This window comes from Geotrypetes seraphini, chromosome 10, assembly GCF_902459505.1.
Source record: "Geotrypetes seraphini chromosome 10, aGeoSer1.1, whole genome shotgun sequence".
NCBI lineage: Eukaryota > Metazoa > Chordata > Amphibia > Gymnophiona > Dermophiidae > Geotrypetes > Geotrypetes seraphini.
The window spans coordinates 135,241,549-135,304,859 of record NC_047093.1 but is presented as its reverse complement, the minus strand read 5'-3'; the positions used below and the strand labels follow the sequence as shown (position 1 = coordinate 135,304,859).

General features: G+C 43.9%; 3 protein-coding genes across 8 annotated transcripts; 1 reads left to right on the top strand and 2 right to left on the bottom strand.

Annotated features, from left to right (window-relative positions):
• The first annotated feature begins 12,437 nt into the window (after positions 1 to 12,437).
• LOC117368605 (olfactory receptor 1019-like) lies at positions 12,438 to 13,382 on the top strand. The gene has a single exon (XM_033962333.1). It carries the CDS (start codon positions 12,441 to 12,443, stop codon positions 13,380 to 13,382), a length of 942 nt encoding a protein of 313 aa, XP_033818224.1. The 5' UTR covers positions 12,438 to 12,440.
• Positions 13,383 to 21,084: 7,702 nt separating this feature from the next.
• Positions 21,085 to 38,481, bottom strand: LOC117368320 (zinc finger protein 883-like). Of its 3 annotated transcripts, none has more exons than XM_033961864.1 (5): positions 38,334 to 38,481; positions 33,788 to 33,914; positions 30,777 to 30,869; positions 25,081 to 25,182; positions 21,085 to 22,919 (listed from the first exon to the last, which is right to left on the bottom strand). In XM_033961864.1, the coding sequence occupies exons 2-5, from the start codon at positions 33,912 to 33,914 to the stop codon at positions 21,214 to 21,216; spliced, it is 2,028 nt and encodes a 675-aa protein (XP_033817755.1). In that variant the 5' UTR covers positions 38,334 to 38,481; the 3' UTR covers positions 21,085 to 21,213. The 3 variants fall into 3 exon arrangements, with proteins under 3 accessions (XP_033817755.1, XP_033817753.1, XP_033817754.1); XM_033961862.1 differs by having other exon boundaries at positions 37,354 to 38,467; XM_033961863.1 differs by having other exon boundaries at positions 38,152 to 38,467.
• Positions 38,482 to 42,779: 4,298 nt separating this feature from the next.
• Positions 42,780 to 60,489, bottom strand: LOC117368333 (dehydrogenase/reductase SDR family member 1-like). Of its 4 annotated transcripts, XM_033961898.1 has the most exons (9): positions 60,358 to 60,489; positions 57,767 to 57,916; positions 56,822 to 56,965; positions 53,015 to 53,094; positions 52,566 to 52,698; positions 51,304 to 51,447; positions 50,126 to 50,195; positions 45,610 to 45,690; positions 43,067 to 43,203 (listed from the first exon to the last, which is right to left on the bottom strand). In XM_033961898.1, exons 2-9 carry the CDS (start codon positions 57,914 to 57,916, stop codon positions 43,067 to 43,069), a joined length of 939 nt encoding a protein of 312 aa, XP_033817789.1. In that variant the 5' UTR covers positions 60,358 to 60,489. The 4 variants fall into 4 exon arrangements, with proteins under 4 accessions (XP_033817791.1, XP_033817790.1, XP_033817792.1 ...); XM_033961900.1 differs by lacking the exon at positions 45,610 to 45,690 and having other exon boundaries at positions 42,780 to 43,203; XM_033961899.1 differs by lacking the exon at positions 60,358 to 60,489 and having other exon boundaries at positions 42,780 to 43,203.
• Positions 60,490 to 63,311: the final 2,822 nt, after the last annotated feature.

The following is a 63,311-nucleotide window of genomic DNA, read 5'->3' as shown; positions in this document are numbered from 1 at the left end:
TGGTTTATGATTTTTTTATTCTATATTTTTTGTGGCATATTTTTCAAACCTTTTTGCATATTGGACCCCTGACGAAGGTTTGTCCGAAACACGGACCGTGTTGGGTCCCTTGTTTGGTAAAAAGGTTTTTATAAATTTATATTTGTCACAATAAATTCTGCCTGCATATTGTACACATCTGCAGTTGGTTTTTGTTTGTTCCTGGTTGGTTTTTTCTGCAGACAAGGTTGGACCCCCTCCTTCCTTTTTTGTTGCTCTCCAAATTACTAAGGTGCAACAGAGTTAATACAACCTGTTAGTGCAGGAGAGGTTCCTCAGGTGGATGCCCTGCACCTTCAGGAGACAGAAGCCCAACACAGTCAGTATAGCAGAAGTCTCTCAGGTGAAGCCCGGCATAGTAAGCGTAGGAGAGGTAGGGTTACCAGACGTCCGGGAAAACCCAGACAGGTCCTCTTTTTAGAGGAATGTTCGGGTGCCCAGAGGGATTTCTGAATCCCGGCAGTTTGTCTGGGTTTTGGAAGTTACTGAGTAGATAATGACACGGTGACAAAATTCATCACCGTTCCCGTCCCCACGGATAACAGCGGGAAACCATCTTCATGTCATTCTTTAAAGAGAGAGGGAAGAATCAGAGTATGAATGGCCACAAACACTGACCCTCAAGTTTTGCTTTGAAGAATGCTGGTGTAGAAGGACTGAGGTTGAAAGAGACACTAAAGAATGACAGACTCTGGTATCCAGAGCAGATATTGTGATGTCATAATGCCTCATTCCACCAGTGCCTAAGAGCCAATCATATCAGTGATGTCACAATGGCTTCATTATCCTTGGCTCACATAAGAATCAGAGTATGAATGGCCACAACCACTGATCCCCAAGCTTTGCTTTGAAGAATGCTGGTGTAGAAGGACCGAGGTTGAAACAGACACTAGAAAATGACATGGGATTATTTCCCGCGGGGACGGGAACGGTGATGAATTTTGTCTCCGTGTCATTCTCTATTCCTGAGCTCGGGGCCATGTTTGGAGGGCATCTGAGCATGCGTGGACGTTGACGTGATGACATCATGAGGCTGACATCCGCACATGTGCAGATGCCCTCCAGATGCAGCTCGAGCTCGGAGGAGACACGAGGTTTGGGGGGGCGGGCCTGGAGGGGTGGAATGGGGTGGGGGCAGGACAGGGCGGGGCCAAATGTCCGAGGATATCTGTCAACCCTAAGGTGAGGTCGCTCAAGCAATGCTTACCAGCACATTCAGTGCAGGGGAGGTCTGTCAGGCAGCAGGATCTCCGCAGGAAGATAATGAGCTGTCAAGGCAGGGACACTGGAATGGTTGCAGCTTGGATCTGTCCACTGGATCAGGCCTCTGGCATCTCAAGAAGCAAAGGGTTACCAGACATCCAGATTTCCCTTTTGAGGACATGTCCAGGGGTCCGGACGGCTTTTCATATCCGGGCACTTTGGGATTTGAAAAGCTTCCTGACATAATCGCATCGGGAAGGGGCAGTTTGTCTGGGTTTTGAAAGCTGTCAAGCTTGGGGCCAGCTCTGGAGGGAATCTACGCATGCACAGATGCCCTTCTGATTCAACCCCTAAGTGACAAGGTTTGTGTGGGGATGGAGTTGAGGGACGGAACGGGGTAGGGCTGTGGGCGGAATGGGGCGGAGCTATGGGTGGGGCCAGGGCAGAATGGGGCAGGGCCATGTGTCCTCTTCTTTTTCTTATAAAAAAAATCTGGTAATCCTAGTTACCCATGGCTCCTGCTCAGGCTTGATATTTGGGGGGGGGGCTCTCTGAGTTACCCAGGAAATGGGCACTGCTTTAATGGAGAAGAAAAAGGGAGTTATGTGGCCTAAGTGATTCACCTGAACCAAATGTAGTCTTTGAACACAGTTGCTGTGAACTGTTGAATCAAGTTGAATAAACAGTTGTGCTCGTTCCAGTTACCTCTCGGCTCCTGCCTGTTCTACTGTTAACCAGCTGGAGGGAGCGGCTGAGGGAGCGACTGGAGCCCAGGATCAGCCATCCTCCAAACTACCTAGGCCTCCAAACTACCTGGCCCTAGGGTTTCCAGATTTTCCCGAAGGAAAATCCAGACCCATGGCCCATGCTCCCAGGCTTGCTCAGTTCTGTCCCGTTCCACCTGTGTCATGCCATATTCTGCCCCCCCCCAGCCCCACCCCCAGATGGCATCCTCGCATGTGCAGATGCAAAGCAATGATATCACTGCCTCGCATCCGTACATGCGGGGATGCCCCTTCCCTATCCGATTTCGAGGGGAAGCTTTTCAAAACCTGGATAAAATGCCGGCTTTTGAAAAGCCATCCAGACCCCCGGACATGTCCTCAAAAAGGAGGACATGTTTGGGGAAATCCATACATCCAGCAACCTTATCTGGCCCCGGCCTGCACCCAGCTCAAGTGAGTTTGAGATAAGAGGTCTGCACGGGAACGGGGATCGCGGGATTCCCGCGGGTCCCGTGGTAATCCCCCCTAACCTACAGGACTCCCACGGGGACCCCCCTCTGGCCCACAGGACTCCCATAGGGATGGAAGGCTTTGGAAGCAGGGTTCGTCCATATAATATAATGGACACGTCAGCCTTAGTAAAAGAGGGGGTTTATAAGTTAATTACCTGAACAGAAAACAAAAAAAGGGTTCCACCAGAGATTCCACAAGGAAAACAGCAGCGCAAACACAAAAGAAATTGTGGAATTGATGATCCTGTCAGAAGTAATTGCTGCTTTTTTATGGGGATGGGCAGGGATGGAGGTAATTCCTTGCGGGGATGGGTGGGGACGGAAAGGATCCTGGCGGGGATGGGTGGGGATGGAGAGGATCCTGACGGGGATGGGTGGGGACGGAGAGGATCCTGACAGGGACGGGTGGGGATGGAGAGGATCCTGGCGGGGACGGGTGGGGACGGTGAGGATCCTGACGGGGACGGGTGGGAATGGAGAGGATCCTGGCGGGGACGGGTAGGGACGGAGAGGATCCTGACGGGGATGGGTGGGGACGGAGAGGATCCTGGTGGGGACGGGTGGGGAAGGAGAGGATCCTGGTGGGGATGGAGAGGATTCTGGTGGGGACGGGCGGGGATGGAGAGGATTCTGGTGGGGACGGGCGGGGACAGAGAGGATCCTGGCGGAGAAGGGTGGGGATGGAGAGGATCCTGGCGGGGACGGTTGGGGATGGGTGGGATTTCTGTCCCCGCACAACTCTCTAGTTTGAGAATGATCTGAGTAACTGTGAATAGTGGCGTACTACGGGGGAGGGCAGACTGCCCTGGGTACTGTCTCTCCCTCCCTCCCACACCACACTCACGCCCTCCCTTCCCTACCCCCCTGTACCTCATTAAAAATCTTCACCAGCGCGACCAACTATTCTAGCCTGCTGCTTGCACTGGCCTGGCTCCCTCTGAAATTACTTCCGGGTCACGGGGCCAAGAAGTGACATCAGAGGGAAAGCCAGAGCGAGCAGCAGGCAGGAGAAGCTGCTCGCACAGGTGAAGATTTAAACAGGGGGCACAGAAGAAGCAGGGGAGAGGCAGAAAAGAGGGTGCAGTGGTGCACCGCCACCCTGGGTGCCTGCTACCCTCACTACGCCAGACTGCAAAGAAAGTTGAGCCCTGGTGTCAAGACAGGCGATCACCCGACCCAATGAGTTGGTGCAGCATGGCAATGTGCAGGCGGGGCAAAGGCCAGGGTTACACTTCCCATAGCAATATCCTATAACTAATGCACCCTTAATTTTCTATCTCATGAATCTTGTTATTTTTGCTTTGTTTTTCCTGATAGCTTTCCATTTCCCCTCAGTTCAGTACCTGTTTACATTGATAATCTTCCCGAGGATGTTAAATCCCATTTAATTGTCGCTTAGGGAGGTGTCTGAGGCAATCAGCAGTGGTTCACTTCAGGGATCAAGGGGCGGTGCTCCCAGAGGTCAAAGAATTAGATTTAAAACCAGTTCTAGTAGCAAATGGATCGATGGAATCTCTGGATGCAGCCCACAGGTGAGTTTAACCTCGCTGAGTGCCTTCAGGATTGAATTGTGAGTTTTGGTTGAGGACCAGGGTGATTAGGTATCCAGTTATGGAAAACACAAGATATACAAACTGAATACACAATAAGTTTACTGAAATAAATGTACTGTTTGGGGAGAATAAAAGCCTCAGAGACCTTTGTAGAAAACCTATGCTTTGAAAGTTTTCAATTTAGCATGTCAAATCTCTATCGTGGGTCTGTGAGGTTTGTCCAGTATATCCTGGTGGAAAAACGCTCACCTTACTCCTCTGAGTATGCTCCCATGTTCTCCTTGAAGGTTTCAAGGTGGGCATCAAGGACGCGGAGTTTGGGAGACATCCTACAGAACATTTTACTGTAATTCTTCACCACATTCGTGCAACCAACTCCACATACTACTACTACTACTAATAATAATTTATTTTTATATACCATCTAATCAGCAGTTTATAGCGGTTTACACAATAGTTACTCAGCATACAATATAATAATAACATCATACATAATAAAACTCTAAGTAACTAAATAAATGAATACAAAAACCCCACAATATAAACTAAAATAAGTATAGATAAAAAGATTAAAAGTACATTAGAAGTACATGATAATATGAAAATCAATAATGTATATTATATTGTTTAAATAAGTGGGTTTTAAGATCTTTTTGAAATTGATCGTACGTAAGAAATGGAGAAACAAGAAGATTCAAACATGAATTCATGAATCCTGCTTGGAATGCTAAGGTCCTATCCAAAAATTTTTTGTAACTATTTATCATTTATATAGCGCTGAAAGGAGTACGCAGTGCTGTAAATGTAACATTCAATAGACGGTCTCTGCTCAGAAGAGCTTACAATCTAATTTGGACAGACATCTCAGGGTTGGGGGAGTTTATAGTAAGAGGAAGGATGCACTGGGTATAGGTATCTGACAGTGAGTTAAGAGTTGAAAGCAGCTTCAAAAAAGTGAGCTTTTAGCTTGGCTTTGGATACCTGGCTGCACTAGGGAACCTTTTGCAAGACCTGAAAATTAAATTTTACATTTACATCGACGACATTTCCATAATCTTTTCCCTAACCAGCGTAACTCCCGAGACGAAAAGCCATCTGGCATCCATCCTCAAGCAAATCAAATTATGGATGTCCAACTTCAAATTGAAACTCAACTCAGATAAAACCAAATTCTTCCTGGCCAGTCCAAACGACAAAATCAAAGACTCTTCAATCTCCCTTAACGGTCAAATCTTTCCCATCACAGACTCCATAAAAATTCTAGGAGTGACTCTAGACCGCAACCTCTCCTTTGAAACTCACACCGACTTACTAGTCAGAAAATGCTTCTCCTCCCTATGGAAATTAAGAACCATCAGAAAATACTTCGATGCTCCCTCATTTCGCTTACTGGTCCAATCCTCCATCCTGAGCTTACTCAACTACTGCAACATTATCTACCTGGGTTCCTTCAAAAAAACTATTCAAAGACTACGTATCATCCAAAATTCAGCAATTCGACTGATCTTTGGGCTGAAAAAATGGGAACACATTACTCCCTACTACCAAAAACTCCACTGGCTACCCCGGAAGCAAGAGTGCTGTTCAAGTTTGCTTGCCTCTGCTATAAATCCATCCATGGATTGGCCCCCTTATACATGGTCCCCCATTTTACCATGGATCGTCCATCCAGACCCACTCGCAAAGCTCATCTCTTCAGCCATCCAACTCTAAAAGCCTGCCGTTACAAAAGACACCTGAACAAAACTCTAGCCTTCCAAGCAGGCCATCTAAATGACTGGCTGTGCAATATTTTCTCGCGCTCCTCATCCTACCTAAACTGCAGAAAATTATTAAAAACGAATCTATTTAACCGATTTGTAGCCCAAGTCCCCTATCCTACCCTTGCCCCCTAGATCTCCTTTCTCCTCCCTCCCACTCACCTACTCCTAACTCCTTATATTGTACCAGCTCCCCTACTTACATCTATTAATTGTATCTATTTTGTGGATTGTTCCCATTCACCGATTGTATTTGCTGATTGTATCCTTTCTCTGATTGTACCTATTCGCTGATTGTCCAGCCCTTCTTTATTGTAAACCCCGCCTCGAACTTCTACGGCTTTGGCGATATATAAGAAATAAATTATTATTATTATTATTACTGCTAGAGATGGAGCACAATGTACTGATTCTGGCAGCCTATTTCAGGCATAGGCACGGCAAGAAAGAAGGGACGGAACCTGGAGTTGGCAGTGCAGAAGGATACAGATAAGAGAAATTTACCCAATGAATGGAGCTCACGGGGGGAGCATAGGGCAGAATAAGTGAGGAGAGATATTGGGGGGCTACAAAGTGAATGCACTTGTAAGTCAGTAAGAGGAGTTTGAACTGTATTTGGAAATGGATGGGGAGCCAATGAAGTGACTTGAGGAGAGGGGTAATGTGAACTGGGCAGTTCTCAAGGAATATGAGTCATGCAGCAGCATTTTGAATGGATTGATGGAGAGACGGTTGAGTGGAAAACCTAAGAGAAATATGTTGGTTTTGGAAGTGGAGAGGTCTGATTTTGGTAATATTATAGAAGAAGCGATAGGTTTGAGCGGTTATGCTGGATCAGAGCAGAGAAGAGAGAGGAGTCAACGATCATCCCAAGATTGCGAGCTGACAAGACAGGGAAGAGGAGAGTGTTAGCCACAGAAATAGAGAACGGCCAAATAATTCGAGAGAAGAGGCATCATGTCCCATGCAACCAAATGGCGGATCAGGAGAGGACCACCAAGTCAAGCTTCTTTATCAGATCAGGTTCAAGCCTGTTGCTTCCTCTTATCCATGATCCTACTTGAAACTGCTTCAATCACCTTCGGCATCCCAATATTTTCCTTGGTCACCTCCACTGTGTTTGCCGCTGCTTCGAGCTGTATGGAGTTTTTGTTCTTCTGTGTTGTTCAACTCACTGTGTTCTCTTATCATGGTTGCAGCATAGTAGCGTCTATGGCATTTCAGCGAGGTTGTGCTAAATCCCTTTTAAAAAGCAGTAGTTCATCCCTTATTCTGTTTATTAATATTTATAGATCACTATTCGATACGTCATCATAGTGGTTTACATAGTACTAAACAAAAAAGAAAAGAACTTCATAATCAATAGGAAAATAAAATACAAAGACTCAACACTGACAGTGTTTCGGCATCTATGACTTTGTCAAGAGTCTCAATGGCTGGTACTGAATGCTCTCTTTATGTGATAGAACTGCCAGCCGTTGAAACTCTTGACAAAGAGCAATCCATCCGGTGTGCCGCAAGGGTCACCGCTATCCCCATTGCTTTTCAATGTCTACATGTCCTCTCTGGGCATGCAATTAACCCAGCTGGGGATAAAATTATTCAGTTACGCAGACGACTTTACGATCATCATCCCATTTGCTAACTCTATCTCGAAAACTATTCCCAAGGCATCAGAAGCTATAAATTTGATGGAGCACTGGATGAAAGACTACAAGCTCAAACTTAATTCAGAGAAGACAAAAATTTTCGTTGCTTCGCCACATCCGCTTGACACCAAAACACCATTATGCATCAATAAACTTAGTTACCCTGTTCAGTCTACCATGAAGATACTGGGTGTAACTCTGGATCAATGCCTAACCACGAAAGACCAGGTGGACTCCTTAATCAGAAAGGGTTTTTTCACTCTCTGGAAACGTAGATCCATTAAATCTTATTTCGATACATCAGCATTCAGAATCCTGGTACAATCCCTCGTACTGAGTCAACTTGATTACTGTAACATCGCCTATTTAGCAATCCCACAAAAGAATATGCGACGTTTACAATGAATGCAAAATGCAGCGGTCAGACTAATCTTCGGGCTAAAGAAATTTGATCACGTGACACCTTACTACCGGCAGTTACACTGGCTACCGATGGACGCACGCGTAAAGTTTAAGTTCGCCTGCCTCTGCTTTAAAGTACTATACGGACTAGCCCCTAAATACATAACCGACCTTTTCTCCTTCTCAGCCAACAGACACAAGAGAAGCTCACATTTGAACTTCATTTCCAGCCCCAGTTAAAGGATGTAAACTAAAAAAAACACCATGAACACCTTCTCTCACATCAGGCAGCATTATGGTGTAAAGATCTAGAACAATTGCTTTCGCCAACTGCTTATGAGGAATTCAGGAAGCGCCTAAAAACACATCTATTCCTGAAGTATCTAGACAGCTGACCCGTACATCTCCTTCTCCTCAATAACGGTTCTCTTGACCTATCAACCACTTGCTTTTACCTCTTTTAAGTTCAATCAATTTGTACCTTTCTTTTATTCTTTTGTAAACCGCATAGAACTTCACAGTACTGCGGTATATAAACTGTTATTATTATTATCATTATTATTATTGACAAAGGCTTAGATGTCGAAACACTGTCAGTGTCAAGTCCTCGCATTGCTACTTTCAATAAAGTGAACTTTGAACTTTACACCTGTAGCCGAATTATTGACATCTCATCCTCATGAGTACATTGACAAAATGAGTTAATTGTTCCTTTTGTCTTTTCATAATGTGCCGGAGAGCACATATTCATTGATATCTACTCTTCACATCAAAACCTTTTTCCATAGTAGTTTGGTTTTTTTTTCCACCTCTTAAACCCTCATTGCAAAGTTTTTTGTTTTTATTTTCATTTTTGGTGAGAAGAGGGCATGTCCGGCTTTTCACGGATGTCTGGTAACCCAAAGCATAAACAGTGTCTTTCTTATGAGGCTGACTAGATTCCTATGATTTCTGCTGACAGTTTGTCACCTGCTACATGGTAGGGAATTGTGCTATTAACATAGTAACATAGTAACATAGTAGATGACGGCAGATAAAGACCCGAATGGTCCATCCAGTCTGCCCAACCTGATTCAATTTAAATTTTTTTTTTTTTCTTTTCTTTTTTTCCTTTTCTTTTTTTCTTTATTCTCTTTAGGTTTTTTTTTAGAGGTTTGCTTTTTACTCGTTTTTAATTCAATTTAGCTGGTTGTAGGCAGGTCAGTCCCTCTTCGTGACTTATCCTTCTGATTTTTCTCAGCTCTCTATGTCACTACAAGGACCTGCTTTCTTTGGAATTTTCTTTTCTATGCATATTAAGAAGTAATCTTCCTAAATATTATCTAGCCTTTATGTTTGAATGATTCTACGAAGAGTTTGAAACATTTATCCCGCTCTCTTGGGTCCCGCTCTCTCTCTATGTGACAGTATCATGTGATCTGGGTGTACATAATGGACTTTCTTGTACGTGAAAATTGGGAGCGTGAAACTAGCTGCACTTGTCACTGGGTTTCCTGTACACAGATGTTGGCAGATGAGTACTGACACCTCTTTCCCGGCCATAAGTGCCCCAATTGTACCTTTCAGTGATTTATATTTTCGCTGTTTTTGTACAGCGTGACTCTTTTATAAGACGCTGTGAACTGTAAGGGTCAACGGGCTATAAATAAAGTTTTATGTTATGTTAAGTTATGTCTTCCTGGATTGCCAAATACTACTACTATTTATCATTTCTATAGCGCTGAAAGGCGAATGCAGCACTGAACATTTTAACATTCAAGAGGCTGTCACTCCTCGGAAGAGCTTACAATTTGGACAGACAGAACATCTCGGGATTGGGGAGTTCCTGGCAGAAGGAATGATACAATGGGTATCTGACAGTGAGTGGGAGTGTCAGGTAAAAAAAAAGTGAGCTTTTAGCTTGGCTTTGAATACTGCTAGAAACAGAACATGACGTACTGATTCTGGCAGCCTGTTCCAGGCATACAGCACGGCAAGAAAGAAGGGATGGAGCCTGGAGTTGGCAGTGAAGGGCACAGATAGGAGGGAATTACCCAATGAACAGAGTTCAAGGGGAGGAGCATAGGGGAAGATAAGTGAAGAGAGATATCGAGAGGCTACAGCGTGAATGCGCTTGTAAGTCAGTAAGAGGAGTCTGAATTGTATTTGGAAATAGATGGGGAGCCAATGAAGTGACTTGAGGCGAGGGGGAATGTGATCATGGCAGCTCTCGTGGAATATGAGTCATGCAGTAGCATTTTGAACAGATTGAAGAGGAGAGAGGTGGATGAGGAGACCTGAGAGAAGTATGTTGCAGTAGTCTAAGCGAAAGGTGATAAGAGAGTGGACAAGGGTTTTGGTAGCATGCTCGGAGAGGAGAGGTGTCTGCAATGTAGACCAGGGCTTCACTGGACTACATCGCAGACACCTAAGTTCTTTTGAGAATCATGTCTAACAGTGCTTAAGGTCATCTCTGCCCCTAACCATACCTACTTTGACTTTAGGCGCTGCTAGGTGCCCGCTTAGACATGATTATGATGCCTACCTTTGTAGGCATCTAATGGGTCCTACATTATAAGAACATAAGAATAGCCTTACTGGATCAGACCAATGGTCTATCAAGCCCAGTAGCCCATTCTCACAGTAGCCAACCCAGGTTCCTAGTACCTGGCAAAAAAACCAAATGTTAGCAGCATTCCATGTAACTTATCCAGGGCAAGCAGTAGCTTCTCCCATGTCTGTCTCAACAGCAGTTTATGGACTTTTCCTCCAGGAACTTGTCCAAACCTTTTTTAAAACCAGCTACATTAACCACTCTTCCCACATCCTCTGGCAATGCATTCCAGGGCTTAACTATTCTCTGAGTGAAAAAATATTTCCTCCAATAGGTTTTAAAGTATTTCCCTGTAACTTCATAGAGTGTTCCCCTAGTCTTTGTAAATCTTGATGCAGTAAAAAAAATCGATCCACTTGTACCTGTTCTACACCACTCAGGATTTTGGAGACTTCAATCATATCTTCCCTCAGCCGTCTCTTTTCCAAGCTGAAGAGCCCCAACCTTTTTTGTCTTTCCTCATACGAGAGTTCCTTCCCTTTTATCATGACCCTTTTAACTATTTTTATGCATGTTTCATGGTGTTCCACCAAGATTTTAAAGTGCAAAATATAAATTCATTGAATGAAGAAATATTGACAAGTGTTCATTTGTGATGGCCACACCTTTGACAGGATGGCGGCAAATTACTACTAATACTGCTATTTATAATTTCTATAATGCTGAAAGGCGTACACAAAGCTGTACATTTAATGTGTGGAAGAGGTTACAATCTGATTTGGACAGTCAGATAGAATGGACATACCAATAGGTTTCTTATGGCGAGTGTAAGCTAGGAGTTGAAAGCAGCCTCGAAGAAGGCAGATAAATGTTCAAGAATTTAAGTGGTCTGATTATGTCTTCTCATTTTTCTCAAGACTTCAGAAAATCATTGAAAACTTATGTTTGGTAAATTTGCTAATTTTTTGTATTAGTGATTGATAATGTTAATTTGCTGTATTATCACTGCATTTGTAGTCTCTCTCTTGTTGTTAACCGCATTGAACTGCGAGGCACTGCAGTCTACAAATAAAGTTATTATTATTTTAACTTGGATTTGAATGCTGCTAGAGATGGAGCCTGATGTAATAACTTAGGCAGTCTGCTCCAGGCATATGGCACAGCAAGACAGAAGGGACGGAGTTGACAGTGGAGAGGAAGGGTGCGAACAGGAGACTTACCCGATGAACAGAGTTCACAGGGGAGAGGAGGGAGCAAAGGGAGAGATAAATAAGGAAAGATATTGAGGGGCTACAAAAATGGTGAAGTCTCAGCTCCAAAAATCCTGTTTGAGGTACCATTATTTGCAGCATAGAACACAGAGGTGCAGCAAAATGAATATCTAATAACAGAAAAGAAAAAAAGATTTTTTTAAAGATCTACGAATGCAAGAAAAGTTTGGAGTTGTTTGGATTCTTGAAAATGCTGTAAAACAACCCGGATACTCAATGCTGGGTCTACTCCAGGCAACAAGCAGAGATGTGAGGTCCAAAGGAGGAAGGAAAATCCAAGGAGTCAAAAGTTTCTCTCTTGTTTTGATGTCCACATTTTGGCAGCGCATTAGTGCACTTGGACTCATGATGTCGGCATTGTTGCTGAAACACAGCCCGTATTGAGTCGTGTATTTTTATATACAAGTGTTGGCCACTTTGTGAACTATTTACCTTCATAAACCAAAATTGTGCCAAGTTTTGACTCCTTGGATTTTCCTTCCTCTTTTGGACCTCACTTCTCTGCTTGTCTTCTACTAACTGTAGGGACATTTTTCTCTGTCTTTGTGTTCAGGCATCAACATGGGTCATCATTGGCCAAGGGAAGTCATCCAGGTGCCGGATGATATTCAGACCTGAATCAGATGACAACTCTAGCTTGAAATCTACACTATAAGTCATTTGACGATAATGAATAACTTCCCCACCCAGCCACCCATCCCTACCCATTCATTCTTGACGAAGACCACATTCAACTCGTTACTAAATGTCATCTGCTTTGTTTTACCCTAGCAGACAGTCCTATGTTGAAGAAATGTCAAAAAGGAACAGAACTGCCCCATCAGAGTTCATCCTACAGGGATTCACAAATATCCCTGAGTTGCAAATAGCCCTCTTCATTCTTTTTCTTATTGTCTACCTTGTAACACTTTTGGGCAATATGGGAATCATTATGGTAATTCGGGTAGACTCACATCTCCACAACCCCATGTACTTTTTCCTCAGCAACTTGGCCTTCCTGGACATTTGCTATGCAACTGTCATTACCCCCAAAATGCTTGTCAACTTCTTGTCAACGGACAAGTCCATCCTCTATGGCAGCTGCATCATTCAAATGTATTTCTTCACAGCCTTAGCCACCACAGAGTGTCTCCTGTTGGCAGCCATGGCTTATGATCGTTACGTCGCCATATGCAACCCTTTGCACTACACGAGCTCCATGACCAAGAAACTGTGTAGCTGCCTAGTAATTGGAGCCTATATTGGTGGCTTCCTGCAATCTGTGATCCATACCACAGCCACCTTCCAGCTGTCCTTCTGCGGCTCCAATGAGATCAAGCACTTCTTCTGCGACATCCCACCGCTGTTGATGCTCTCTTGTACCGACATCAGCACGAACATGGTCTTGCTCTTCAGCTTCTGTGGCTTCAACGAGGGCTCCTCTGCCTTGGTCATCCTCATCTCCTACATCTACATCATCTCCACCATCTTGAAGATAAGCTCAACATCAGGCAAGTGCAAAGCTTTTTCTACCTGCGCTTCCCATCTGGTGGCTGTCACACTCTTCTATGGGACACTTTTCTTCATGTACTTGCGGCCAGCTAGCAGCTACTCAGTGGGACAAGACCGGTTCATTTCTGTGTTCTACACTGTAGCCATCCCTATGTTGAATCCCATGATCTACAGCTTGAGGAACAAGGAGGTGAAGGAAGCCCTGAGGAAAGCCATAAGCAGAAGCACCTTCACTCACTCATGAGACAAGAGTGGAACCCTGGCGTAAACAATAATCACTTATATCGCCATAAGGAACAGGACTGATTTTTGTGACAAGTCCATTTCTTTGAGTAAGGAACATTTTGCAGAGTTGTGGTTTTGGGGTTTTTTTCAATTATTTACATGCTTATTTTACATTTACATTCTATTACAGAATACAGGATATAGAAATATAAGAAATGCAAATTGTGGATAACATCTCTAAATAATTCGATATTCAATCAAGTTCACATCATGAGAGATGATATCAAATTATATCCCAATATAAACCACACTTTTTTAAATTAACCTCCACAAAAAAAAAAAGTTGTGGTTTTCCTCCTTCATGTAATTTAAGAAATTGCTCCAACCATTATAGATCCCAAAAAATGAACATCTTTTTCTTGATATTTCAATATGCATTTACAAAGAAATTTCAAAAAGTATGTGGCAGCCAAAATCAACACCCTAGATTTTAATCTCAAAAAGGCCTTCCATCTAAGCTGTGTTGCTTTGGCCACATCAGGAAACATAAGCATTTTTGCTCCATAGAACACAGCATTTTTATTCTTGAAATAAGTTTTCAATATTACAGCATTATCAGTTTCAATGGATCTGTTCTGTATTACATCCTGTAAGTCTTCTAGGAAACCTGCAAGATCAAATTCTGCTGTTGTCAGTTGATCCACCTCATGTTCAGTAGGAAATTTATGAGCTTGGGGAATATAATGTTAGAAATTACCATTTCTTTGAGATACTTCCTCAAAAGAATTTCAGGAGACAGCAAATGAGTTATTGCAAAATTTAACGGTTGCAGGTTTTGAGATCTTGTACTATTCTCCAATATTTCAACTTTGAAATGTAAGCTAAGGGAATTTTTTACGGATGATGTAGAAACAGCTTGTAAGGCAGAAACCTGCATTTCAACCATAGAAAGTCTTTTATCAAGGATCTTTACATCAGAATCTACATTTTCTAACTTACCAACAACTTCCTGTGAGAAAACCTTCCATCTTAACATTAATTAACCAAACATCTTTCAAGGAAATTTCCTGTGGTACCTCCACCAATCCATGATCCTCAGAACCATTTACCAACATAAGAAAAATCTTTGGCATAGAACTACTGTATATGTAACTACTGATGGTATCTGAAGTACTGGAATATCTGTTGGAGGTACATTAGGAACTTCTCTGGGACCCAATTGCAGAGTTAATTCATTAACAAGCTTATATCCCACATAAAAACTAAGCAGGTTCCAAAAATGTAAACATAAAATCAGTCAAAAAGCCACTAAAAAGACATTCATATAATATATCCCCTTACCAGAGACTTCAATTAGGCAGGTATCTGCGCTGCTCTAGATGCCTACCTTTAGGGGTCTCTTATAGAATCAGGACTTAAGTTCCTTACTCAGCTTAGTGAGACCTTAAGTGGCAAATTAATCATGCAACCCTGTTATTCTATAACACTGTACCAATATTTGGAACAACAAAAATCACCAACAATGTTTCACAGGAAAATGGAGTAGCCAAACAAAAAGCAAAGCCATGGAACCAATGCTCTTGATGTAAAAGTTTAATAAAAGTCTTCGCATTAAAAACAATGCAGTTCAATAAAAGTCTTCAAATATAATGCAATTAAAGTCTTCACAAATGAAACGATGCAAATCAGTGGGATAATAAAACACAGCAATGAGTTGACTGACGCCACTTCCTGTTTCTAACATCTGAGATAGAGAGGTCTAGGGGGGTGTCTAAGGGGGGGGGGGGGTCAGGTCACCAAACAGAGAAAGCTGCAGGATTGGTGGTGGGCAACCTCTGGTTACAGCTTTATTGGGTTTTAGGTTCTTGGAAGCTCATGAGCTGTAACTTGGAAGCAATCCCTCCCAATCTGATTAAGTTCACAGTTTCTCGTATGCTCTGTGGCATAATCAAAACATTGTGGTACTATTGGATCAGATCTCAGAAAGTTATTATTAACCAAAACACGAACCATGCTGTGTTTTATATGGATTAACCCACTGATTTGCATCGTTTCATTTCTGAAGACTTTTATTGAACTGCATTGTTTTTATTGTGAAGAATTTTATTAAACTTTTACTTCAAGAGCATCAGTTCCACAGCTTTGCTTTTTGTTTGGTTACACCAAAATATTTGGAACACCTCTGACCCGCCCAGGCCCACCCCATGGTCACGCCCCTTTTGGTGACATTTTGGACATGCCACACTATAGAACTGCATATAGGCAGATACACACAGATCCAAATTACTGCCAATTAACTGTACTTTAGGAGTGGCCTAGTAGTAGAGCTGCACCCTGAGGTTTTGGATCAAATCCCAGCACTGCTCTTTGTGACCCTGGGCAAGTCACATAATCCTCCATTGCCCAGGTACAAAAATAACTACCTGTATGTAAACCGTTTTGAATGTCCCATTCCCAAGTAGTTGGTCAATTGATTAGCATCCAATTGATTAGTTTACATGGCCTCTGCACCCAACTTTTGATGATCCGGTTCCGATACCAAGTTAACCACAGCAGTCAGCATTTTAAAAGTACTGGCACCCTTATCTTTTTGTAATCCTTGAACGAAGACTACTTGTTCCATCTCAACTAAATTATAGCTTTCTTCTAAAAGGTATGGAATACAAAATTTCATCTGTCCATGTGCTCCCAGCTCCCCCAGTATCTTTTCTGTTTAGTGGCCTATCAACATACAGAAATAAAGAAATGCCTAAGTCTACACATCTATTCTAGCACTCGTTAATGTAACGGGCTTAAACACTAGTGTTTCTATAACCATAAAGATCTATGACCTCACAATGCACAATGTTCGGTCCTGGGCCCACTCCTCTTCAACATATTCATTGGGGATCTGACTCAAGGGTTTCAAGGCAAAGTAACCTTATTCGCTGATGACGCCAAACTATGCAATATAGTAAACGGCTATAAACTACAGGATGCTATGGAACAAGACCTGCGTACTTTAGAAAATTGGTCCTTGACATGGCAGCTGGGCTTTAACGCCAAGAAATGTAAGGTCATGCATCTCGGTAACGGAAATCCTTGTAAAACTTACACCTTGAATGGAGAAACTTTAACCAGAACTACGGCAGAACGAGACTTGGGAGTAATCATCAGTGCTGACATGAAAGCAGCCACTCAAGTGGAGAAGGCTTCATCTAAAGCACGGCAGATGATAGGTTGTATCAAGAGAAGCTTCGTCAACAGGAAACCTGAAGTCATGATGCCATTGTATAGAGCCATGGTGAGACCTCATCTGGAGTACTGTGTGCAATTCTGGAGGCCACATTACCGTAAGGATGTGCTCAGAATTGAGTCGGTTCAGCGGATGGCCACCAGGATGGTCTCGGGGCTAAAGGGTCTCCCGTACGAGGAAAGACTGAGCAAATTGCAGCTCTACACTCTTGAAGAGCGTAGGGAGAGGGGAGACATGATTGAGACATTTAAGTACATCACAGGTTGGGTCGAGGTGGAAGACGATATCTTTCTTCTCAGGGGACCCTCGACCACAAGAGAACATCCGCTCAAACTCAGGGGAGGGAAGTTTCGTGGAGACGTCAAGAAGTACTTCTTCACGGAGAGAGTGATCGAGCATTGGAACAAGCTTCCAGTGCAGGTGGTCGAGGCACGCAGCATCCCAGACTTCAAGAACAAATGGGATACCCATGTGGGATCCCTACGAGGTCATGCCAAGGATAGGGTCACTAGGACTTGAATGAGAGGGTCAGTAGAGTGACAGTATAATTACAATGAGCAGGTCAGTAGAGTGACAGTATAATTACAATTATACTTAAGAGATCAGAAGACCTAAGAGGGTGGGTAAATGGTGTGGGCAGACTTGATGGGCTATATGGCCCTTATCTGCCGTCATTTTTCTATGTTTCTATGTATTAAGAGCCTTAGCCTGTAGGGAGGAGAGGAGACTTCATGGGCCATTTGGCCTTTATCTGCCGTCATGTTTCTCTGTTTCTACAATGGCTCTTAAATATCTACAAACTGATCTTATGCATATTCAATGTAGTTATCTAAAAACCCTAATGGGCTAGGTGTGCTTCCAGGAGATATTTAAGCCTGGAACTAAATTGTTCCAAGTCCATTCCAACATGGTGGCTGGGTATTTTCCAAAGTGGGTTCACACAGAACCAAACTCTATTTAAAGCATTAGGTTGCTACCATAAGAAGTGTGTGTTTTGGTATGCTATTACAACAGAGACTAGAGCAGCGGTTCTAAATCCAAGCCTCAGGACCCACTACCCAATCAGATTTACATACAATAGCGGCAGTGCATTCTAATTTAACTCAAGAATCTTCATTGCGAGTACTGCATATACTTGAATATAAGACGATCCGAATATAAGTCGAGGTTCCCATTTCCCCCCCCAAAAAAGGAGGAAAAAAGGTTGACTCAAATATAAGCTGAGGGGAGGGGTTAATATTTATGTGCCCTGCCAGGATCTGCACCCAACCTCCCTCACTGGCTGCCAGACTCTGCACCCAGCCCTCTTAACTCACTGCCCTGCCAGGCTCTCCACCCTGTCCCTCCTCCCTCCCTGTCAGGCTCTGCATCCTGTCCCACCTCCCTACCATATACCCTGTCCCCCCTCTCTCTTAATGTCCTTCAGGCCTGCACTGAGCCTGCTGTATGACCAGGTGGTCCAGTGGAAGGCCAGGACAGGAGGGATCCCTCCAGTCTCCTGTCCTGGCCTACTCTGCCAAATTTTTTACCTCCCTCCCAACTCCTCCCGCATACCTTTTTGAATCCCTGATGGTTCAGCAGTGTACCGGGCAGGAACGAGCTTTCAGCGTTCCTGCCTCATGCTAAACCCCTCTGAAAGGCTGTCTTGAGTTCTTGCGAACCAGAGGTGTACCGGGCATGCACCAGCTTTTTCATTCCTGCCCAGCCCTGAGCTGCTTCCTAATCGGCTGCCGCCAGTTCTCATGAGTCGCATGAGAACTGGTGGCATCCATTCAGCAAGCGGCGGAGCGCATAAAGCTCACTCCTGCCCAGTACACTGCTGGACAGCAAAAACTCACAGCAGCCATTCAGAGGGGCTCAGTGTGGAGCATGAGTGTGGAAAGCTCGCTCCTACCCAATACATCGCTGGAGGGGGGAGGCGGGAGGGAGGGAGGTAAAAAAATTGTCAGAGTCAGCCAGGACATAATATGGGAGGGATCGCTCCTGTCTCTGCCCACCAGATCAAACGGCAGGCCGTCGGAGGTCTGCAACAAGTCCGGAAGGGGGGCATGTGGGCGCTGACCCAAATATAAGACGAGACCCCCATTTCTGGGCCATTTGTTTGGCCCAGAAACCTCGTCTTATATTCAAGCATATACAGTATCCTGAAAACCAGACTGGCTGGGTGAGCTCTAGACAGAGTTTGAGAACCGCTGGACTAGAGGGCAAAGATAAGTATGTGCTTGGGAGATAGCAACCCGGTGCCTTCAGTATTTCCAAATAACTGCCCCCAAAAGATCATAGAGGATGAGAACTCATTCTATAAGTGCGCCAGGAACAATTCCTTTTTAGAGCTCAGACATCATAACCAGATTTTGGTCTGGAAGTTCACCAAAAATGAAGCAGAACCGTCGCTGTTTCCTCATGACTTGACTGGAGATCCCACTTCTTGACATTCATCCATCTTGGCAACTGTGGAAGAACATCAGAGTTCGGCAATGTGTTTATGTATCACACATAGATGCCGCCTTGCTCGAAAGATACACCAAGGTGCAAAACCATGCTCATCAGTTTTGCCTTTTCCCTGAAAGTGAGACATCAACTTCTTTACCCTGTTGGTGTTCGTCACCATTATTTTTTACCCTTTGTAATCCGTAAATTCTCCAATGATTATCTAGTAGTGAAAGAAAGAGTGTACTGTTTTGTTACCATTGGATTAGCAGTGATACTTTTTTTTATATCAGTCTTCTGATATGAGTGTCAGTATGACATTGTTCTTTTTAGGACCTAACCTGAAAATTAGCCTAACGCTTTAAGGCCTATCCAGAGTATTAGCCAAAAGCCTCTGGGAGATATTACAAGTCTGATCCTTGGCGATGTCAGTACAGGTGGACAGGATGTCTCCTACCATTTGGGCTTAGGCCCGGATGCATTAAAAATCATCGTTAAGACCGTGTGGGTTGCTGTCAGCCAATTAATTGTCCGATTTTAAAATGGCGATCAATGCTCAACCAACTGTATGCAAATTAGTTTTGCCGAGGTCAGCCATAATCCCACCCCCATCAGTCACTGGAAAAGCAACTTTTACACATGCATAGAGCCGGCAAGGAAAGCCCCAAAGCAGTCTCCTGCCACTCAGCTCTTCGTGGAAGGCTTTTTTTCCCCTATTTTTTAATGACACAGATGTTGTGCGTATATTGCATATGCACAATACCTGTCCTCATTTTTTTTTTTAAAGTTGTGCCGGACCCCAAACGGCCAACCCCACCCCAATGGCCCCCCTCTCCAACAACTTTAAAAAAATCAGCAATAGGGATGCCCACTCCCTCCTGCCTTGGCCACCTGGACCCCCACACACACCTGACTGCCCAAAACCTGGACCCTTCCCAAAACCAAGGTTCCCCCCTTTCCAAACCTCCCCACCATCCCAAGTCCCCAAGAGAAGGCCCTGTTTGTGGTCTGGTGGGGCTTAAGGTATCTGACCTTTGTTTTAATACTAATGAGGTCATTTTGCAAAGAGTCAGAGGCTGCAACGGATGCACAGAAAAGCACACAGTTTTGATATGGAATTCTTATTTGTTATAAGCCAAACCTTCTTTTCTGTACAAGATTAATTCTTGATATTCTTATGTTTAAAATTGATAAATAATATAAAAAAAAGGAAAAGTACGCAGTGAGCCATTGTGTTCATCGGTCAGTTAAATTAGGTCAACGCTAAACCAGTTCAACCAGTTTAGCGACGATCATTAGACGCACGGAGACTTTAATGCATTTGGGCCTTAGTTTATATGTTTTAGGACCACTGCTTAAGAGCAACCAAAGGAGCCAGACAGCTCATCTCCAAGAGCTGGACCATCAAAATAAGTCACAGTTCCTTGGTAATTCAGTTCAAGGTAGGATTACATTGCAAGAGGATGGGTCAGTTACCCAGGAAGTTACAATGAACAGATTGATGTGGACATTCAATAGGGTTACTACTACAGGTAGATCAATACAACTATTAATACATTTAGGTCATAGTTTACTCGTAAAACATGTAAACTAAGCCCAAAAGATAGGAGACATCCAATAAACTATCAACAAGGATCAGACTTGTAATATCTCCCAGAGGCCATTGGCTAACACTTTGTGTAGGCCCTGAAGTGTCAGGCTATCTTTCAGGTTAGACCCTGAATGGCACACTGACAATGAGAACTTCAGAAGGTAGGGAAATATTCCTAATCTTATACCATCTGTTCTACTTTCTATACCCAGAATATTCCCCTAGTCTTACTGGAATCTGCTGCAGTCCCATTCAAGACCACTTGTGAATGAGGGGTTCCTACAAAAGCAGCATCGACCTTCAAATTTATGGACACAGAGGGAGGACATTTCCCACCATCAGGCCCCATCTTTCACGAAGAAAATGGTATTTGTTGTAGACTGCAATATGAAATTACTCATGGATGGTTTTCAAAGAGGATCTTGTGTTAGACATCCAAAGACGGGAAACCACATGGTCTCAAAATTTCATGTAAATCATTGGATAACTTTTATTTCCAATTCATAATGAGATCTCACAACTGGAAGTTTTACATTGGACAAATCTCAAATGTTTATCTCTTCCAAAGGGAAGAGACAAGTGACAAGTGATGCTCTAGCTAGTGCTTGGCCTCAACCTGTATAACTTAACAGTGCATGGAATAAGCTTTATATGCGTTCGCTGGTGCTCAGAAAGAACAGCAGGGTCACCAAAGTTCTTCTGACATACATCACAAGGGTAACATCCTTCATCTCTATGCATCTTCACATGATACTTGAGATATGAACTCTGAGAGAAACGTTTCTTGCAGATAGGGCACCGATACGGCTTCTCGCCCGTGTGGGTCCTCAGGTGGGCCCGGAGGTAAGAGGCCCGGATAAAACATTTTTCACATTCAGTGCATTTATAGGGTCTCTCTCCTGTGTGAAGTCTCACGTGCGCTGCCAGGCTTGAGTTATCCGAGAAGCTCTTCTCACATTCTGTACACTCGTATGGTTTCTCCCCAGTATGTGTTCTTAGGTGTTTAACGAGGCTGCAGCTAAAACGGAAGGCTTTACCACATTCAGAGCACTTAAATGGTTTCTCTCCAGTGTGGATTCGGCAGTGAACACGAAGATGCACCTTTAGAATAAACCTCCTATCACATTCAGTGCATTTATAGGGTCTTGATCCCTTATGGTTCTTTTGGTGCTCAAGTAGGCTCTCGGGACCATAGAAACTCTTCCCACACTCATCACATTTCCATGATCCTTCTTTACCATGGGTTCTCAGGTGTTTAGCCCGTATTGACCGGTCATTGAAGCCTTCCCCACATTCTCTACATCGGTAAGGCTTCTCTCCCTTATGGTCTTTTTGGTGAACTCGGAGGAGAGTGTTATCTTCAAAGCTTTTCTCACATTTACCACACTTATAAGGTCTCGCTCCTGTGTGAGAACGCTGATGCTTCAGAAAACACGTCTTGAAATGGAAGGCTTTCTTACACTCCAAACACTGATATGGTTTCTGTCCCCTGTGGACTTTTTGATGCTTCCGAAGTGAATCCCGATGGACATAGCTTTTCCCACATTCAGCGCAAGGATACGGCTTTTGGCCCGTGTGAGTTTCTTGATGTCGTACGACAGTTGATTTGTCTTTGAAACTTTTCCCACACACAGGACATAGAAAAGGTCTCTCTCCTGTATGGACTCTAATGTGTCGGTTAAGCTCGCCAAGCTTTGGGAAGGCTTTCCCACATTCTGTACACGTGTGGCGTTTCTCTTCTGATGCTGGCTTGCACAGTGATGGGTACTTCAGATGTTTCATAACCGTTCTTTTCTCAGTGTAGGATTTCCCGCATCGAGCACACTGGTACGGTTTCTCCCCTGTGTGGATTCTCAGGTGGGCTCTCAAGGCTGAAGATTGACAGAAGCGCCTTCCACACTCCGCACACCTGTACGGTCTCTCCCCTGTGTGTGTCCTCCTATGGACTTTGAAGTGCTCCTTCCTCCCAAAGCTTTTGCCACATTCTTTGCACACGTAGGTCTTTGTCTTTCTCCCATTTTTCTGGGCTTTCCCGCTGGTGCCCCTCTCTGGGACCAAGGTCTCATCCAGGCTTTCTGCTTTGCGCGCTCTCTTTTGTGCCCTCAATCTTCTACGACGACGAGGGAAGGTCTTCACACTACGAGCTAACCGACTTGACCCTCCTCTAGTCTCCATTTGGCTGATGCCGAGCTGTGGCTTCTCTTTAGGTTCTTTACTTGCTCCCCCACCAGAGCTCCCTTCCTCAGCCCATTCTTCAGCGTGCTCCTTCTCTGTACCAGGATCATAGTGCATTTCCTTAGCTGGAATCAAATGGAAAAATAAATTATTCCAATTCTATAAAAATAAAAACACCATCAGGAACTTAAATGTGCAAACTTTAGAACACCCAAAAAACATAAAAAGGAGAACACGGGTTCACTCAAACGTAATCAAAATATACAAGAATAGAGAGTAAACTATTCAATCCTACATGTGTTGAAAGTTGTAACAGATATAAAGGACCTCATACATGTGGATATTAATTAGCTTTTTTCATGACCTTAATGGGGTGGTGTATTTTTGTGCCATTTTTTTTATTTTAAACTTAATATTTTCTACTGTGTATATACGACAGCAGGGAAATTTGTGTGAGTTTAAGAAATTACTGAAGGAGACATTTATTTTGCAGTATGAAATATGAGCACCAAGTTTTTTTAGAGTGATGATGTAAGCGCTGGTCGCTGAATTGTTGATGCCAATTCCAGACTTTGTACCTTTCATCTAGCTGCCCCCTATGCCTGGAATAAATTACCCATGTATGTCCATCAAGCCCCTTCCCTTGTTTAAAAGCAGACTGAAAACCCACCTTTTTGATATAGCCTTCAATCCTTAACCCTACTCCTCTGCCCTCCAACCATCCCGCTGATTAACCGTTCCCCTTAAATGTATCCATGACATCCTGTTTGTCTGTCTTGGCTGTTCAGATTGTAAGCTCTTTCGAGCTGGGACTGTTTTCTTCTTCTTTGTGACTCTGTACAGTGCTGCATGCATCTGGTAGCGCAATAGAAATAATTAATAGTAGTAGTAGATTTGTATTATATATGCTGATGCCTTTAACTCAGGGGTAGGCAATTCCGGTCCTCGAGAGCCAGAGCCAGGTCAGGTTTTCAGGATATCCACAATGAATATCTACGAGATGGATTTGCATGCACTGCCTCCTTGAGATGCAAATCTATCTCATGCATATTTATTGTGGTTATCCTGAAAACCTGACCTGGCTCCGGCTCTCGAGGACCGGAATTGCCTACCCCTGCTTTAACTATATTGTAAGCCACTCTGTAAAAAGCAGGTTATATATGAATTTTTTTTTTTTAAAAACCTACCCAAACATTAGGCGATACTTCCATGCCACGTTTGATGCAAATAAATAAATAAATAAAAGCAATTCTAATGGATGCACAGCACTGTGTTTCTGCACGAAAGGGGGCATGGCCACAGAAGGCACACGGGTGGGCCACAGGCATCCCTTAAAATGCACGCAGTGTTATAGAATTTGACGCATCCGTGCCCAGCTTGTGTGCCAGTGTAAGCATGGCTTGCTATTCTAAAGAAGATGCCAATCCTGGAAAGCCCCGTTATAGAACACCATTCAGTGTCAATTTATAGAACTTCCCCTTAATGTACAAAGTTGGGAGCACAATTTATAGCATAAAATTAAATACAATAATTGGCTATTAGAATCTTGGTTATACTCGTACATGGCCTTAATTAGTACCAACTGGCATCAATTAGCAATTACATGCATAACCACCCTTAGTTGCAAATCTACATGCTCAAATTCCAGACGGACACAGGCATGATAGGGGCGTTGACGGGTCAGGAGCATGTCAGGAAATTAGGTACATTGGTTAGAGATACCATCATTTACATACCGAACAGTCTATAGAGTCAAGGAATCTTGGCTGGTTTCCTATGGGAACATGAAACTCTGGTTTGAACAACTTAGTCTTGTTAACGGCTGACTCAGAGATCACAGAGTGATGGGACAGCTGAGGGCGAGCACGGTCTGGTACTTCCTGTCCCTCATACATCAGCTTGAGACACCCTGAAGTGGGCGATGTACAGTGGGGGCATTTGCCAATTAGCAACACGGAGATCTTGTGAAACTTCGGGCTCCTTTTACTAAGCTGGCATGAGTTCTAGCCACGTAGCGCGCGGGGCAATTCTGCACGCGTGAAAAACGCTATCGCAGCTTAGTAAAAGGAGCCCTTAGTGGGCCGCAAGAGCATGGACCTCCTTGGCAGGTGTCTGGTTTTGCTAATACTCCACAAAACTAAGGCGCATACATTTCTTTACTGAACAAACACCAAACAGGGATTATTTTATTGTGATTTACTACAATGCTGGTCACGGGAAGGGGAGGGGAAGAGCAAGAAGTAATTAAATCAAAGCAAAATCCTCATCCAGTTATTTATTACTCACTTTCCAGGACACCTTCATCGTCACCATCCTCTGAGACTCCAGGATCTAGGAAAAACAAGCCATCCTCCTCTGATAAAATGTCAGGATTAAACACTGAGTAACCTGGTGGCCAGAAAGCAAGAAAACTGTTGTATTACAATGCTCCTTACTCCACGCTGTACATGTTATTATTACTCAGACCCTTTAGCCTCATCAGGCGTCTTCATACTATGTTCCCTTTGGGCTCTCTCAGAGATTTTTTGTTGGGGGGGGGGATTTTGAATCATTATGCAAAGCAATTCATGCATTCCTCGTTTCCAAAATCGACTAGTGTAATTTGATTTACACAGGCGTACCTATGAATCAAATCAAATGACTTCAAACATTACAGAATTGAGTGACACGCTTACTTTACGGATCCTCCAGATTTGAACATGTAATAACCCCCCCCCCCTCTTCTTTCAGTTACACTGTTTGCCCACACATTTGAGAAGTTTAAATGACTAGTTCTTACATTTCAGGCTTTTCACGCAGGTATGCAGTTACCTCTCTCATCTTCCGCCATTTCCTACACTCCTTCCCCGTATTCTCCGGTATTTAGATTCAAATAGAATGCTTATGCCAAATCCTCGGCAAGCCCACTTAGGGCCAGATTCTCAACAGGACACCCCAAGTTAGATGGCGGTAGGCATCCTACCATCACCTAATTTGTGTCCCGTGGCTCTAAAAGCCCACTTAAAAGAAAATTAAGAGAGGAAATGCAGTGTCTTACTTTCACCACTCACAGCGGCGTTCAAATCGCAGCTACGGAGGCACTTTCTGGTGCCTAGAGTCACAGTAGGCGTGGCCTTAAGCATTGGGGCATGCCTCCTTAGCTGCAATTCACATGACAGGTAGGCACCAGAAACACGGGCCAGTAAAAATTGGAAAAACTACTCAAATCTTAACTATACATTTTGGTGGAACTCATTATGCCATATTTATAAGATGGAACGAGCTCTTGATACGCAGAAAGGGACTTACAATAAGTTTATAAAGATCTGGGGGCCAATGGAAAAATATTGTAGTGAGTAGACATCACTTTTTATGGGAGATTATATTTTACGTATTGGGGGGTGGGGGGGTATATTTTCCATTGAGAGTTTGTTTTTATTTCTTTAGGTAGGGCGGAAGGGAGGGGATTAATATTTTTATTTAGATGATTTGGAAAGATGTTTAAGTGTTGTATTAAAAGTATAATGATTGTATTTCTGTACACTTGTCTGTTTGAAAATGATTCATGAATTTTAATTTCAGTAGGGTGGAGGGTGGGGATATATTCTTTTGTTCTTGATGATATGATTAAGATTTTCAAGTGTTACATTGAAATTTAATGGATATATTATTGCACACTTGTTTATGATTTAAAATGAATAAAGAATTTATTTTTAAAAAAAACTCTATTTTGACATCGGCTGCGATTCTCTCCCCATTCAAGAATATTAAAAACACACTTTTTCTCCCCACCAAATAAGCCTGGTTGAGGGCAGGGACGGGTCCCTCTGGAGAGACAGATGAGATATTAATTCTCCTCCCCTATTACAAAGCTGCACTAGTGGTTGCCACGCATCAAAAGCCCCGAAGCCCTTTAAATCCTTATGGGCTTCGGGGAAGTTACCTCAGCGGCAACTGTTAGCACGGATTTATAAAAGAGGGAGGGGTGGGGGGTAGTCTATTTGCTTTTAATGACTTTTTTTTTTTTCTTTTGATGCCGATGTTCCTTTCCTTCCTGTGGTTTATTAGTAACTACATTCACTGCTTAGATCTTTAATCGGTAAAGGCGGTATATCAAAATTAATAAATAAGTTTTATACTGCAACATGCAATAAAAATAATAAAAATAAAAGCATTTCATATATTTTTGTCCCTGCATTATGGCCTTTTGGGATTCAATTTGGTCTCAAGTTAATTCTTTATTAGAAAACCATGTAGCTTTATCTTATGATACAATTCTATTTGGGACGTCCATGAGAATAAAAAGTCAAATTTCATCTAGTAACAATAAACTTTTATTAATAATGACAGGAGTCGCCATTCAACATATCACCAGAAATTAGAAAGATTACACCAGACTCAATTACACGTTCTGGTGGAACTCGTTATGTTACATATACAAAATGGAAAGAATAATTGCAATAGGGAACTAAAACAATTTTAAAATATTTGGGGGCCATTAATGGTATATTTAAATGATTAGACACCTTTAAATGCTTGAAAGTTATAATGAGAAAGGGTATAGTACTTAAATGATTGAATTTTGTTGATATAGGGTGGGATGGGAGGGGGGAGGGATATTTTACAGTATTTAAGATTTATGGTTAAAAATGTACAAGTGATTTTGTATAGTATATTTTATAAAATTGCATACTTGTTGATTGATAGGAAAATGAATAAAGATTTAAAAAAAAAAAAAGATTTGGGGGCCATTGATAACATATTGTAATGATTAGACACCTTTTTACACTAAAAGTATAATTATAATTTTGGGAAAGGGGGATATATAGTTATATTATTGGTTAAACTAATGTTTTTCAATTTATTATATGTGAGAAATGTTTGTTTTATAATATTTGTGGAAAGGGTGGGTGGGAAAGGGAATTAATTTATATATTGTAGATGATATTAGGAAAGAATTTCAAGTGATGTGTATGACTCAATTGATGTATTTTTGTACACTTGATGTAAGATAAAAAAATGAATAAAGAATTGGGAAAAAAAATAAAATAAAATAAAAGCATTTAAAAATAATGTGGGCGGCTGCAGAGGCGCTTTACGACGCTAATGCCACTGTAGGCGTGGCTAACGCTGGAAGTGTCATTAGATGTCATAAAGCTCCTCCGTAGCTGCGACGCACATGAAAGGTAAGCACTGGAAAGGTAAGCCTTGAAAACCTGGCCTACGTTTCCGGCGTTGCGATTCTATAAACAGCACGGATGCGTGATTGACCCGTGATCGGTGACTGGATTTCGGGTGGCCGACGGTGCTGCTTACAGAATCTGGGCCAAAATGAATTATACGTACACCCTCTTCGATAGCCACCATTGTTAAAAATATCTTCCTCTAGAATGGACATCAGTAGTAACTCTTTCCACGTGAGGTGCGCAGCCTCACAACTTGCTCAAATCATCATCAGTCCCATCACTAACTTCAATATGGTAAGCCGACATTGGTTCCCCCTCAAAGCGGCCAGAACACTTCGCGTACACGCCAGCCGCATCCACCACTCGGCGCGCACATAAAACGTACTTCTGCTTTAAAGTGCTCATATCTTATGCGCAAGAAAACCCACGCACAAAAACGCCATATAAAAACGGCTGCCTCAGGCCCTTTTATTTTCTCGTCTTTATTTTCCTTTTTCAAAACTCAGCCCACAGCTCCAAAACTAATAGAGAATACCCCGCTGGCTCTCTAAACTATAGTCTGTGCCTAAAGGGTGGCCAGGCGTACAGTTGAGGCTCCTCTAGAGAAATAAAATTGGGGGAAGTGGGGGATATGGTTGGGAGGGATTCAACCCTTTCTCGTGTGAACCCCCCCCCCCCCGAGGTCAGTAGTACCCCACTGAAAGGGTCCCCCAAGCTCTGTCCAGACAGCAAAAGGGACAAGAGAAAGGTTACTAACCAGATCCAAAAGGCCCTAACTAACCAAAGAAAGGACTGCACAAGCTTACCACCTCCACCTGCTGGAGACTGAGAACAGACTGATCGTAGATGGGACTGCACAGCCCACTTGTACTACTGCCAAAAGTCAATGTGTTATCAGTCTCCACCTGCTGGTAGAAGAGTGTAAACCCATCCATTCTGTGCCGATCTGGAGACGCTAAAGATATTACTCTTAAACGTATCAAATAACTTGTGACTCTCTTTATCTTATGGAATGACCTTAGCCAGCAGCCAGCCCTTGCAGGGCCTTTCCTCTGATGCGTTGGAAGTGGCACAGCCTGTGCCTCCTGCTGACTGCTGCACTTGAGGTAAGGGAGAGAGGGAGCAAGCGAGGGAGGGATCGGTTCAGGACCACTGCCTGCTTCTGCCACTTTTGAGACTTGAGGGTGGGAGGAGGGCTTTGTGGCTCAGGATCGTTGCCATGCTGGTGCTTCGGGGCGGGAGGGAAAGCGGATTTGCGGCTCAGGATGCTGCTGCTTTGGGGCACTTTTTTTTTTTTACACCAGTGATTTTTTTGCCAGTTGTATGAGTCCCAATTAACGGCAGTTCTGCCAACCACGTGGACTTATACATTCGAACTGTTAAAGAATTGCGGTTGCAAGTGTCTAGGGACAGTATATTTTCATGTATAGGTCCAAGGGAATGGAATAGGCTTCCATTATACATCCGTCAGCAGAAAAATTTGCAGAACTTTAAAAAATTACTGAAAAAACACTTTTTTTTACAAGCAGGTCAAGATGGTTTACAAAATTTGTAGTTATGGGTAATCTTGAAATCTTTTGGTGGCCCTTGGGGCTCTCTTGTCTTCACACTGCGGCCCTTTATGTGAAAAAGGTTGGAGACCACAGACGCCATAGAAAGTATCATATTGAACTTTGTGATGGGACTAATGATGATTTGAATGAGTCATGAGGCTAAGTACTTCATGTGAAAAGAGTTGTTACTGATGAGAAACTTTTTTTTTTTTTTTTAACGATGGTGCCTATTGAAGAGGGTCTGTAAAGCGCTGGATTTTGAATTCATCTGCTACTTCAAATATTAGGACCAAATTTCTTTCACAAACTCCATTCTTTCATAATTATGAGGTTTCATTTCCCTCCTCATACACCATGCATGTCTGTTAACATACTGCTAATACAGTCCAAACAATAAGTGAAGGGGCACATATATTCCTTGTAAGTTTTTCTATTCCTGCAACAAGAGCTGCTGAAACAGTCTTCATTCTGCTGACAAGCTACAAGGTCATTTTCTCTTTGTGTTCTGAGCTCTGTGTCCTCATTTTGTTCTGTAAGCCAGCTTGTGTTTAGCTGAGCGATTCTGCTTCTCATTTAGATAAGAAACATTTGCTAAGAAAGAAACATTTGCTCAAACCTTAGACAAAAGGACAGTATTATATGCCAAACTTCCCAAACCCCCCTCCTTATGTTTGCTACCTTTGTCTAGTTGCTTTATATATCCTGTTACCAAATATGGTCTTTCCTACAGTCATATGCTGAAAAAACTGACCCATGTATAATGCTATATAAATGAATGAAGGACTCATAATAAATGGGCATCTCCTTGAACATGACGTAGTCTGTTCTTTCTAAGGAGATGCCCCCAGATGCATCTGTACCAGAGACGACAGAGTGTGTGTGTGTGAGGCAGTATTGGGACCAGAACCTTTTCAGCGAGGTTTAAGAATCGGTTGGCATAGAAAGCCAAAAAAGGTGGACTTCTGGTTATAACATCACAATAATCCTGATTCCTGTTTCAATAAGGAAGGAAACTTGCAATAAGAACTTAAGGATTGCCATACTGGGACAGACCGAAGGTCCATCAAGCCTTGTATCCTGTTTCCAACACCTTTCCCATCAGTGCCTTGCACTCAACCGCTTCCTGCGTTGCTCACTGGCGTATACCTCGCAGTATCTGTGCAGCTGAGCACACAGTAGCTTTCTGCATCTACCACAATGTACAAGTTTTATCCCATTTTTTAGGTCTGGGTAAGACAGAGAGAAAAGGAGTGGTTTCTCACACCATCATTTCCTGCCACCTCAGCCCGATCTCCGGCAATCAGTTCTTCGTCCCACTCGAAATTCGGCATGACGTTAGGTTTGAGGTCGATTTCCCCTGTTAATGGGTCAGATTAGAAGTGGAAGAGTTAAATGAGGAAATCCCACTTTGTGCAAGATGATGTAAAAAGACGCAGAGATAAAAAGAACTGCAAAAAAACAAACAAACATCTTTTACCTGAAATTCTTAAGGCTCCCTTTCTCCCCCTCTGATTTTATCATCTCAGTGGTTTCCAACCCAGTCCTCAGGGACCAACCTGGCCAGTTGGGTTTTCAGGATATGCACAATGCATATGCATAAGACAGATTTGCAAGCACTGCCTTCTTGGTATGCAAATTTCCCTCATGCATATTCATTGTGGATTAGAGGACAACCAAAATTTGGTTTTCGTTTTGGCTTCAACACCACAACTGGCCCAAAATCCGTGTTTGGCCTTGTTTTGGTTTCAGCCAAAAATGCTTTTGTGTTTTTGGCTGGAACCAAACTGTGCAGCCCCACTCCCTCCCTCCTTCCAAAAAGAGACCCCTTCTCAGAGCCACATGCCTGCCTTAGCCTTCCTTCCTTCCTGCACTCAACCCTTGGCGCTAGTCCCACCTTGGCAAACTTCCCACCTCCAGCGGCAGACCCTTCCGGGCCTACCGGTGGCTAGTGGGCACATTTATTCCTGAGTGCTGTCGGCTCCTCCTTCAAAATGGCTTCCAGAACGTCCAGGTTTTGGTAGGGCTCTGAAAACCCGACTGGCCAGGTGGTCCCTGAATACTGGGTTGAAAAGCACTGTTTTGTTTAATCGAAGAACATCTACTGTATTTGGATTTTTTAACGGCTTGGAACTCTCCTTCTTAAAAGTCAGCCTTCATAACTGCTAAATATTGGGGGAGGTAGGGGGGGTTCAAATTCTTTATCATCAAAACAGCGTGCAAGTGTCACATTGATAAGAACAGCGGTTCCCAACCCAGGCCTCAAGACTTTTAGGATACCCACCATGAATATGGATAAGCATTGCATGGCGGTAGGGCATGCAAATTTATCTGATGCATAACCATGGTGGGTATCCTGAAAACCTGACTGTTTTGGTGTGCCCTGAGGACTGCGTTCAGAACAGCTCAACTCCTTGGGCATTAGGGTGAACAGATTACCCGTTCCAGAAGGGAGACTTTTGGGCCAGTCCTAGATTTCTGCCAAGCTTGTCCTGGTGCATTATGGGAACTGCAGCACTGATTTCAGCGGGTAGAATCGTGGACTCCAACTACTACACTGCTTTGCGATGTCATTTGAAAACCAGGATCGGCCTTCTGGGATGGGTAACCTGGTCACCCTATCAGGCACACCCCCAGACAGACTTCCTGCTGATACACAGACGGGAGAAGAGTGAGGAGTCAATCGTGCCCCGTTAAACCCCACTGAGCTGGCTGGCTACCGATACTGAGCGACACTTGAAACAGGTGGTACTGCTGTTGCCCAGTCGGCTAGGGAAGGGGCAGAGTTTGGACGGAACCACTACGTAGCCACATAGTAGCGATATTTGAACTATGAACCGGCTTAAGTTAGCAAAGCAACAAAAAGATTGTGGAATAGAAGATCAGATGTACCAGTTTGTAGTTTAATAAGTGTCCAAATAAATTAAAAACAAGATTCTTAAAAATAATTCACAAAGGGTGTATACGGTTGCAAGTGACTCAAAGGATAGAAACCAAATAGCCCCATAAGATCCCTGAGGAAGGCATTTTTATTTTGCTGAAGCAGAGCTTGTGTTGGGTCATTTGTATTTTATACGTTATTTGTTTTTTTTTATCTTGTGGGTCTCTTGTGACTGAAAACACCCTTTGTGGATTGTTTTTAAGATTAATAAGTGTCCAAATAACTTAAAAACAATAAACGACAAACTGATCCATCCGATCTGTTCCACAATCTTTTTGTTGTTTTGCCGCTTCATTTCCTTTGTGGAACCTTTTGATGCCATTTGGATTTGGTGGTTTTCTCTTCCAGCTTAAGTTAGGACAGCAAAAACACTGAATATTAAGCAGTGCCCAACTTCCAGGTTACTGAGATATTCAGTGCCAGATGTTGGACATGCCCTGGCACTGGATATCAGCGGCCTATAAGCCATTAACCAAAGCTGTAGTATGCTTGCTGTGGGTTTGTTAGAGAGTGTGTGGATTTATGTTTGTTTGCTTGTGAGTTGATGGGTTTCTCTAAATGAAAATGTTATGGTCAATGGTCTAGTCTGGTTTAGTGCTTATTACGGGTACTGTGGATCCGGGTTGGTTTGCTGTTCCCTTTTTGATGAACCTTGCCCTGTTCCCAGCCGGTCTCTCTCTCACTGGGGAGGCTAGTACCTGCTTGTTATTTCCAATGGTCTTATTGCTCTTCCTGTATTGTTTTTTGCTGATTGTATTTACCAGTCTGGGACATTTGCCATTTTCAATAAAAATAAATTTTTTTTAAAAAGCCATTAACCACCATGGGCTGAATACTGGACCCTGAATCTCTATCCGACCCTGTATATTTTATGTTTTTTTATGCCATGCTCCTACTTATAAGTGGACTCTGAGAAGGAGATTTCTAAAACCTGGGCATGGGATTCCACCAGTGGCGTAGCAAGGGTGAAAGGTGCCTAGGGTGGTAGCACCCCTTCCCTGCCCTCCTCTTTGCCCCCCCACCTGCCATATGCCTCTTCCCTTACCCTGTACATCTTCCCCCAGCGTCACTTCCTAGGCGCGGATCCAGGAAGTGACATCAGAGGTAGAGCCAACGCTGGCATAAGCAGCAGGTTGGGGTTGCTGCTCGCGCCACAAACGTTAGGGGGGGAAGGGATGCAGCGCACACAAGCGGTAGTGGGGGAGGCGGGGAAGGAATGGGGGGTGGACTGCTCCCCCACACACACACACTGGATTCCATGACATCCCCCTTCACTGAAGCCAGCCCAGACACTTTGGCGACTGAAGCTTGCAAAGAAGCAAAAGAGATGTTTTTACCCAGAGAAGAGATGGTGTCGTAATTGTCGGACATCACGTTCCTGTACAGCTCCTTCTGCCATTCTTCAAGCATCTGCCACTCCTCCGAAGAGAAAGAGACCGTCACGTCCTCCAGCGTCACCGGCATCTGGAACAAGAACGACCCCCATGAACAACGGCCACGACGCCTCGATTAATTGCAACACATTGAGCAGTGATTGGGTACTCTAAGCATTTTCCCTCTCTGCCCCAACAGGCTCACAATCTCTGTAGTACCTGGGACAATGGAGAGTTAACTGACTTGACAAGGAGCACCGCTGGGATCAAACCCACAAACTCATAAGAACAGAAGAATAGCCTTACTGGGTCAGACCAATGGTCCATCAAGCCCAGTAGCCTATTCTCACGGTGCTGGTGCCACTCCAATTTTAAAATACAGTGCGAATGTCATGTTGAAATTGGGACATTAGACCATCTTTTATTCTTTTGTCCATTCATCTTAACATTCTGGAAATCAATCTGGCCCCAAATTAATAGGATGTTAGAAAATCCAGTAGCCTTGACATATGATACTATATTATTTGGAACAACAATGAGAGCAAAAAGTCAAATCTCATCAAGTAATAACAAACTTCTATTTATTTTAACTGGAATAGCAATACAACAAATCACATTTAATTGGAAAAGACATGACAGGTTGAATTACACTTTCTGGTGGAATTCTGTTTGCCATATATACAAAATGGAACTCACCATAGCAACACAAAAAGGATATATTAATAAATTTCAAAAAATATGGAGACCATTAACAGAATTTTGTAAAAAATAATAATTTTCCCATGTTTAGAATTTGATAAGAAGGGAAAGGGGGGAACATGTTTTTGAATAATATACAATATATAAAAATTTAAATGTATAATATAACTAATGGAATTTTGATTGAAAGGGAGGGGGAGGGATGGGATATTATTATTATTAATAATAAGAAATATGTAAATTTAAAATTCTGATATATTAATTGCATCTATTTAAAAAAAAAAGTTTTAAATAATTTATCAATATGTAAGCTTATCAAGTGTGTATATATAAGTTTATATAAAGAATATGTAATTCACTTGTTGTAACATAAGAAAATGAATAAAAAAATTAAAAAAAAAAAAAAAAAATACAGTGCGACTCATATTCAAAGTAGGTGCTGCTAACCGGATAAAAGTCAGCTAAAGGAAAAGCCAGAAGTGGACAACCTTCATACATGAAGAGGGCTGTGCTGCCCTAAGCAGGCCGCATACAGAATATGAACAAACACACCATATAATTCACTGCCAGCAAAATTCAATGCAATGAGTAAATGGCAATAAATTACCACCAGGATGGTCTGTTACCCTATCCAAAAAAACAAAAGGAATTGACCCTAAAATATCCACAAAGAAGAAAATCCAGAGAAAACAAAAAAAAAAACTCTGTGGAGTGACGATGTTCCTAAATGGACTTTATTTGAAAGTGTCAAAGTTCCAAAGGTACACTGAAATCATCCACATAAAATAATTCCATCCACATAAAAATAAATCATCCACATAAGAGCCTTAAAGGACCTAGTCCGCTAGGGATACAGGACCCAGCACGGTCCGCGTTTCGACAAAAAAAAGTCTTCTTCAGGGGTCCCTGGGGGTCCTATAAAGGTGAGTACGTGGGAAACAATTGTGTGGTGAGCCGGAAGTGAGACCGTGTTGGGTCCTGTATCCCTAGCGGACTAGGTCCTTTAAGGCTCTTATGTGGATGATTTACTTTTATGTGGATAATTTCAGTGTACCTTTGGAACTTTGACACTTTCAAATAAAGTCCATTTAGAAACATCGTCACACCAGAGGTTTTTTTTGTTTTCTCTGTTACCCCATCCAGTTTCTAAGACTAGCAAACAAATTTTGTCCCATTGCTGTATCCTTCAAGGGTTCCACCGACAAGAAAAATCTAGTTCATGACGTTTGTGGGGGCTGTTTTCTGCATCTAATTCATGTGGTCTCATGGGCCACAACCAATTCAATGGCAGGTCACAGGTTGCCCAGCCCTGAGGCAGGCTATCCTAATTTCATCCCACTGTCTATTCGGTTATATAAATACCATTTAATAATAATAATTTTATTTACTTATATACCGCCCAACCAGAAGTTCCAGGCGGTTCACAAGACATCCCACTGTCTATTCGGTTATATAAATACCATTTAATAATAATAATTTTATTTACTTATATACCGCCCAACCAGAAGTTCCAGGCAGTTCACAAGAGAACTGAGACCTATCAGTGAAGATGCAAGATACAGTAGAATTCAGTAGAATACAATACAACATGATAAAATGCGGAAGGATACAAAGCAAAATCACTGCACAAATTTGCCAAACAGAAGGTTTTCAGTGATTTTCTAAACTCATAGTAAGATTGGGAGTGGGCAATCCAAGGACACATCAAAGAGTTTATTTTCCCCACTTGAAAGGCTAGAGGTTATTCTTTATTGTAGATTTTGATATGCTGCCTTATCAAATCTGGTGAAAAGCAGTTCACAACTATAAAATTTCAAAAGTACGAAAGAAAAGAACACCATAAATTTGATTTAATGGTAAGAATTGCAGTCATGTTGTATTTGAATACGAGTATTTTTTAAGAATAAGGGTCTGATACTTTTTGAACCCAAGGGAGATCGCTCTGAGGAAAGGGATGTTACCAGTGGTCTGCCTCAAGGTTCTGATCTTGGGCCTGTTCTTTTTAACATTTTTATAAGCGATATTGCTGTAGGGCTGTCAGGTAAGATTTGCGTCTTTGCAGACGATATCAAAATCTGCAATAGAGTAGACACGGCGGATGGTGTGAATGACATGAAGAAAGACCTGGCGAAGCTTGAAGAATGGTCTGAAATTTGGCAGCAAACATGTAAACCAAAGAAATGCAAGGTCATGCATTTGGGCTGCAAAAACCAAAGGGAATGGTACAGTTTAGGGGTGAACAACTTATTTGCACGACAGAAGAGCGGGATTTGGGTGTGATTGTATGTGATGATTTTAAGGTGGCGGCGAAAACTAGAAGGATGCTTGGGTGCATAGGAAGGCCACGCACCATTTTAGCGGCCTTCTTCTGGAACGAGTCCATCTTTTTTATATGTTTTTGAAGGTCTCTACAATATTCTAAATGAGGTCTCACCAGTCTTATATAGGGGCATCAATACCTCCTTTTCCTACTGGTCATACTTCTCCATATTCACCCACGTATCCTTCTAGCTTTCCTCACTGCCTTTTCAATCTGTGTGGTCACCTTAAGATCATCACATACAATCACACACCCAAATTAAGAGGCCTAAGCCTGGGGAACTCAGGCAGGAGCAGGGTATGGTTCAGCCAAGGCAGTGGTTCCCATTCTTGGTCCTGGAGGCCCCCCTTGCAGTCAGGTTCTCAGAATATCCACAATGAATATTCATGAGAGATACGCACGCAATGGATATCCTGAAAACCTGACTGGCTGGGTGTGTCCCCAAGACCAGGTAAGAACCCTGGGGTTAAAGAAATAGTTTGTTGGATTAAGTCAGTCCTAGAGTACCCACCGCTCTGCCGCTGCAGGAAGACATCAGGCCAGGAGGCAGCCGTCGGGATTTTAAAAAAGTACCAGGGTGGGCGTCTGTATTGGCTACAGTACTTGTTTCTTCAGCAGGCCCCTGAAAACAGGACATTTTGGAATTCCAAAACTGTGCTTGGGGACAACGGGACAGGATGATCACGTTAAAGTATACCCTGAGAAACAAGGCTCGACTCGGTTAAGTTATAACTAATAGAAATAATTGATCTCATGGAAACCTATTTGCTAGAAAACGCTGAAACAGAGTAGCTTTCAAAGTTTTTCGAAAAACTTGAAGGGATAGACAGGATCTTATTTGAGAAAGGGAGGTTGTTCCAAATGACTGTTAGTAAATAGGGGAACTGGGAGATATCTTTAATTAGAACAGAACAGGCAGAGTGAAGCTTAAGCCTAGTTTGCTCTGTTACTGCTCAAAAACTTCAGGCACAAATTTGTTCAGTTGAGGGTGCCAAGAGGGAAGAAAGCCGGATCACTTGACCACACTTCCACCCAGCAGGTGATCTTCTGCCACTTCACAGCCAAATTACTCATTTGCCATCTCCTCGGAGACCTGAGCCCCCCCCCCTTGGAACTTGCTTCCTTGCTGTCTTGCAGCTCCAGTAGGGGGGGATCTTGGAGGCTGCCACTGAGCTGATCGCCCAAAACGTTTATCACTGTTCCCTCCCCGATTGGGTGGTGGAGCTGCCGACTCAGCACCCCGAGGTTTTAGGATCCAATCCCAGCACTGCTCCTTGTGGCCGGGGGTAAGTCACTTAATCAAAAGTACCTGCGTATATGCAACCCGCTTTGAAGTGTAACCACAAAAAGGTGGTCCAAAAGCCCCTTTCCCTTTAATTTTTTTTTCTTCTTTCTAGTGGAGAACTCATAAAGGTGCCATCGGGAGAAAGGAAACTGCAAATTCAAACGTCAGAGAAAAGAGACAGGAAGCAATCAGCCTTTGTGACGTACTGGATCAGCGGAGGGCGATTATGACGTCACAACGCAGTTCAAATAAAGCCGCCCGCGAGCTGCGTCGACCGTTGTCAAGGCCCACGCCCGCAGCCCCGTCGTATCCCGTCACCTGCACCGACTCCCCCCCCCCCGCCCCGCCCGAACCTCGCGTTAACGGTAGAAGACGCCTGTACGCGAGCTCCAAACTGCGGTACCGACCGCGAAAAGGGAGAAGGCGGCGGCCCGTTGCTCACAACCACTTCCGCACCGCACCGCCCTGCCCTTCTACGCGGCGGACCAATCGCCTACGAGGGCGTTTCCGGCGTGCGGCCGCCGTCGGGGCACGCGCTCTGACGCGGGACGCGGCGCCTGCGCGCCGCGGGGAAGCCCTATGCGCATGCGCCCTCCCTCCTTGAACTCACGCTTGCTACTTGACACGTGGCAAGTCTGGGGCAACAGGGCAAAAGGACAGGGTGTTTTTTTGAACTCAGGGTTTTTCTTTTTTCCCCCTTGTCTACCTGCTTACCTCTAATTTTCCCTGCACGAGCAGCGTTACGAACTTGCTGCCCGCATCGGGGGTCACCTCTCACTGACATCACTTCCATGCCCCGCGTTGGAAGTAACGTTAGAGGGATAGCTGACCACGAAGCGGGCAGCAAGTTCATAATTGTATGTCATGCAAATATTATAATGCTTACATTTCTTGTTTCACAGATAATAATTGGATTCACCCATTTGTTTCAGGAGGTGTCAAGTCAAAAGCGCGCCGGGACAATGACGCACGCAGGCAATTGAGCGCAGCGTGGAGGCGTGCGCCGCAGAAAATTACTGTTTTTAGGGCTCCGACGGGGGGGGGGGGCGTTTACTTAATAGAGATCGCATCACGTTGTGGGGGGTTGTAACCCCCCACATTTTACTGAAAACTTCACTTTTTCCCTGTTTTTAGGGAAAAAGTTAAGTTTACAGTAAAATGTGGAGGGTTACAACCCCCATAACGCCGGCGCGATCTCTATTAAGTAAACTGGGGGGGCTCCCCAACAAAACACCCCGTCGGAGCCCCTAAAAACTGTAATTTTCTTCGGCGCGTGCCTCCGTCTTGCGCTCAGTTGTCGGCGCGCGCCTTTGTCTTTCGCGGGGTTGTCTATGAACCGTTTCAGGATATGTTTTACATTTATAATATATTTTAATTTGTTTGGATTGGAAGGGTTGTACTTTAAGCAGTGGTATAGTAGGGGGGGGTGCGCCCTGCGCACCATGTTGGTACAGGTGCCAGCATCCTGCCTCTTCCCACTCCTCCCCTGGCCATGCCCCTTTCCTTCCCCAGTACCTCTAGTTGAAGCTGTGGTCAACCGCGTGCTCTTCATGACCCCATCGGCTCTCCTGTTGACACCACTTTCGGGTGCCGCGCATAGGAAGTGGCATCAGCGGGAGAACCGATAGGGTCGCCAGGAGCACGTGGTTGACCGCCGCGAGCAACAACTTCAGCTAGAGGGAAGGGGGAAGGAAATGGAGGCGCACACGGCAGGAGGGAGCGGGGGAGGCGGAGACAAGGGCAGGGAGGGGCGCCTCTCACCCTTGCTTCCAGAGGGTGTGATATGACAGAGTACGCTACTGGGTTTCAAGAAGGGTTTGGATGAATTCCTGAAGGATAAGGAGATTGAAGGGTTTAGATAGAGGATTGGATGATTTCCGGAAGGAAAAGGAGATTGAGGGGTACTGATAGAGAATTACTATGCAGGTCCTTGACCTGATGGGCCGCCGCGCAAGCGGACTGCTGGGCAGGATGGACCTCTGGTACCCAACAGAGGCACTGCTTATGTCCTTATGTCCTCACTACACCACTGACTTTAGGCATCCCCTATGATGAACAGAAGTGAAACTACATTAAATGAGAATATATTTTGATATCAAGTTCTTTGGTGATTACAAAATATGATATATTTTATGATATTTTTATTAGTGAAAGTAGCACCTGCTCCGTCCCCATCTCTGTGAACTCCTGTATAGATATATAAATAAAGGAGTTGAAGTTGAAGTGGTGATATAAATGAGAGGGTTGGAGTCAGAGTCGGAAGGTAGGACTTCATCAAAATCAGTCATATCTTTCTGCAGTTTGCAATCACTGATTAGATGGTGAGTGTCACACTTAACTGGCTATGGTTTTGCCGTCTCCGTAAGCCCAAATATTTAGTGCTGAAGCACGGATATAACGCTGGTGGCGGTCAGCAGAACACTGAGCAGACTGGCTGATGCCGACCCCCACTATGCCTAAATCACTTACTAAGTACATAAGAATTGCCGCTGCTGGGTCAGACCAGAGGTCCATCCTGCCCAGCAGTCCGCTCCCGTGGCAGCCCCTAGGTCAAAGACCAGTGCCCTAACCGAGACCAGCCCTACCTGCGTACGCTCCGGTTCAACAGGAACTTGTCTAATTTTGTCTTGAATTCCTGGAGAGTGTTTTCCCCTATAACAGCCTCCGGAAGTGTGTTCCAGTTTTCAAGTTTATTAAAGATTTGATTTGATCGCAATATTGTATTTCAGTGCGATTTACAAATAAAAAAGCAGGTTAACTTGTTAAGTGGCTTTTCTTCCCTGATAAATATCGGCAGTGAATTCCATGTTTGCAGTGCCATAACAGAGATCGTGTCCCTCCGAGTGTAAATAAATCTTAAAGAAGGGACTGAAAGGAGGGATTTCTCACCAGATCTTAAGGATCTAGTTGGAGTGTATGGAATTATATGACTTTCTAAGAATGCGGGAGTTGTATTCATCAATGCTTTATGCGTCAATAGCGCTAATTTGTAAGAAATTCTATGGTTTATGAATTCAGACTTACACGTGGTGAAAACCAGGTTAGGCATGCTGAGGCCATATTCTTTAATTCCGCAAGCAGCTTTATGGAATGCCCCTGACACACCCATGACCTGGGTCTGGTGTTAGACATGTTAGGGCCCAGGGTAGAAATTTCCCCTCTCCCAGTTTCCCCACCCACCAAGTGCCCTCCCTTCTTCCTCCTCACCATCTCTGGATCCACCAAATGTCCTCCTCTCTGGCATCCCTCCCTTCATTTTAAGTTCAACTGTTCCAGGGGATCCGGGATCCCCACCCACCCACCCATGAGCTGGGATGTCCTTTCCTTCTCCCCAGCCTTTCTGAAGCCTCCCTCACCTGTAAACTGCGGTCGACCCCCTCTGACGCAACTTCCTGTTTCTGCTTGAGCAGACCATGACAGAGCACAATGCCAAGGAGGCCGCGGGCAGTATTAGAGTATCTCTACTGCACCGGTTACCTCTTTCCAAGTTTCCAAGTTTATTGTACATTTGATATATGGCAATTGGATAACAACCATGCGCTTTACATAAAATCACTATATAAAAAATAATTTAAAAGGTTGAACTACAATTTCAATAGTAAATGAAAGAAGAAAAAGAAAGAAGGTAAAATTTTTGTATAAACAAAATTATATGCTTGCTGTCTTTTCCCTTTATCAATGTCCGACCAATCTCCTTTAAAAAAAAAAAAAATTTATTGGTCATATGTGTCTTTAAACAGAAAAGTTTTTAGTAATGATTTAAAACGTTTTTACAGGTGAGGGGAGCTTCGGAACTGGTTGGGGGAGACGGGAAGAACATCTAGGCCCATGGGGGGGCCCCTGAAGCTGTGGGGCCCAGGGCAGCTGCCCTGTTTGCCTGGCTGGCCCAGATCTTCGTCTCCGACATCAGAATTGACATCGGGGAGAGGAATGTTGGTCGGCCCGACGCTTTTGCATCGGGAAGCAGGGAGAGCTTGGGGCGGCGGTGGCTTGGGGGCCTGTTCCCCGATGGCAGCAGCAGTGGCTTGGGGGAGGGCTGGGAGAAAGAAAGAAAGGGGGCAGGCAGGGAGATAGAAAGAAAGAAGGGAAACAAAGAAAGAAAGGGAAACAGAAAGAAAGAAAAGGGAGACTCAAAGAAAGAAGGGAAACAAAAAGAAAGAATGGGGTGGCAGGGAGACAGAAAGAAAGGAAGAGGACATGGAGAGAGAAAGAAAGAAAGGGAGGCAGGGAGAAAGAAAGAAAGGCGAGGGGGCAGGGAGAGAGGAAGAAAAAGTTGGGGGAGGGAATGAGGTCTGGAGGAGAGGAAGCATACAGTAGGCTGAAAGAAGGGTAAAACAGACAACAAAGGTAGGAAAAACTATTCTATTTTCAATTTAGTAATCAAAATGTGTCAGTTTTGAGAATTTATATCTGCTGTCTATATTTTCAACTATGGTCCCCTTTTACTAAATCGCAAAAGCGGTTTTTAGTGCAGGGAGCCTATGAGTGTCGAGAGCAGCGCAGGGCTGCATTAAAAACTGCTATTGCGATTTTGTAAAAAGGGAGGGGGTATATTTGTCTATTTTTGTATAGTTGTTACTGAAATGGCATTGCACAGAGTCATCTGCCTTGACCTCTTTGAAAAAACCCCAGAATATAAATGATAATTAACATTTTCTCTGCGTACAGTGTGCTTTGTGTTTTTTAAAAAATTTTATTGTTGGTAGATCATTTTGACTCGGTCATTTTAAAAGTAGCTCGCAAGTCCAAAAAGTCTGGGCACCCCTGATCTAAACATTGTGAGACAAGTAAACATGTACTTTGGTACAATACTCAAAGTCCTGGATGGTGCCAATGAAAGATCCATGACATGTGAAGACAGCAGCAGAGCAAGGGCTGGATGGACTCCGGTTGGGCATGGTAACAGCAAGTTTATTGCAGCAGGAAAGCCGAACCGGGGCTAGAACTTGCTGGCAGAGAGGGTGAGGATCCACTTTGGAACCCGAATAAATCCTGGAATGAAACGAGAGAGCCAGGCCAACGGGGGGAAGAAGGAGAGCAGATTTCGCAGGGATGTGAACTGAGCCACAGTCCGTCCTGTGAGAAGAGAAAGAAGCAAGAGATGAAGAAGTCCAACTTCAGATCACAAACACAGCAACTGAAAGAGAAATTAACGTTTGTTAAATTGGTTTAAGGTGCACGAGAAAGGCAATTCTATTAATTGGCAATGTTCAGTTATACACACACACTGGAGGTCTGATTCTATAAAAGACGCCTCGAGTTAGGCGCCTAGATCTAAGTGCTTAACTTAATTATTTAATTAGACTTAATCGGTGCTGATGTTTGAAAGCGCCATTAAAAAAAATTATCTGGTTGGCTGCCAACTCACCCTGCTGGACCACAGTGACTAAGGGAGGCCTACACTGCTTCTCTGAGGAAGGGGGCATGCGCGGCTATTCTACAACTGGCTTACAGCTGGGACAGGACCCAACACCTCACCTCGGAGGGAGGGAGGGATTGCTCCTATCTCAGCTCGGCTCACCACACCACTGGACCATCAGGATTTAAGGCGGACCTGAAAATTAAACGAGACCCCATTTTTGGGCCATTTTATTTGCCCCCAAATCTTAGTTTATATTTGAGTATATATAGTAAGTGTACTCATTTAGGCCAAGATAACCCTGGCCTCAATGGGAATGCACCTAAGGTTTCAACGCCTACCGATGCCTAAGATCACTTAGACATTGCCAGGCGCGATTCTGTAGAGGGCCTCTAGTGGATGATTGACATTTGCACTCAACGGCACCTGCGAGTTAGGTGCCATCTATAGAATTGGAGCCTGCATGTGTAAGTGCACAGAAACTCACTACACTCCTTCCTCCGTATTCGCGGTGGTTAGGGGCAGAACATAACCGCGAATACGGAAAAAACACGAATAACTTTTTATATGTTATTCGCGGGTTTTGTAACAGCCACCTTTATTACTATTGAAACCGCGAATAACTTTTTGCAGCGATTTTGAGGCTGATAGCAAGCAAGTAGCGATTTTGAGGGTGAAAGCTTGGAAGCAACGATTTTCTGATTGAAAGCTGGTAAGCGCCAAACTTTTTGATTGGTACAGTACAGGTACTTGACTTATGACGTAATGTGGTGGGGGAGGAGTCAGCATGGGAAAATCATGAATAAGGGAAACCACGAGTGCTGAAACCGCAAATACGGAGGGAGGAGTGTACTTATACATGCTGGTGCAATATACATTATTCTAAAAACTGTGTATCGCAAACTGCCAGGGAGAAAGACATGCAGACAGAAAGAAAGACAGAGACAGACAGACTGGGGGCCAGGGAGAAAGACATGCAGACAGAAAGAAAGACAGACAGAATGGGGGCCAGGGAGAGAGACAGACAGACAGAAAGAAAAGACAGAGACAGACAGAAAGAAAGACAGACACAGACAGACTGGGGGCCAGGGAGAGAGACAGAAAGAAAGGGGAGCAGGGGGAAAGAAACAAACGCCTCAGCACCCCATTGTGCTAAAAGTTTACACATCTATTCTAGCACCCGGGCTTAAACACTAGTGTATGTATGTATACATATATATATATATTTTTTTTTTCTTTTTTTACATGTCAGAAAAAAACACAGAAAGCATGCACAGATCACACCCAGAAAACCAAGCCATAGTCTTTCCAGGGCGGGATTGCAGAAAGTGTCACTGACAGGTTTCAGGTGTGCCTCCAGACACCGGGGAGAAGAGGCGCCAGCGCTGGCTGAATGCCTCTTGCGGTGTGAGGCACATCCTGTAGGCGCCTCTCCTCCTCCCTGGCATCGATCCTCCTCTCTGGGCCTCTTCTTTTTCTACACCCCCTCACTGCCAGCCCAGAGCCCCGTCTGGAGGGCCTCTGCGCATGCGCACTTCTGGGTGCCCTCGAACAGCGGCCGCCAGTTGAGTGCATTACTGCTATACACATGCGCTCCTTCCCTCTCCCCCCCCCCACATACTTCTTTAACTTTGCCGGCGCGAGCCACATCTCCCACAACCAGGAAGTGAATTCAGAGGGAAAGTGGAGGCTGGCTCGAGCAGCAGGTTAGAGCTGCTTCTCGCACCGGCAAAGAGTTAGAGGCATGAGGGGAAGGGAAGGTGCACGCGCGGCGCGGGAGAGACAGAAAAGGACCTGGGGCGGAGAGGTGCCTTCCCTCCTTACTAAGTCACTAGTTATAGCGCATGACTGCAAATGGGAGGAGCCTGGGTGTGTCTCCAACTTGCACAATCAACTTCTAGAATACTGTATGCACGTGTTATTTGCTGACATGGTCACGCCTAAATTTAGTCACACCCATGTGGATTGAAGCTAACATTCTCTGTGACTTGTCAACTGGAATGTGTGGCTCAAGTGCCTCCTCCCCACCAAACACGTCCGAATCACCGTCCAAAGCCCCCTGAATCCCACGGCTTTAAAACAAAACAAGCCACGACCTGAACAACACAGAAGGGAAGTCTTACCGTTTACATCCCGCAGTCCGTAACGTTTGGCAACCTCACAGGTCAAGAGAACTTTCCCACTCAGTTTCATCAGATGGCGATCTGGAGGCAAACGAACATGCATAAGTAGCAGAACTAACCGCGGAGCCCAACATTCATAAATAATCCTTCAGCAGTCACTAAATTGCCAAACAGGGGAAATCGAAAGGCGAAACTCAGTCCCTGAATAAATTCATATAAACCATTCTGAGCTCCCTTGGGAGAATGGTATAGAAAATTGAATAAATAAAATAAATAACTGAAGAGATGGCAGAAGGTTACGCCTCCGCGTGTGCGGATCACCGGACTTGATGGACCGAGGGTCTGATCCGGAGATGGTGCTTCTTATGTTCTTAATAGAAAACGAAGCCCGATGAACAAATGATGAAAGTGATGGAATCCCAGACTGCCTCTCCAGCAGCTTTTGAGATGTACGAGTTGTATTTTAGCTGTGTGTGCGTGAATTGATTATAGAGTATATTTTGTACTCATACGGACATTACAGTTACAGTATTTAAATACCGTATTTGCCGGCGTATAAGACGACTTTTCAGTACCTTAAAATCCTCCCCAAAGTCGGGGGTCGTCTTATACGCCGGGTACTGTTTACATGCCCTTACTTTACATTAGAGAGCTGCACGGGGACGCCCCTAGGGTCGCGGGGATCCCGTGGGGACGCCCCCTAGGGTCGCGGGGATCCCATGGGGACGCCTCCGAGGGTCGCGGGGCTGGATGTACTCAGTCTTCTGGATGTACGCGGCTCTTCTTCTCCCTACCTTCTCTGCTTGCAGCACAGAGCCGAACGGAAGTCTTCCCGACGTCAGCGCTGACGTCGGAGGGGAGGGAGGGCTTAAACAAAGCTTAAACAAAGCCCTCCCTCCCTCCAACGTCAGCGCTGACGTCGGGAAGACTTCCGTTCGGCTCTGTGCTGCAGGCAGGGCAGATAAGGAGAAGGAGAGTAGCCTCGCGGTTCGAGTGGCTACCAAGGGAGAGGGGCGGCCCGCCCCGCCCCGGTTGCAGCACAGCCGGCCAGGTTCCCTTACTTTTGTGGCACTTCCCCGACCGACCGATAATAGCCCGGGTCCGACAATCCTCCCTGCCCTGTAGCCACGAATCTAAATTACCTTCTTACAGCAGCTGTAAGAAGGTAATTTAGATTCGCGGTTAAGGGCAGGGAGGTTTGTCGGACCGGGGCTGTTGTCGGTCGGTCGGGGAAGTGCCACAAAAGTAAGGGGACCTGGCCGGCTGTGCTGCACCCGGGGCGGTAGAGAAGGTGTGCGGAAGAAGGAGTAGTCTTATACGGCGAGTATATAACAAACTCTATATTTTAACTGTAAAAGTTGGGGGGTCGTCTTATACGCCCAGTCGTCTTATACGCCGGCAAATACGGTACTTAAAAAGGTATTAATATAGAAACAAATCTTTTCCAGAGAAGGGAAAATGGTAAAACTAGAGGGCAAGAATTGATGTTGCGGGGTGGCAGATTTAGGAGTAATGTTAGAAAATTATTTTTCATGGAGAGGGTGGTTGATTTCTGGAATACCCTCCCAAGGGAGCTGGTGGAGAGGAAAACGGTGATGGAATTCAAAAAAGCGTGAGATGAATTAGAAAATGAATGGTATAAATTGAAGAACTAAGGCCAGTACTGGGCAGACTTGCACGGTCTGTGTCCTGTATGTGGCAATTCAGTTAATAGGCTAGGGAGGACACCGATAGTAACTCCGGTAACTTGATGAAACAGGAGGATGTTGCTGGGCGGACTTTACGGTCTGTATTTTTTAATGAGTATAACTTATGGGCAGACTGGATGGACCGTTCAGGTCTTTTTCTGCCGTCATTTACTATGTTACTATGTTTTTATCCCGCAAATGATGTGATGGTTCAGATAGGCTGGAGTGAGCTTCAACAGCAAATCTAGTAGTTGGAGCCTACAGCCCAGAAATATCAAAGAAAAATAATTGATTTAATCATGCTTTTATAATGCATGGCAGAAATGCAATTGAAAATTGTTCTTAGACTTTACATTCCACCGGAACGTGCAGACCGGATGGGGATTACTGCGTCGCATTCATGCCCGAAATGCAATCAGGCTCACGCATCTTTGAGTCACATGTTTTGGGCCTGCCCCGCAATCCAACAGTTTTGGAGACATCTTGGCCTATATACCACATCGCCTTGGGGAAGGCCATGGCTTCCGCAACCGAGGGCGTTATTTGGATTTTATAATAAAGCCTCGCCCAAACCCAGGGGAATGTCAGCATTTATCTCCAGAGCCCTTTTGATGGGGAAAAAAAGCCATCCTCGCCAACTGGCTCTCCCGTGATCCCCCGTCATATGCACAATGGAGATCCCTAATGATAGTGCACGCAACACTGGAGAGACGCATGGTGGGAGACTTGACTCTTGGCCCAGGTCGCAAATTTTGTCAGGTGTGGGAGCACTTCTGGCAGGACCTCACACCGCCGTGCTCGCAGTAGACTTTTGAATCTTTAAGATTTTATTCCCACTCTCAGCTGTTGGACTGGCCATGGATTCTTGGGGAGGGGAGGAGAGGGGGGGATGGGAGGGGAACTGGTTATATTGTTGAAAATGTTATTTCCTGAATGGTACTACTGTTTGTATTTGCTTCTTACTGCTGGACTAATAAAAATCATTTAAACATAATGCATGGCAGACTGGATGGACTGTTCAGGTATTTATCTGCCGTCATTTGCTATGTTATTATGGGGCTCAAACGTAATCAAAACATAAAGACGTCCAAAAAAACAGCCTAACTCAACACTTGAACGTTCTAATTGCCAATAATCAAAACTAGTTTCCTGGACGTCTAGCAGGATGTTTTTTCCATTGTGCATCCAGAGTTCACAGGGATGTGTTAGGGGTGGGTTTTGGACAGGCTTTGGAGCGGTTTAGGCTTGGACATCTTGCAGTGATAATGTAACCTTTTTCAAGACGTCCTCGACAAAAGTTGGACATTTAGGACTAGACCTGTTTTGAAAGCGCCTCTAAGTGAAAAAAGGGAACCCAACTGACCAGAAGACCACTAGAGGGATTAAATCCTGACCCCACCCCCGTCACTCCCCCCAGTGGTCACAGACCGCCTCCCACCTCACAAAAATCGAAATGAAAAACCACATACCCATCTGTAATGGAAAAGCCTACTATAATACCATTCAGGTGTTTTAACCTTTTCCTATCGTAATAAATTTTACATTACGCTGGTTCCAATCGTAATTATTTTACCAAAGTTTTGTATTATTCACCGTTATCATTTATGGCTATTGTAAACATAATGTAAATAAGTCATAAGTCTGTAAATTCAAATATTTTGTGTTCCTGGCTCTTTATTAGTCGATACAGACTGTTTATTCACGATGGCAACAACATTTTTGGAATGTCCCGTCATCTGGGACACGATAGGAAATGGTTAAGTAGGCTAGTGAATGGGCCAGTGAACCATAGTCAGGAGGATCCAGGCCCATGAACCAGTATAACCACTTCATTTATGGTGGAAAGAGTGAGCCCACCAGAAACATACTATACAGGCATATAGGCCACCTGCAGTCATAAGGGCTTTTGTGCTGGTATACAGGTGGGTATGGTAGATACTGAAGAGGTTTGGGGGGCTCAGCCTTATTATAAGGGGGTTATGGTGAGATATACGTGACACCCTTTATGTGAAGTTCACAGCAATGCCCTCTAAGGTGCCCCACTTCTCTGTTGGCATGTCTATGTGGTCAATCCATTACGAGGTTGGCCATTTTCAACTAGGATGGGGGTTTTATGGTTGAAAATGGAGAGTAACTTTGGACATTTTGGCAGTCTGAACATCCAAGTAGATGATTTTGGAAAAAATAAATAAATTTGGATGCCCAGCAGGTTACCTTCTGAAAATGGACTTTTCTCCATCTCCGACTTTAGACGTTTTGCGGAAAATGTCCAAGTGGGACTTAGATTTTTTATATTGTTTTCATAGAGTAAATCTTGTATTATATTTTTATATGCATGGTTCTTTTCTTTGGTTCATGATTTTATTTTTGTAATCTGTCTAGAAAAATAGATGGAATAGAAATATGTTGAAGAGTGAACCAGAGCCACCAAGCTGTAAAATAAGGATCCAGTTAATATTGCGATATGCATTCTACAACAGAGTGATGTATTTCATCACACACACAGTATTCATGCCCCAAAAATGAATGCACAAACATCCCATTGGACTGATGCATTCAGCATGTGTCTGAAGATACACATGGGTGGCAAGAAAAGGAAAATAGAGCTTAGGGTTGAAGATTCTACTGAGTTTCTGACCGCCTCCTCTTTCATGCTAACCATTGGTCCACGCACGGTCGAAGCCTTTGCTAATTCAGATGTCCTCCGCAAGTCCTATGTAAAAACCAGTGAGGAACCAGCCAGTTGTTCTGTTTTGGACAAGAATCGCTCAGCTACAATCTTTCTTCCCCCACCCCCACCATATTGTCAAGTCTGCCAATATTTTTACCTGTAGCCAGAGAAACAATGCATTTTCCACTCAGTTCCGCCGTTTCAGGCTGGGAGAAGATCTTTCGAAACTACAGAATGAAATGTAGGAAAGACTGTTCATCTGAAAGTTCATCAAAAGTCTCTGATCTCAAGTCCCTGAAAGGTGAGGACCATGATGTATTATCATTTGTGAAATAATGGGGCATCATCTGTCTTGGTCCCTCCCCTCTTCATTTGCTCCAGAAACAAGAGAATCACATCTGTCTATGAACAGGAACAAAATTAATACCATCCTTCCAGAACCCCAAGAGAAAGACCTTTCCTCAGCTACACCTCCACTTGTATTGCCTTAGCAAAATACGCAGAGATGGAGTGGAGTGGCATTCTCAGTGGGGAGTGCTGGTGGATTCTTACCCTCTGCATGAACGAGTGTTCGGTAGAGAGGGACACTCTCCGTGAGGAAGTGTTTTAGGGGACAAGCATCGCCACTCTCCTTAAAAGATATCTGGGAGAGGTTATGCTCTCCCTGTAAAGGTGTTTTAAGGAGAAGTTTACAATTGTTCCTGTGGAGGAATTTCAGTGGATGGCTTTTTTCTACATGTGGAGCAGTACTGGAACCTTCAGTTTCTTCACCAGAATAAAGAAGTTGTGGCCCTTTTTTTCACCTCACAGTTTCCAGAATAGTGGCCGTGTCTTCCTTCTAGCAAAGTCACTGACCTAGAAGTGCAAGGAGGAGGAACCAGTCTGCCCATCTGCAGCACCCACTATCTCCTCCTTTCCCTAAGAGATCCCACATGCCTGTCCCACGCTTTCAGAGAAGAAGTGAATATCACAATAAACCCTTCACAATGTGGAGTATATCTAGCTGTGTGGATTACTTTATTGAATGTAATGAATATGCTGAGAGTGTGGAGAAAAAATGTCAACCGGTCTCCTAGCTCTGCTAGTCCCAGCTTTGCCCTCACACCAGTCCATGAAATGTATTTGTGGCGCCCACTCGATGCTCACCAAGCAACTTAGGGTTACAGAGGTATCTAGAGGAGGGAGTCGCCCCATTCCTACCAGAGTGTTTAGAAGTGGAAAATTGTTATGTTTTCCCTATGGAGGTGATTGGTGAATGATTAACCCCTTCAAAAGCATTTAGGAAAGTTTCTCCTCCGTTAGAGAGACAAATTACATTTGATGTTACTCTATTACCTCCTCCAACTGGGGATCTGAGGAGTCCATCTTTGCCATGCATTCCTCCACAGTCTCTGTAAGGACAGCGCCTGGCCAGAGCGACACATACGCTATGCTATGTTTCCGCAACTCTATGGCACAGTCTGCTGCCAGCCGGTCACACTAGAAAAAAGTTCATGAGAATATGAGATAGGCATAGACCCAACAGGCCTACATCAATGAGTAAGACAGTGGAAAAGAGAGAAGGCAAGATCAATTTGTGTTCTTCATCCGGCAGCTTTGCACTAGTTTTATGACCCAGCTCTAAGATGTGTTTAATACTGTTCTCATTTGTGTGTAAACTAGGCATCGTGGGTAATGTAGTCTCATACCCACCGCACCAGTCCTGCCTAACCGTATAAGCTCTGTTTCAAGTAGATGTCCTGCAGATATAATTAAATCTTTTCCAGGAAGTCCTAAACAGAACTTAGATGTTTTCAACTAGACCTGTTTGAGAAGCGTCTAAGTGCCAAAAGGGTATCCAAACTGACTAGATGACCACTGAATAGATTAAGTAATGAGCCCCACACACTCCCCCAGAGGTCACTGACCTCCTTCTCTCACCCCCCAAAAAAAATTGAATGAAACAGTACATACCTGGCTCTAGAACAGAGGCACTTGGTATGGGAAAGCCTAGTAGAGCATCACACAAGTGTCTTAAGTAGTCAGGAGAGTGGGCTAGTAAACCATAAAGAGGAGAAGCCAGGTCCATTAGCCACTCTAACCACTACATTTATGGTGGAAAATGTGAGCCCACCAAAACCCTACCTGCCACCTGCAGCCATAAGGGCTATTGGGGTGGTGAACATGTGGGTATAGCAGGTTTTGGAGGGCTCACGGTTTATGTGAGGTTCACAGCAGTGCCTTCTAATGTGCCCCAAATGTTCTTTTGGCATATCTGTGTGGACAGTCCATTAGAAAGCTGACCCCGCTTCATTTGGACGTTTTCAACTTGGATGGTATTGTGGTCGAAAATGGGAAAGAAGGTTGGACATGTAGTTGGATGTCCTGATGGCCAAGAGGTCCAACTAGATGATTTAAAAAACCAAAATAGGACGTTTTGCAGAGAACGTTCAAAGTCGGACTTAGACGTCCTATCAAAAATGCCCCTCAACGAGTATATTTTACTATCTGGAAAACCAGACCTTGTGTGGGACCCTGGGAATCAGGAGCTGGCTGCAATTGTGCTAGGCAGATGTCAAGCATAACTGGGATAGGAGGAGTATGAATGGTGTTCTCACCGCTTCCTTCCCAACACCATATGGGACATTGGAGAAGTACATGAGACCACCGATGGATGATATCACAACAATAAGACCACGTTGTGCTGGCACCATCATCCTAGCAGCGTAGACTGAACAGATGTAGTGTCCTCTAGGAGAAAGGAGGCAGAGAAAATGTGAGCGAGAGCAGCACGTCCAACAAATACCAAATATGGTGACAAAGACCATATCACAGTCACTTAACATCTCTCTCCCCCATTCCTCTCCCTGCTTGAGGTTTCCCCCTACCAGCTCCCCAACGCACACACAATTACATGTGATCTCCCATCTGCTTCTACTTGCATAACCTAAATGTTCCCAATCAGCCCCCCTTCCCCATGCTACTGAACCTCTGAATATAAACTCCCTCTCACTGATGTCTTCATTGACGAGCCTCGTTGTTAAATTCAATAAGTGTTTGCCCTCACCTCAAACCTGCATTGTTGACTTCATCCCAGCAGGATGTAGGAGACTCCCAGAATGGTTTTGTGTGGTTTGCCATAATTGCCTGATGAAAAGTTGTTGAGAAAAGAAGACAGATATGATATTGGGTGTGACACTTCCATGACTGCTGGAGCTCTCTTCTGTTCCAAATTATCTTTTCCGTCCTTTTGACATCTTGCTAAGAATCCCCCATCCCTTTATAGCTCAAATGCTTTAATCCCTTGGATCTGTAAACAGACAGAGACCAATATGGCCTATCCATACAAAACTACTCATCTCTACTATCCCTTGGGGCCTGCTGACCTTTCCAAATCTGAGCTTGAAGTGAATTATATTCAGCTACAATAGATACCGTATTTCTTTTTTTTTCTTGCAATTTTTCAAAATACATTCTACATAATAGAATACATAAGAATGGAATCTTACAAGAAGAAAATAATTTAAAGATAATTATCATTAAACTTAAATTACCATCAAGCCCACGTTTAGGGAGACTTTCATATAATAAAGAAAATAAAAAGGAAAAAAAAATTAAAAAATTGTTGTAATTCCTTATAAGTAATTAAACAAGAAAACATTAGTTTCCTTCTATCATAACTGGTTTCATTTCTAACTCCAGTCATATCACTATATTTTTGAGATTCATATGCTAACAAAAATTGTTCTAGCTGCAAGGGGTCCCAAAACACAAATTCCTTTTCTTGGTATCTTAGTAAACATTTACATGGAAATTTTTTTTTAAATGTCGCTTCCATCGTCAATACTCGGAGTTTTAATTTTATGAAAGCTTTCCGTTTAAATTGTGTTGCTATGGCAACATCTGGGAAAACTAATACATTGTCCCCACAGAATTTCTTATTTTTATTTTGAAACTATACTTTAAGAATCATCAATTTATCTGACTCATTGGAACATTTCACCAACAGAGTAGGTCTAGTACAAATCATATCTTGGGAATCTTCCAAGAAGCCAATTTTATCAAATTCTGTGGGGGCAAGTTGATCTATACCCAATTCAAATGGAGTTTTCTTTTTTTGCGGAATATAATATAAATTCGAAATTGGTAAGGAGTCTGCGTTTGGTAAACCAAGAATCTCCTTAAAATATTTCCTCAATAAAATCTCTGCCGAAATACAATAGATATTTCAGTATCCCAAAGGACTTACAATCTAAGCTTTGGCCCTGAGGCTACTGAGAGTATACCTTTTACCTAGGGTTACCATATTTGTGAAGACAAAAGAAAAAGAGGACACATGACCCCCACCTGCACTCCACCTATTTCCTTGGTCCCCCTTTCCATCCTCTGTACCCTTTTAATAATAATAATAATAACTTTATTCTTTTATGCCACCATAACCAAAAGTTCTAGGTGGTTTACACTAAAAAGAGCTGGACAATCAGTGAAATACAATAATACAGAAAAAAAAAATACAAATATTTATAAAATAGAATTTCAATAATAAAACTCACTAAGTAATAAACTTATTGAACAAAGTAGTCTTAATTAATTTCCAAAAACAGCAATAGGATAACATAGCTTCCTGAATACATTTACCTAACCAAGATTGTTGCCTCCAAGCTTGAAATGCTAGGGTCCTATCTAAGAAGGTCTTATATCTACACCCATTAATTTTTGGATAAGCAAACAAGTAGAAGTTTCAAGTTCTCTTGATGCAACACAAAATGAGGAAAAAGGTAAGCTGGAGACAATCCCGATATCAGCTTAAAGCAGATACAGGAAAATTTGAATAATACTCTTGCCTCCAAAGGCAGACAATGAAGTAAAAGATAATATGGACTAATATGGTCGATCTTTTTTAAACCAAAAATCAATCAAACAACTGTATTCTGAATTATCCTTAATTTCCTTAGAATTTTTTTGGGTGCTCCTAAACAGATGATGTTAAAATAGTCTAAAATAGATAAAACTAATGTCTGCACCAATAGTCAGAACGATAAAGGATCAAAATATTTTTTTATGATTCTTCATTTCCACAATATAAAAAAGCATTTTTGTACCACTAAGTTCGTGTGTTATGCTAGTGTTAAATGTCGGTCTAGTGCAGTGGTCTCAAACTCGCGGCCCGAGGGCCACATGCGGCCCGCCAGGTACTATTTTGAGGCCCTCGGTATCTTTATCATAATCACAAAAGTAAAATAAAACAGTTTCTTGATCATATGTCTCTTTAGCTATAAATTACAATATTATTATTAAAACTTAGCCAAAAGAAAAGAATTATAAACTATAAAAAGTTTTACCTCCTGCAAAATTGTCATTTCTTTAATAAGACATTAACTATTTTTTCTGCGGCCCTCCAAGTACCGCCAAATCCAAAATGTGGCCCTGCAAAGGGTTTGAGTTTGAGACCACTGGTCTAGTGTGACTCCCAGAATTTTGATAGATTTAACAATCGGGTAGTCATAAGCATTAAGATGAAGCAATGAGTTTGTTATTTTTGTCATTGGGACTAGCCAAGAAATGTTTGGTCTTTTCCGTATTGAGTTTCAGTTTGAAATTAATTGTCCACCATTCTATCTGAGTCATAATAGAAGATATTTGGTTTAAAATTTCCGTGGTAAAATTATTTAGAGGAATTAAAATAGAAATGTGCTTATCTCTCTCCTTTCCTCCAGCCTTCCTCCCCCAAGGGTGCTTCTCTCTCTTTCTCTCCTTCCAACCTCCTCTCCTGCTGTTTCTGTCTCTCCACTCCCATCCATCACTACCTTACTCCATGCTCTTTTCTCCAGCACTCTCTCTATAATGTTTCTCCAGCCCCCCTCCATGATGTTTCTCCTCCCTCCGTTCCTCCCTCCATGCTGTTTCTCCAGCCACCCTACCCTTCCTACTCTGACCTCTAATCTGCTTCTCACAAACTTTCTAGCTTCCAACTCCACCACCTACGTCCTCCTGACCCTGGCTGCTGTAATTTAATATTCGGACAGCCGGCAGCAGTGAGGTGAGCCTGGTGCCGCCGGCCTACCCCAGAAGCCACCTCTCCACATTGCCTTCCTCTTTCCGCTAAGTGGCTTCTGGGGAAGACCAGCGGCAGCAGGCTTACCTCTCTGCTATTGGATGGCCGAAGATTAAATTACAGCAGCTGGGCTGGGGAAGGAGATGGGAGATGGGAGAGCTGGCTAAACCTGGAAAGACTCCCCCATTTAAAAAATAAAAAAAACCTCCAGGCACCTGGACAGTCCTAGTAAAAGTAGGACATGTCTAGGTTTCCCCAGACCTCTGATAATCCTACACCTACCTATCATCGCAAAGAACATCACTGGAATTTCAGTCCTGTCTTCCCTAGTTCTCAGGTCACAACTCTTACCAGTAGGCTACTTGTCCACTCCTCAACATATCCTTCATCTCCATCACGATCCCATCTCTTCCTTTCAGTTCCATTCTGTCCATCCTTCACCCCTCACTCTTTTCAATCCTTGCCATCTCCACGACCCTAGTTCATTCATAATCATCCTTAATTTCTCTTCTTATGACTCTATCCTCAATTCCTGGTTCTCATCCATTGCATAGCCTCAGTCTCCTAATCTCTCACCTCTCTCTTTCCCATTACTACACTCGCCCTCCACAATTTTACCTCTATCAAACTCCCATCAGACTCACCATCTCATCAACATCTGTCCCACTTACCCCTCTACCCCATAAATCTTTTTTCAACTCCTGTATGTATCTCTTTTCCCAAGTAGGTGTGATAGCTACTGTCTTCCATTTCCCAGTGTCATCTGTGCCAAAAGTGTAGGAGAATTTTCATGTGTTATCTGTCCCAGGTGAATTTTACCTGTACTCCGGCAAAGGCATTGTTCACGAGAATATCCAGCCGCCCTTTTTGTTCCCGCCGGACTCTGTCAAACAGCAGCTTAATGTCTTCATCTTTAGTAGAATCACAAACTACAGGAATACATTTCCCACCACGGGACTGCACCTACCATAGAAGAATATGATGAAAACAGGGGACCACTGGGGTCATCTTATCTCTTCTTAGTTCACATTGACCCAGACCCCAGGTGGTCTCTGGCCTTCCCTTCATCAGAATGGATCCTCTGCCCCTATCCCAAGCTACGTATCAAGTTTTACATCTGCCACCTCTGTTGGGAGGCTGTTTCATTCATCTAATACCCTATCCATGAAGAAATATTTTTGACATATTTGCTGAGTCTACCCTCTTTGAGCCTTTTCAAAGAGGTCATGTCCAGGTTTTCCCGGATATCTGGTAACCCTAGACAACCCATTACATTTTAAATACTTCTTTCCTGAAATGCTAGTATGTGCATCGATGTTATCATCTCAAGAGAGTCTTGAAGATATTCAGAGGTGGGGGAATGAGGGGTAAAGCCTGGGATAAGCACAAAATATCCTGAACAGTGGGAAAGTGAGGGATAAAACTTGGGATAAGCTCTGAGGATTCTTAGTGGTGAGGAAATTAAGGGTAAAGCCTGGGATAAGCACGGAGGATCCTTAGTTACGAGGGAATAAATGGCACTGCCTGGAATAAGCACAGTTCTGGGAGTGCCTGGAACAGACATGGAGGACTCTCAATGGTGGAGCTTCAGCCATAGATCCTCCATGGTGGGGGACCGAGGGATATCGCCTTGGACAAACACGCCTAATGGGTAGAAATGAAGCCACGGTTTGTGTTTGTGACTCCAATGAGATCCAGATGAGAAGGAAGGCGAAAGACCAAGAATTAATGAGCTCAAACACCAAGAGACAAGGTGGATCTTACCTCCTGAGCTGTCTGGTCCAAGGTATCCTTATTACGTCCTGTGATGTAAACTGTGGCCCTGGCTTCAGATAGCTGTAATGCTATTCCCTTCCCAATTCCACGGGATGCACCTGTCACAATGCAGACCTGTCCGGATAGTAGTAGAGCCATCTAAGGAGGGGGTGGAGAAAGACCAATAAACAGAACTGTAAACACTCCAGCCTTTCCCTACACTAACAGGCTTTTAATTAGGAAGAATAGGCTGTTGCCTGGCTGTAACAGATTTTGGATGCTACAGTGTCCTTTTTCTCCTCCCGTTGAACGCCCTCCTTCACATCTCTCTACAGTCAGATGCCCTCACTTTCCCATGTGTCTGAAATGAATATACAAACAAATCTTTTCCAGAGACAGTAAAACTAGAGGATATGTATTAAGGTTGCAGGGTGTCAGGAAATGCTTTATCATGAAAAGGTTGGTAGATACGTGTAATGCCCTCCCGGTGGAGGTGGCGGAGACAGAATTCTGACGGTTACAGAATTCAAAAAGCTGTGAGATAATCACACAGGTTCCCTAAATAGAAAGCAGTGGCATAGACAGGCCCAGTATTTTGGATGGGCCCACAGTTGACTTGAATGGGCCCTTCCAACTCTGCCCCGCCGCCCCCCCACCCCACCTCCTAGAGATAGTTACAAAATATATATACGTATATACATCTCTCTGTCCTCCAATGCGTTACGGCATCTGCCCTCCTGTCTCTCAACCTTGTCCTACCCCAATATACCCATGAAGGCTTCCCTCTGCTGCATGCCACTCTCACTGATGTCAATTCCTGTTTCCAGCCTGGTGGGCCAGCGCCGACAGCAAAAGTAAATTGCTGCAAGCGCCGGGATATATGCAAGGTATACTGGGGAGGGATAGGGTTGAAAGATAGGAGGTCAGATGCCAGGACCCCAAAGAAGGGAGAGGGAAGTGTGGTGCTGCCACTGGGTGAGCCTGAGCCAACAACGGGTGGGCCTATACCCACCTGTAGTAGCTGCGCCACTGATAGAAAGAGGGTAGTAACCCAACAAACCTATGGATGTTGATGCTTAGACGGCAACCCCAACTATGAGAAACTATGGCCAGCACCAGGCAGACTTCTACAGTCTGGGTCAAGTGAATGGCAAGACAGATTAGGATGTGCTGGAGCGGGCTTTGACGGCAATTCCAGTCGTCGGGACGTAAGGACAATGCTGGGTGGACTTCCGTGGTCTATGTCCCGAAAATGGCAAAGAAAGATCAGGATCAAGTACATATATTTTATACCACATTATGAATTGATAATAAACGTGACTGTTGGGCAGACTGGATGAATCATTCAAATCTTAATCTGCCGTCATCCATAGGCATCAGAATGGGGGAGGCCACAGAGGCCATGGCCTCCCCCAAAATTAGCGGTCAGTGGTTGGCGCCTGCCCTCCCACCCGTTTCCTGGTGGTGTACTTTATATCTTCGGGGCAGCCACCATGCAGCGTCAACGAGCAGGCCTGCTCTGGAACCCTTTATTCTACTTCCAGGGGCAGGCCTGCTTGTTGACGTTGAACAACAGCTGCCCCAGAGATTTCACATACAATGCAGGGAGGAGATAGGGGGTGGAGTCGGGAGCTGGTGACAGGCCGTGCCGCAAGATTCCGCTGGGGCTAGGGCGGAGCTTCCGGGCCCCCCCCAACCCAAAAGTGTTCTATATGACATCCCCCCCCCAAAAAAAAAACCATGTAGTCTTTTTCTCTGTTGATATGTTTGGGCTCTTTTACCACAAATTCCATTATTATTCCTAATGAATATGCATGATTAATTTGCATATAAAGGAGGCAACAGGATGTCGGCAAAACATGCTGGGTTTTTGTAATCTATGAGGGATCTTCAAAAAGTTTCCGCTTTTTTATTTTTTTTACACTATTTATGAAATATCTCAAAAGCAAATTACATCACTTTTCCACTTGCCTCTGGTTTTCTCTCTCTCAGGTCATCAGTAAGGTGCTACGAAAGTCAGAGTAATAATAATCACTTTATTTTTATATACCGCCTTACCACAAACAGTTCTAAGCGGTTTACAAGGGAAGAGACTCTATACAGACAGCGACATTACAGAGAACTTTCCAAAATTACATTGGCTTGTTAAATTGAGTCAGGTTTGTCTGGAAGTGTTTTGGAAGTACATCAGGTTGAAGAGTAGAATTATAAATGCCAAATTAAACCCAGGAGTCGGGATTTTCAACTGCTTCTTAAATCATGTTCTGAAACTCAACAAGGAAAATGAAGTGATGCACTTGAAACCAAAGGAGTTGAGCTGAGAGTGTGCATCCAGATTTATTTTAAATAAGGGGGGGGGGGGCTTTTATTAATATTTTTCAGGGGGTGGCCTTTGATGGGTTACTGTCCTTTGCTCAGGGAATTCTTTTCTGTCTTTGGTTTTGATTGTACACTGCCAAATGTGCCATTTGGTAATAAGGTGGTATATAGTTTAATAAACAGACTCAAACGGGAACTGTGTACTGCACCCATGAAACAGAACAACCCTCACCCACCCCCCTTCCGCATCCAGTCCCTCCCCTGTACCATCCCAGCCTCACCTGTGCATGAGCTGATCCTTCCCCTGTGTCCTACTGCACTTTAGACTATCCAGAGACAGGAAGAGGCTGGCACAGATTTCTCTTCCTCACAGTGAGCCCTGAGCAGGGAGGAGGCAGAGAGCTGCAGAAACTGGTCACATGCAGGAAGCTGGGTGGATCCTGGCATCTGACCAGGCAGATCTTCGGTCCAGAGGGAATCACCAGTTCCCAAGGCTGCCAAGCAACCCAGATCCAACACACACAAAAAAACATGAAATAAAAGCAAAACTGTTTTCTGTGCATCTCATTTTCTTGTCGGACTGACTTGGTTTCTTAATAAGTACAGTATTTTCTGTATTTTCTTAATAAGTACAGTACTGGGAAAAATCTGTTTCTGTTTCTGTGTTGTTTGAATAATCATTGGGTGGGTGGGTGGGAGAAAATGGTTTGGTTATGTATATTTGTAAGTTGAATGTGCTTTTGTTGACTAATTGTATGTTATATTTCTGTTTATGACAACCAAGCCAAATTCGGGGTGTCAGGTCAAAAACGCGCCAGGACAAAGGCGCACGCGGACAATTGAGCGCAGCGCGGAGGCGCACGCCGCAGAAAATTACTATTTTTAGGGCTCCGACGGGGGTGTGTGGGGGGGGAAACCCCCCCCCCCACTTTACTTAATAGAGATTGCGCCGCGTTCTGGGGGGTTTGGGGGGTTGTAACCCCCCCACATTTTACTGAAGACTTAACTTTTTCCGTTTGTAGGGAAAAAGTTAAGTTTACAGTAAAATGTGGAGGGTTACAACCCCCCAAACCCCCCATAACGCCGGCGCGATCTCTATTAAGTAAACTGGGGGGGCTCCCCAACAAAACCCCCCGTCGGAGCCCCTAAAAACTGTAATTTTCTTTGGCGCGCGCCTCCGTCTTGCGCTCAGTTGTCGGCGCGCGCCTTTGTCTTTCGCGGGGTTGTCTATGAAACCAAATTCGGTTAAGAACCAGGCTTCAAAGAATGCTTAATTGATCCTCAGATGCACCACTCCACGTTCAAACTTTATCATAACTTTAAGCTTGATGTGCAAAATCTTCCCTGGATCATAAGAACATAAGAACATAAGCAATGCCTCTGCTGGGTCAGACCTGAGGTCCATCGTGCCCAGCAGTCCGCTCTCGCGGCGGCCCAACAGGTCCAGGACCTGTGCAGTAATCCTCTATCTATACCCCTCTATCCCCTTTTCCAGTAGGTAATTATCCAATCTTTTCTTAAACCCCATTACCGTACTCTGCCCTATTACATCCTCTGGAAGCGCATTCCAGGTGTCCACCACACGTTGGGTTAAGAAGAACTTCCTAGCATTCGTTTTGAATCTGTCCCCTTTCAACTTTTCCGAGTGCCCTCTTGTTCTTTTATTTTCTGAAAGTTTGAAGAATCTGTCTCTCTCCACTTTCTCTATGCCCTTCATGATCTTGTAAGTTTCTATCATATCCCCTCTAAGTCTCCTCTTTATGTGCTTCCAATATAAACTGTATATAAGTTAATCTGTTTAAATATTATAAAGTGCTAACGATTAAAGAGATTTTTAGTCAAAATGACTTAGCTATTAGTTGTGCGGTCATTGTAGGGACTTCTTGTGCCAACATGTTTCGCGATGAAACACTTTATCAAGGCTGGGTCCCTGTCAAGAAACACAGCCAAATAATCAGGGCACACATCCTAAGCTCCTAAAATCGCTTCAAAAACTATCATAACTATTAACCTCGCCTTGTGTACCTAATAATATAACGCCATCGATCTTCACCACTGACTTATTACCAAGTAAAGATGACGGCGGTTTGATCATTTCCCTATTTAACTCTCCCATAGGAGACAGCTGTGAGCGACATGCTGATGTCATCCCCCCAAAAAAAACTCTGACTCGTAGGAGGAACAATATTTAAAGCTATCCCTGCCTCAATGAAACATAATAAAGGGCATTGCCATCACAAGGCGCGCCGACAACTGAGCGCAGGACTTCATTGCGCCAAAGAAAAAACATATTTTAAAGGGCTCTGACGGGGGATGTTGGTGGGGAAACCCCCCACACACACACACACTTTACTTAATAGAGATCGCGCTGGTGTTGTGGGGGCTTTGGGGGGTTGTAACCCCCCTCTTTATACTGGAAACTTTGGGGGGGTTGTAACCCCCCCAACATGGCAGCGTGAGGCAGCGCGATCCCTATTTAGTAGAGAGGGGGGGTTCCCCCCCACCCACCCCCGTCAGAGCCCTTTAGAATACGAGTTTTCTTTGGCGCGATTAAGCCCTGCACTCAGTTGTCCGCGCCCGGTTGTCGGCGCACCTTTGTCCTCGCGCGCTTTTGACCCGTCACCCAAAATATTTAATATAGTATAATAGATAAGCTCCTAAACACCCGACAGGATCCTGATAATTATAATAGCGATCCCCATTCCAACTCCTCATTTAGCCCATAAGGGGCTACCGTATTGAGGTTGTAAATCCATCGTTGTTCACTGTAATTCAATCGCTCTTCAAAATTACCACCCTCCCTCTCCTGTACCTTATCAATTACTCGCCAACGCATGTCAGATATCCCATGTTTTTTATCATCCAATGTTGAACTATTGGAGCTTGTATGTTTTCAGTGGTAATTCTGGACTTATGCTCATTCAACCTCACATTTATCTGGCGCTTCGTGCACACCACGTAAACCAACCTACAGGGGCATATCAAAATATATATAACCCCTGTCGTTCTACATGTAGATTTTTGTTATGTATATTTTATTTTTAAAACTCAATAAAAATTATTGAACATTAATTATTGATTTAATTTAAATTTTCCTTCTTCTTAGCTATTTGCTCTGCCCGGTACTATGCTTAGGTTCCATCTACTGAAGTCTCCATCAAAGCTCACTCCAGCCCATCTAAATCATCCCAGCCATCATAGCCCTCCCTAGCCCATCCTCAACCATATGGCCGTA

What these genes read in the sequence shown, in the direction of transcription:
- LOC117368605 (XM_033962333.1), top strand. Translation starts at nt 12,441, where the DNA reads ATGTCAAAAAGGAACAGAACTGCCCCATCAGAGTTCATCCTACAGGGA.
- LOC117368320 (XM_033961862.1), bottom strand. Translation starts at nt 37,479, where the DNA reads ATGTCCTGTTTTCAGGGGCCTGCTGAAGAAACAAGTACTGTAGCCAAT. An exon ending in TGAGGTGGCAGGAAATGATG is followed by an intron (nt 25,183 to 30,776) that starts GTGTGAGAAACC and finishes TCTGGCCACCAG; the next exon opens with GTTACTCAGTGTTTAATCCT. An exon ending in CGATGAAGGTGTCCTGGAAA is followed by an intron (nt 22,920 to 25,080) that starts GTGAGTAATAAA and finishes ATTTGATTCCAG; the next exon opens with CTAAGGAAATGCACTATGAT.
- LOC117368333 (XM_033961898.1), bottom strand. Translation starts at nt 57,916, where the DNA reads ATGGCTCTACTACTATCCGGACAGGTCTGCATTGTGACAGGTGCATCC. An exon ending in TGGACCAGACAGCTCAGGAG is followed by an intron (nt 56,966 to 57,766) that starts GTAAGATCCACC and finishes CTTCTATGGTAG; the next exon opens with GTGCAGTCCCGTGGTGGGAA. An exon ending in ATGGTGTTGGGAAGGAAGCG is followed by an intron (nt 51,448 to 52,565) that starts GTGAGAACACCA and finishes ACTTTTTTCTAG; the next exon opens with TGTGACCGGCTGGCAGCAGA.